Source organism: Lontra canadensis, unplaced genomic scaffold (assembly GCF_010015895.1).
Source record: "Lontra canadensis isolate GAN:19392208 unplaced genomic scaffold, GSC_riverotter_1.0 scaffold48, whole genome shotgun sequence".
Lineage (NCBI taxonomy): Eukaryota > Metazoa > Chordata > Mammalia > Carnivora > Mustelidae > Lontra > Lontra canadensis.
Genome location: NW_022631042.1, coordinates 14,543,707 through 14,615,795, shown reverse-complemented (window position 1 = coordinate 14,615,795; position 72,089 = coordinate 14,543,707). Strand labels below are relative to the sequence as shown.

At 40.3% G+C, this 72,089-nt stretch overlaps 1 protein-coding gene, 1 pseudogene and 1 gene segment (V, D, J or C); 2 read left to right on the top strand and 1 right to left on the bottom strand.

Moving 5' to 3' along the window:
- The first annotated feature begins 16,057 nt into the window (after positions 1-16,057).
- LOC116876850 lies at positions 16,058-16,438 on the top strand. The segment is given in 1 exon segment: positions 16,058-16,438. A coding segment is annotated over 1 exon segment (381 nt).
- Positions 16,439-20,248: 3,810 nt separating this feature from the next.
- Positions 20,249-21,461, bottom strand: LOC116876849 (annotated as a pseudogene).
- Positions 21,462-30,266: 8,805 nt separating this feature from the next.
- On the top strand, positions 30,267-57,080 carry LOC116876951 (immunoglobulin lambda-1 light chain-like). 2 transcript variants are annotated; one of them, XM_032873430.1, is made up of 6 exons: positions 30,267-30,659; positions 30,754-31,070; positions 43,723-43,783; positions 50,517-50,846; positions 54,227-54,274; positions 56,491-56,693. In XM_032873430.1, exons 1-6 carry the CDS (start codon positions 30,470-30,472, stop codon positions 56,631-56,633), a joined length of 1,089 nt encoding a protein of 362 aa, XP_032729321.1. In that variant the 5' UTR covers positions 30,267-30,469; the 3' UTR covers positions 56,634-56,693. The 2 variants fall into 2 exon arrangements, with proteins under 2 accessions (XP_032729321.1, XP_032729322.1); XM_032873431.1 differs by lacking the exon at positions 56,491-56,693 and adding an exon at positions 56,907-57,080 and having other exon boundaries at positions 30,269-30,659.
- The last annotated feature ends 15,009 nt before the right edge of the window (positions 57,081-72,089 follow it).

The window sequence follows — 72,089 nt, the reverse complement described above, 5'->3', positions numbered from 1 at the left end:
CTTGCAAAGTTCATACAAGAAAAGGTGCTAATTTTCCAAATCTCTATGATAACAAAACTCAACCCATTCCTTTACAAGGAAAAGTGCTAAACATTGTAAATGTGGGTGGCTCCGATGTCTTTCTTTCTTTTTACTTCTCCTCCCTTCCTTCCACAGCTATCCTCTACTCTGTGCCGTTGCCGCACTAGGTGCTGGAGAAAGAAAGTCAGGAGAAGGTCAGCAGCCCCCAGACACCCTCTCCTCCACCAGGGGCCCATCAGCACTGGAACTGTCCCAGGGCAGCAGGAGCCCAGATGTCCTGTTTCATTTGTAGGCACAGGCCGAATGAGCCCACGATGCTTTAGAATCGAATCTTACGTTCTAGGAAACTTGCTCCAGTAATAGTTTTAATTTTAATAACTTCCTAACTTGAATGTTCAGACAATGAAAATATAATACAGTAAAGTCAGTCACTTTCAACACTCCTTCTCTGCCTGCTACTCACCTGCATTTTGTCTTGAACAAAGCACAACACCCTGACACTGTTCTAGCTCAGCTCCAGGATCCAACGAAATGGTAATGCTGACAACTACCACTAGGTGGGGGTAAAAGTCAGAGGCAGAAAGACAACCATAGATTCAGAATTGGAAGCTGGATGAAGAATGTCTACGTGGCATTCTTCCTGTTATCCTCCTGCTCCTCTGAACTTCTAATTGAGTAAATACATTACTACTGAGAAATTATTACTCTTGGAAAAATGAAAGCTATACAAAAGCATGAAGTAAAATGTGAACTTTTTTCCAAAAGTGTAAGTCCTATGACATACAAAAAATCTCCATGAAAATAACCTCATAATGAGTTAGGCAAAAGTTTAATAGTCCTTTGAGTTTCTGCTGGTTGAGAAAGAGTTTGTGTTAAGTCACATCTGGATTTCCTCTGACTCTGCTTTCATGGTTTAACCTGCTTTTAGATCCAATATCAAGAGTCCAGAATATCAAGTTACTTGGAGTTCGCCTGACTCACGGTCACATTGCTGTGCCTCCGATCACTCACATGAGTCTTTCTGCCTGGAACCTGCTGCACTAGTGTGTGTGTGTGTGTGTGTGTGTGTGTCTATGTGTTTCACTACTTACTGAGCTCAATGCTGGGAATAACATAACGCAGTCCCTAACTCAGGTTTCTAGCCCAGTGGTGGAAACAGGCCAGGTCAGTGCTGAGGGCAGTGCGGCCCGCACATGACAACGTTGGGGAGAGTTCCTAAGGAAGTGCAGAGAACACCTCCCAGCAGCCAGAGGGTGGGGTTGGGTGGGAGAAGGCTTCTCTCCTGGCAGTGCGGAGTAGGACTGCAGAGCAACAGTGTGAATGAAGCGCGCTGCCGAATGGCCTGAAGGTTTAGGCTCACAAGGTCTTCAGCAAAGTTCAGAAGAGAACACAAGGAGATGCTACGGGGAGGTGGACAACTGTACGTGAGGTCAAATGGTGCTTGCTGCCAGACCAAGGACCCATCACTTCCTTTATCCTTTCTGCCACTGAAGGATTTTGAACAGGAGAAGATGGGATCAATGTTACATTTCCATAAATACTGAGAGCCACCACATGGATTAGCTGTGAGCGTGGACTCCAGCACTGAGCGAGGATCCAAATCCTAGCTCCACCTCTCACTCTTTTTTTTTTTTTTAAGATTTTAGTTATTTATTTATTTGACAGAGAGAGAGAGAGACACAGCAAGAGAGGGAACCCAAGCAGGAGTAGTGGGAGAGGTAGAAGCAGGCTTCCTGCTGAGCAGGGAGCAGGGAGCCTGATGAGGGGCTTGATCCTAGAGCCCTGGGATCATGACCCCACCAAAGGCAGACACTTAACACCTAAGCCACACAGGCAAACCCCACCTCTCACTCTTTGTATGGCCTTGCACAAATTATTCCCTTCCCTGTGCCTCAATCTGGTCATCTCTGAAATAGGCTGATGAGACTTTCACCTCCTAGAGTGGATTGAGGATCCCGTGGAACAATGCAGTGTTCTATGTCCCATGGCGCTCTGGTGGGGCGGGGAGAGGCTGACTGAGGCAGGGAGACAGGAGCTGGTGCAGGAACCTCAGCACGAAGAGCTGAATGGAAGGTGGGGGAGACAGGACGTGGTACAAAGCAGGAGACGCAGGAGGCAGGAACACAGAGGATGTAAATGGCAGGGAGAGAGATGGGATGGGGGCCCTGAGAAAGGGCAGCTCCCCAGGGAGGCTCTGGTCTCTGTCATGGGCAACCTGGAGGACAGCACTCCCTCCTCACACAGGGGGTGCTGGAGGATGGTCAGGTGAGGGGATGACAGGGAGTAGGAGAGCATCAAGACCCTTCCCCTGCTCTGCTCTGTCTTCTGAGATGCAGATCGCACGTCACAGGGTCTGTGGCCCTCAGTTATATTATTTTACATTCTGGGTCTCATCATGGCTCCCACAGCAAGACCCGGTCTCTGTTACTCTCGTATCCTCAATGCCTGCTGTGTTCAATGTCTGTTCAGTGTTCTGAAAGTAGAAGGAAGGAAGGAGGAAGGAAGGCTGAGCTTTGTATGATAGAGGAAACCACAGATGATATCCTCATTTTTTACCAGCTCAGATTCAGAACGAGGATAGAACACAGCAAAAAGAGGTACTTTGAAAATCTTTCAACCAAAAACTGCTTTGCTAATAAACCATGAGCCAGTGCTATAAGGACAGATTCCAAGTAGTTTTTAAAATTGCCTATTACTGATGGAAATCTTTGACTGTACTTATGGCATCTTTCCCTGGGGAATACTTCCTCCCTGCAGAAATCAACAACATCATTATAAACAAAACACTTGGGGCACCTGGGTATCTCAGTCAGTTAAGCATCTGCCTTTGGCTCAGGTCTTGATCCCGGGTCCTGGGATTGAACCCAAGTCAGGTTACCTGCTCAGTGGGGAGTCTGCTTCTCCCTTTCCTCCTGTCCTCCTGCTGCTCATTGTTTCTCGGCTTTCTCTCTGTCTCTCTCTTTCTCTAACAAATAAATACACAAAATCTTAAAAGGAGAAAGAAGGAAAACAAAACACAAAACAAATAAAAAATCCAAGTTAGGTCGGGCTCTTGGCCTATGGTATGTGTTTTGTTAGAGAAATGGCCATGTAAAGCATAATAAAAGAATAGCCTTTTATAAATGGACAAAGTGTTATTAAGATGGTAAAGAAATATTCATTAACTAAAATGCTATGCACTCCAAAGAAGGAAATTACAAGAGGACAGAAACAGGGAGGAAGCTCGATGTGGGAGCTCAGCACACTTACACACTATGAGAGGGACCATCACACTGAGGCTCAGGGACCCAGAGGACGTGACACTGGGAGAAGCTGGAGGAAGCTATAGACCGTGGTCTATGTGCTATAGACCATGAAAATACAGGCTGTTGTAAATTGTTTCATTCATCCTGTGTTCTTGAATTTGGTTGCATCACATAGCATTCAAGCCTCAGTCACATTAAAGAATGAAATGGTTTCATTCAAGCTCAATTAGATGTTGACACACAATTACAGAAGCAACTTCCATTAGCTCTCTCTGCCGCTGCTCCAGAACAGGCTTTCGAAGAACTGAGGGTGCAGGAGAGAAGACCTATCTTCATCTGATTCTGGTGTTTGACCATTACTCTCGAACAACAATTCTGTTCTTGTAGATTTCTGCCCTGTAAATGATATAACCCAAAATAAAACCATTTGCAAGGTTATTTTTCCTCCACTCTTCCTTAACGTGCTCTAGGACATGAGACCTTCTTTTCCTATTAAGCAGGACAAACTGAGCCAGATGCTGACAGAGCGTAACCACAGCATGTGTGGAAACGGCCTGCGTCTCTGCATTGAGTCTTGATCATGTCACCAACAAGAGGGCAGGGGTGGCCCTTGGGCTTCCACTCAGGCCATCATGCAGAGAAGAATTCCAGCCCAGTAATTAACCATGGAGCTTAGTCCTTCGTGGGGCTTCCAAGTCCATGTCTGGGGGTCTCAAAGCCCACATGTGATGAGAATGCCCTGGCGCGCTCAGGATCCCACAGCACTAGGAATCCCTCTGTCCCTCACGGGAGAAGGATGGGGGAATCCTGAGTGATTGAGCATTTGTCTGTCTGGCTGTCTGCCTCCTCCAACCCTCCATGTTCCTCCCTCACCCACCATTCATCCCCTCCAGGCACCACCTGTGCTGATGGTGGCCCCGCAAAGCCACTGCCTGCTCTATGGAAGCCACGGGAGACTCTGGAGGGTCACTGACTCTTAGAGTTGCTGTCTCAGCTCAGCCTGACTGGTTTCTGTATCTCTTTCCCTGAGTGACAGGGCCATTCAGATGCACATAGTGCTTAGTGTCCTAGGACTGGGATCACAGGGACAGAGAGGTGCTGGCTGTTTCAGGTGTTGGAATGTCCTTTCCCCCAGGGCTCACACTGTCTTCTAGGGAAGCCTGGCCTGACAGCTGGAAAGAGGAGCCAAGTTCTCTCCCCATTCTGTCCTCCACCTGCCCTGGATTTCTGCTAGGCCCACTGAAGGATGGAGAACGGAGACCCACCTCACCCCCTGAGTACAGCTCCATTCCAATCAGGACTTCCAGGGTCCTGAAGTTCCTGAAGTTCCTGAGGCTAGGGACTGAGTTCTAGCTCAGTCTCTAGTCTCTCTCAGGAGCCTAACCTGGGGAGACATGTTCTGATTCCTCTTCTGCCTCTTGAGGTGACACTTTGAGATCCAGAAACCATGTCTCAGTCCAGGCGAGAAGGAAATGAATGATGGGAGCATCCAGCCGAAAGCCCCTTGAGAGAAAAGCTGTAAGGACAGACGTGACCAGGAGAGGGAAATGCAGTTTCCAGGAGCTCACACTGGAAAACGAAGCTTCACTATTATAGACAGTGATGATACAGAACATGTGGGAGCCTGGACCTGTGAGAGGACAACCTTTGGGAGTCAAAGGCACTGGGCATTGCTGTCGTCAGCTGACAGACACATAATCCAGCACCATTCAAATTAGAAGGGAAGGCAGCTGCTCCCAAAAGACACCTGCCTGAGCCAGAAGCTCCTAATGCCTGGAAATGCTCTGCCGGGCCCGGCTCCTGCCCACATCACTCTGTCTCCAGCCCCTGAACACACACTGGGCCAACGTGGGATTCTCCATGGTGCCCCATCCCTCCCTGGCTGCTGGTGTTTTCCCTCCTCCTAGGGTCTAGCAGGCTAGTGTGTTGGCAAACTAAGTTTTGTCCCCCACAAGGTGCAACAGGCAAAGGCAGTCTCCCCACAGAAGGGAGCCCTGAAATGTAGAGGCAGGGCTACCCCTAGTGGTTAGAGGCCCAGAGATCATCCCACAGGACCTGGGCCTTGTCCCTCCATCCCCCAACTTGGATTCCTAGTAACAGGACGGCAGCCCAGAATGATACCAACAGTAGCCTGACTGACAGCATGGGGGTCAGGGGACATTGGGTGAGAAGCCCTGTAAATATTAACATAGCTGCAGGGTGAATGTTGGTTAGCAAATCACCACACACACACACACAAACACACACGCACACCCTGCAGCCAATGTGAGCTTCCTGGAAGAGGAGGCATTTTACATTCTGATACTCATTATGTTTACAGGCTGACACCAAGTGCAATGTAGTACCAGCCTCCCTTTTGCTGATTTTCCTCTGTGCAGATGAGGAGCTGAGAAACCGCGGCAGGAGCACTGACTTCAGGGCTCACAAGCAGGAAAAGGGGGCCCCGGCCACAGTGCAGGCAGCCTGGTTCTGCTGTGTGCTGTAGCCTCTGCAAGCCAGCCTCCACTTTGCTGCCCCTAAAGCACATGGAGAACCTTGTCTCTGAGGGAGATGCTTCATGGATACCAGGTATAAACAGAGACCGTCAGCTTGCTCATCATCAGACAGGAACCCATTACCTCCTCAAACAATGGGATGCTGTGTGGGAGCCATCAGGCCAGTAAAAACTTGAGATAACACAGCATGGGCAGTGTTTATGGAGAACATGTCTGTGTATTTCCTGGGACCAGCCTCCCTGGGATCAGATTCCCAGGGAAATGTTTACTCCCAGCATGCAGAGCCCCTGAGCTGTTGGGGACAGCTTTACTGCTGACAGCCAGTCTGGACAACAGTAAGGGTGTCTGTCACTGTCGGTGTATGAATTAATGCAGTGGCGGCAGCCAGTGGCACCAGAAGCAGCACCGAGGACCAGTGAACTGGGGCACAGACAGATGGACAGACATGGATTGACAGGAATGCTGTGCCTTTATGTAAACATAAGTATGCATATTCACAAGCAAATCTCTGTAGTTTTCACAGGTACATACGACACCAAGCATATTAGTTAATCCTCTCATTTGAAGATGGGAAATAGGGGCCTTACAAGGAAGATCAGCTTAGAAAAATCTACAAGCACACTGAGTATATACAATCGGAAAAACAGGTTTCCTACGAAGTATTTCTGGGCACCTCCACTCCCTAAGCTGAGTTTTTGCTGTAATAGCCTGCGCTTACCTGGGCTCCAATACAAATTGTAAGGTATATGTAATGCCTGAAATGGCCAGCAGGGGGAGCGAGAAGTCCATGTAAGGAACAAGATACCAAAGTTTTTGCGCCTGAAGCTTATGACTGAAAACATGGGAAATGGAGCAAGATCACAACGTGCATTCAAAGCAACAGCTCAGTGAGGACAGAAATTAATCCCTGAATCAGAAACATCCACGCAGGTTATGTAGGCCACAGCCTGCGAGAGTCTGGCCAACCTGAAGTTCTTGGTGTGCTTTGTCTTAGCTGGGCAATCTCGAGTAAGTTACTCAACCTCCTTAAGCCTCAGTCTCATCAGCAGAATGGGATGAATAACACCTACTTTTTGCTTTCAGGGAAGGAATCCATACATATAATGTTGGACATTCGATAAAGTGTATTTGTGATTATTCAGTGGATCAGTGATTTCTTTTATGACCTTTAAAAAATTATTCTCGTTTCTGGGCTCCTCTGGAATCTTCTGGAAACGGTACTGGCCCAGCCCTGCCACAGCACTAGCAGGAGATGGGGCTGCTTTCTGGGAAGTTGGGGGTGACACCGAGAAGCACTGGTCCCAGGAGCAGGAACTGGGCCCTGGTCTGGCTTCCTCTCCCCTCCACTGCCAACCCCTCTTTCACTCCGGTGCGTTGAGTCATGATTTGCATAAAGTCATGTTCCCATCCACGTCTCAGCCCAGACTCACTGCATGAAATTTCTGTTCACTGACAGTTTCTTCCCATCCTCAATGCAAGGAGCACACGATGCAATTCAGTTTTGTTAACACTCTTGTACAAAACTTAACAGACACAGGTTACATTATTGCATGCATATATATCAAACATACAGCATCTTCCAGGCGTTTCTCCAAGTGCTCTTGATACAGAGGTATGTGCCCTCACAGAGCTCATTAAGAAAATAATAGATCAGCCACCCTGTGGTCAGAAAACAATATGTATAGAGTGACCCATGTAGGGGTCATGAAATTGTAGGATATTCATGATAAACAGACTGTCTCTCATACTGTTCCCAGATGGCACATCACAGCCAGCTGAAATAGAATAATAAGCACTAGTGTGTGTGATGACCTTGTCCCTGAGACAATAATGCTGGTGACAGTTCTGTCACCGCCATCATCATTCGGATGTTTTGATATATAACAGGTGCAATCATCAGGGGAAGCCGAAGGAATAAATGTACATTTCTGAGCTTGGACCCATCCTGTCACCACACTGAGCACAGACACAGACCCACAGGCCTGCACCCCATAGGCCCCAGGAGACTTGACATGAGGACCCAAGAGAAGAAAGGGACGATGGATGGAAGAGGCTCATATGAATAGAGCGCTGAGAGCAGCTGACAGTGGTCACCAGAAGAGAGAGAAATGACACAGATGGAATGACATAGAATTTAAAGTATCTGCTGTGACCACAGACAGAGAGGTAGAGAGAGAGAGATAGGAAGTAAAATAGGTAAGAGAGATGTCAGTAGATGAAGGAACTAGGGAGTAGAGATGGGCGGACAGATGTCAGGAGATAGAAGTATAGAGACAGATGAGAGACACAGAGAAAGAGAGAGATCGGGAGGAGACAGAGGAGAGGGCGAGAGAAAGAAAGCAGGAGAAGGAGACCCAGCTAGAACGGGAGATGGAGAGAAAATGGTGCAGAGGGACAGACAGCAATAGGACAGAAGACAAAGAAAGAGCTTGGATACAGCCATGGGGACAGAGGTAGGTGAGGAGGGGGTGCAGTAGGGGCAGGGACACAGAAAGGCAGTGGGAGCAGCACCAATGCCAGTGAGGAAGCTGGGGAACCCCTGGGACATGTGTCTGGATCCAGTGTCTCATTAAGGGGTGCATGGGGGGCATTTCCTAATTCTAAATTCTCTCTGATTCTTCCTGCACTTCGTGGTGGTAATGATTCCATAGAGAAGAACTGTCATGCATAAGCTCTGTGCAGCCTGAAATGTAGTCTGTATGGAAGCGGGCAGGGAAGTGGTTGATTCTTTTACTATTGTGTTATTTCTGTTTTCAGTCGTTTCTCAACTGGGCCCTGGTACTTGGAATAAGAAATGATATTTGATGCCACTACATAGATGCCAGGAGTGCTCACTTCTGGATTATTATTGTTTTCTTTTCTTTTTCCTTTTTTCTGGTGGGTAGCTAAAAACGAGTATTTTCTTTTAGAGGAAATAGAATCAAATTATAGACCATAGAGTTTTTACTAAATGTGAAAAATTATATACTTGCATTTTTCCCTTACACTGAAATGTTGTTTTCTAATACTATCAACATGAATTTATAAAAATACAAGTAAACAACTGTATAATCACCACTACCTACACAAGGGCCAGAGGGTGAAATTTAAGATTTTTTTCACTCCTTCTTTCTCTCCCTGCAACCTTTCTAGGGTCGTCTGTGTTCCATGAATAAGGTCTAGTGTCAACAGTGCACAATTTTCAGTGCTGTAGTCTATGATTTCTTTTAACACTCTGATGGAGAAGATTGCTGTTATGTCTGTTTTATTTTAAGAATTTTCCTTGAAGCACCTAGGTGGTTCAGTCCGTTAAGCATCCTACTCCTGGTCTATGCTCAGGTCATGATCTCAGGGTCCTGGAACAGAGCCTCATGTCTGGCTCCGCCCACAGTGCAGTCTGCCAGAGATTTCTTTCTTCCTCCCTCTCCCTCTGCTCCTCCCCTGGTTTGTGGTCTCTCTCTTTCTCTCTGAAATAAATTCATTTTTTTTAAAAGGATTTTCTTCCAGGGTCATAGGGAAGCTCTATTTTTAATTTCTTGAGGAATCTCCACACTGTTCTCCAAAGTGGCTGCACCAACTTGCATTCCCACCAATCAGTGTAAGAAGGTTCCCCTTTCTCCACATCCCCTCCAACACATGTTGTTTCCTGTCTTGCTAATTTTGGCCATTCTAAGTGGTGTAAGGTGGTATCTCAATGTTGTTTTAATCTGAATCTCCCTGAAGGCTAGTGATGATGAACATTTTTCCATGTGTCTGATAGCCATTTGTATGTCTTCATTGGAGAAGTGTCTGTTCATATCTTCTGCCCATTTTTTGATATGATTGTCTGTTTTGTGTGTGTTGAGTTTGAGGAGTTCTTTATAGATCCTGGATATCAATCTTTTGTCTGTATTGTCATTTGCAAATATCTTCTCCCATTCCGTGGGTTGCCTCTTTGTTTTGTTGACTATTTCCTTTGCTGTGCAGAAGCTTTTAATTTTGATGAAGTCCCAAAAGTTCATTTTCGCTTTTGTTTCCTTTGCCTTAAAAGAAGTTGCTGTGGCTGATATCGAAGAGGTTACTGCCTATATTCTCCTCTAGGATTCTGATGGATTCCTGTCTCATATTGAGGTCTTTTATCCATTTTGAGTTTATCTTTGTGTATGGTGTAAGAGAATGGTCGAGTTTCATTCTTCTACATATAGTTGTCCAGTTTTCCCAGCACCATTTATTGAAGAGACTGTCTTTTTTCCACTGTATGTTTTTTCCTGTTTTGTCAAAGATTATTTGACCATAGAGTTGAGGGTCCATATCTGGGCTCTCTACTCTTCCACTGGTCTATGTGTCTCTTTTTATGCCAGTACCATGCTGTCTTGGTGATCACAGCTTTGTAGTAAAGCTTGGAATCAGGTAACGAGATGCCCCCAGTTTTGTTTTTCTTTCTCAACATTTCCTTAGCAATTCAGGGTCTCTTCTGATTCCATACAAATTTTAGGATTATTTGCTCCAGCTCTTTGAAAAATACCGGTGGAATTGTGATCTGAATGGTATAGATTGCTCTAAGCAGTATAGACATTTTAACAATGTTTATTCTTCTGATCCAAGAGCATGGAAGGGTCTTCCATCTTTTTGTGTCTTCTTCGATTTCTTTCATGAGTGTTCTGTAGTTCCTCGAGTACAGATCCTTTACCACTTTGGTTAGGTTTATTCCCAGGTATCTTATGGTTCTTGGTGCTATAGTAAATGGAATCGATTCTCCAATTTCCCTTTCTGTATTTTCATTGTTAGTGTCTAAGAAAACCACTGACTTCTGTACATTGACTTTGTATCCTGCCACGTTGCTGAATTGTTGTATGAGTTCTAGTAGTTTGGGGGTGGAGTCTTTTGGGTTTTCCATATACAGAATCATGTCATCTGCGAAGAGAGAGAGTTTGACTTCTTCATTGCCAATTTGGATACCTTTTATTTCTCTTTGTTGTCTGATTGCTGTTGCTAGGACTTCTAATACTATGTTGAACAAGAGTGGTGAGAGTGGGCATCCTTGTCGTGTTCCTGATCTCAACGGGAAGGCTGCAAGCTTTTTCCCATTGAGGATGATATTTGCTGTGGGTCTTTCATAGATAGATTTTATGAAGTTCAGGAATGTTCCCTCTAACCCTATACTTTGAAGCGTTTTAATCAGGAATGGATGCTGGATTTTGTCAAATACTTTTTCTGCATCAATTGAGAGGACCATTGCACTACTGGGTATTTACCCCAAAGATACAGATGTAGTGAAAAGAAGGGCCATCTGTACCCCAATGTTTAGAGCAGCAATGGCCACGGTTGCCAAACTATGGAAAGAACCAAGATGCCCTTCAACGGACGAATGGATAAGGAAGATGTGGTCCATATACACTATGGAGTATTATGCCTCCATCAGAAAGGATGAATACCCAACTTTTGTAGCAACATGGATGGGACTGGAAGAGATTATGCTGAGTGAAATAAGTCAAACAGAGAGAGTCTGTTATCATATGGTTTCACTTATTTGTGGAGCATAACAAATAGCATGGAGGACAAGGGGAGATGGAGAGGAGAAGGTAGTTAGGGGAAATTGGAAGGGGAGGTGAACCATGAGAGACTATGGACTCTGAAAAACAATCTGAGGGTTTTGAAGGGGCGGGGGGTGGGAGGTTGGGGGAACCAGGTGGTGGGTATTGGAGAGGGCACTGATTTCATGGAGCACTGAATGTGGTGCAAAAACAATGAATACTGTTACGCTGAAAATAAACTAAAAAAAAAAAAATTTTCTTCTACTCTAGTGTGACAGCAGTTTTACTTTTTTAATTTTGAGGCCAGGAGTCTTCTGGGCCAGCAAGGACTTCCGGAATTGCACAACATTGAGCTTGCCTAGGAGAGTCTGCTCTCAGAGCTGCTCCTGGAGCAGCCTCCTGCCCCGGGCACATACGGTTCCTGAGCAAAGGACAGTCACCCTGAATCCCTGCCCTTCCTCAGCTCCCAGCTTCTATGGTGACACTTATTGTCTGTATTTTTTGATAGTAGCCATTCTAACAGGAGTGAGGTGCCATATTATTGTCAGTTGGTTTGCCTTTCCAAGAATTGCAGATAAACAACATATAATTTTATAATTTATGTCCCAAATGTTGTATAACACTGTGCTTCTTTCCCATTAACTCTGGCAACCCTATGTGAGGCAGACTTTTGACTTTATAGGAACAGAAATCCTGTCAAACTGACTTGCTATGTATGTACACACATACACAACCACACATACACTTCGAGGAGAGCCAAAGTGGACCAACATAACTGACCTCAATTTCTTTTAATACAGCAAGTTCAATGATTACCAAATTCACTCACCTTTTAAAATGAGTCCTTGGTGAAGAATGTCCAAAAGCCTGTCATTCTCTGTTGTCTGATAATACTCATGTGTGCCTCATGGGTTTTATTATTCTCATGGTTACAAAATAGAGTTTAATGTTTGAAAGGGTCCTGGCCCCGTGCCTGACAGGGGGTGGGTGTTCTTCATGTAGTGACTGAGTTTGAAATGCCAGGTCCACATGACAAGAGGTGCACACAGCAGAGAGGAGGGGGTGGGGGTTCTAATCCCACCTCAGCTGCTCACGGTCCTGTCATATTGAGTCACTTGCCTTTTGGCAGCTGTTTTCTTATCTTTAAAGATGAGGAACGATGAGGGTTCTGGAAGAAAAGCTTTCCTTTTTGGGGGGAAAGACCTTCCTCTGCACTTTGGTCCTTCTACCTAGACTTAAAATCAAAGTGATATGAGACAGATTAACAGGAGAAAATCAAATTTAATAGGCAGGCATGTGAGAAGTCCACAAAGACACAAGAATTCTGAAGACAATGAGGCAACAGGAAGTTTTTAAGAGCTAAGGAGAGGGGCAGGGTCTGAGGACACAAAGGGGTCAGGAGCGGGGGAGTAAGAGGAGGTGTTTGGAAGAACAAGATTGCCCAGTTATGCAGATGATTCCTTAGATGAAGGGGAGTCTTTGTTAGTAACTGTCTTGCTGCCACAGGCTCTCCTTTCCAGGGTAAATATCTGCTGTTTCGGGAGAGGCAGAAGCTTTTCCTGCATCTGCTGGGTTTTGATTATTTTAATTCAGAACAGTGTTCATTGGCCTATGATAGGCAGCCTGTCCTGGGTCGCCTACACTGTCCATCTTTAAAAGTCTAAACTTCTGTGATTCCATAGCAAAGTGTGATTTCCCCAGCATGCTACTTACGACTTGGTTTTAAACATGGGGCTACTTGTCTAACAAAGAGAAATTTTTTTTAACCGTTTCTTCAACACAGTGTTATAAAGGTTTAACTTGAAGATAAAAGAAAGAATATTTTATGCACAGTCTTCTCATCAAAATGTATCAGTGACTTTCCTGGTTTGAATTTTCGAGCTTTGTCCTTTCGACTAAGAGTTAACATCGCATGTACAACCAATCTATTCCCGTGACTAAGGGAGGAAGTCAAACTAGATTAGATCTCACATTCTCCCGTGGTCAGAAGGGAGCTGTCCCTGGTCAGACGAACTACAGGAGCCTCTCAGAGTTTCAGTGAAAGTTCAAGCTTCAGCACCTGGCTCTTTGCACAGGGTCTGCCTGAGTCCACACCTGCTCTGACCCCCGTCTTTCCCCTGGCGCTGAGGTCAGGGGGCATCAGAGCAGTTTCATTCATGGCAGCAGCGGGATGACCTGGGGGGACAACAAGTGTTGCTCCCTCAAGAGCCACCTGATTTCTCTCTTCCTGGAGATCATAGGGTCTTGCTCATGACCCTCCACTCTCTACATGAGTGTGGGGTGAAGTCTTAGCTACCCTTTGTGTCTGGCCCAGAAGGTTTCCCTTATTTTTTAAAATATGTGCATCTTTTAACAAATATGACCTTTCAGCACCACTTACACAAGAGCACAGATGTACCACAGCAAGAAGATGAGTATAAGAACACAATTGTCACCTGTTGAAATGCGTTTCCAGGCCCAGGATGGATCCATTCCTCCCTGGGGTGCCAAGTCGGCAAACGGAAACTTAGGTAACTTCCCTGTCCCTGTAAATGCTGCCCTTGACCAAAAACACAGTATATCCCAACTAGGCAGGCACCAAACACCAGGAATATATAATAATTCTCTTGTTCTAAGTAAGATCAGATATGCAACCCCAGCCAATCAGTCTAAGCCAAATAGTCTCTCCTTAGTCTCTGACTGACTTGCTATTCCTCCCTGTTTCCCCTTTACTGCTTCTAAGTCTCGATAAAACTCCCTCTTGCCCAAGTTCCCTGGGGAAAATTGTCCCCTGCTTGTGAGAAACTGAACTCCCCAATCCATGGACTGTTCTCCTTTGAGTAAAGCGCACCACACCCTACAGACTGAATTGTTTCACTTCCGTCACCTGACACACAGAAGAGAGTATTTGGCTGGAGGTTTGACACAGACTTTATTACACACTAAGTCTGGTCATGGCCAACAGGTGTTTGAATAAAAACAGTAATTGAGAGAAATAGAGTTTTGAATGCTGACAATGTGGCATAAAATTTATTTTCATGAAACAACAGATGGTTGAGGATTATCCCCCCAAAAGTAAGACTTACATATTGGTAGAAATCTAGAAAAATAGAAAGAAAAGAGGTCACCCAATTTCTCACCACACATATTGCTCACCTTCTATTTTCAGACTTCGTCCAACTTTCATTTTCCTGTGCAGATGTCACCCCCACTGTCACTCTCTTTTCCACTTAAGACTTCAGCACAGCTGCCCTAGACACCTGCCAAGGGTCTGAATGATGGCCCTGGATTATTCTTTAAGCAGAGTATCCTCATCAACTCCTCACCAGCTCAGCATAACCTCAAGGCCTGCATTTTGGGATCCTTGAGCCTTGAATCTTGGTAGGAGCTCAGCGTGTGTGCGTCTCATTGTTTACAAACAGACGGAGCTCAGGAGCTGGGTCTGGTAGTGGGTGTGAAGGGCCCAAACCTCCTGCCACAGCCAAGTCCCCTTCCTGGCGATTTCCACTGCCCTCTCCCTCCAGGTTGATAGGCTATCATTAGCATAACTGATGATCACTGCAATACCCATGAGGCCCTTGTATACTGTCACAACTAAAAGGGAATGTTCATTTCAGTTGAAGGTCAATGCTACCTTGACTGAATTGAATCTTCATTTTAGATGCATTTCTCAGCTGACCCTTCCTGAGGCCCTGCCCTTACTATTTCTGAGAATCTGACCCTGGAACTGCAGGACCTGGTCCCATCTGCCCCCTGGTCTGCACTAGCCCCTGGCTCAATGCAGCCCTCTTCCTCTGAACCCCCCCACCCCTGATTTTGTAAAATTGCAATATTTCCTGAAATTCTACACTATGAGGACCCCAGAAATTATCTACTGCAACCAGCCCAGTTTTGAGGTAAAATAATCCCCAATATATCTTGAGCATTTTCTCTATATCTGGGGCAGGCTACCTGTTTGTTCACATTCTCTGCTTACTCTGCACGCAACCTAATGTGGTCCCTTTGACATATGAGGAAAAGGAAGAGAATAGATTGCCCAAGACTAGCCAGCTATTATGTTTACGTTAGGGCATTTACAACTTCTGAGGAGATTTCTGAGAGAAATACTCCAGTGCTAGCCCAGGGGACCTGTTGCCTCTTCAGCAGGCATCTTTGTTCTGGGCTTGTCCTTGCCTCCCAAGCAGCCTGCACACCCATTGCTCTATCAATACTGAGTGGTCCTTTGAGGCTTGAGATTTACTGAGGTTTATTGAGGTTTATTCCCAGTGAGACCTGCCTCACATCCCCACCTAATTCCCTGTAGGCATGCAGCCGTGGAAGAGTTACTTAAAATATGAGCCAGGCTATTCCCATTCTAATATAATTCCCATTCTAATATAGCAATATTTATTCCTCAGGGTTGTTTTCAGGATTTGAATAAATAATTAGTGCAGTGCACAGGTGTACTGCTCTTTAATCAAGGATTTCTATTATCACTGGTGCTCTCATTGCACCAAGATTCCTCAGTGTTTCTCAGCAGCCTGACCACTGATGGTCTGTCAGCACTGCCCTTCTTGTGGTTAGACCTGTCCCAGCCCTCTGGCCCCACCCTCACTGCAGCCTCTCTCTCACCAGTTACCTGTAGGCCCCTCAGGGAATCAGATGTTCAGCCCTAACAGAGGCTGCCCTCTGCCACCTCCCAGGCAGTCTCCTCCCAGCAGGAGCAGCTGTGAGGTCCCCCTGGGCTTTTCTCTCCCTGGTGGGAAGGAGAATCATGCTGGGTCCACTTGCCATCTTTTGTGCCCTCCTGTTTTCTGGTAGGTGCTGACTCCCTCCCTGGTGCAGGATGGGTGAGACACCATCAGGCTCCTGCCACCACCTCACCACTGTCCCCCTTGCAGGTGGCCACACAGAGATGAGGCTGGAGCAGCCAGCTGTAGTCGTGGTATGTGAGAGCACCTCAGCTACCCTGTCTTGCACAGCCAACACCAAAGTCAACTACATCCACTGGTACTGCCACCAGGATGGAAAGTCCCTCCAGAGGATGCTCCATCTGACCATGGACCAATCTGTCATCCACTGGGATCTGGTTGAGAAAGCAGAAAAAGTCACCGCCACAGGGGTCAAGGATGATTATAGCTGTACCCTGTTAGTGTTGAAGCTGGAGAAGAGTGAAAAGGGCATGTACTACTGTGCTTTCTGGGAATACCACAGCCCTGTGCTCTGACCAGGTGCCTGAGCAAAAAGGTCTCTGTCTCCCAAGGCGCTCCATGCCTGGCACCTTCCACTGGCTCTGGGTCACTGGGGTTGCCCTGGGGTCAGCCCTCAGCACCCCGCACTCCTCTAGCACTCCCTCCATTGGTCCACTGCACAGAACACTGGAGGGCAAGGAGCCCCTGGTGTGTAGGCTGGCACAGACCCAGGGAGCTGTCCATCTGGAAGGACTTCTCTGAATATCGTCCAGTGCAGCATTTCTGAGGCATTTGGAAGAGAATCTGTGCTGCTCAATGCAGGAGCCACTAGCCACTAGCCATATGTGTCTCCTGAGCTTTCGAAATGTAGCTAGTTCACTAGTCCAAGCTGAGAGGGGCTGCTTGTGTGACATACAAACCATTTTGTCGAAGACTACAAAAAGAAGATTAAATATCTCATTAATGATCTCTATAATGAGTGCATGCTTGAAATGACTTCAGATATCTTGGATTACTAAATAAAAATGGTTCTAAAGTGAATTTTACTTCCTTTTTGCCTTTTTTAATGTAACAGCCATACAATATTTATTTTTGGCTCCAATTGCTGACCCTCATTTATTTACATTATATAGCACCCCAGTACACCGGCAACTGAGAAATCTGACTATGCCCTGAAGAATGTGCAAATAAAATGTGGTGCAAATAATGTCAAGGGTGACGGAATCTTTGGAGATTTACCACAAAATGGTTGAAACTGAGGTTGGACGTCACCTCCTGATTCCAGTTTCTAAGTTGCTGTCCCGCCCACTGCTTTTTACTTTGCAGTGGACACTCAGTGAGCAGAAACACAGCGAACAGTAGGGCTAACTTCTCAGCACCCCCATGTGCTGGCATGCCTGGTGCTTAACTCCTGTGGGGGGACATGATCCTCAGGCAGCATGATGCACCAACCCTGGGTGAGACCCGGGGCCCTCAGGCTTCCAATTCTCCTTCCATGCGACTCCATATGGAATTTGGGGGCCAGATTCCCCTGACTTCTGTTCTCTCATCTGTAAAACAAGGACATTTCATGGTTAAGATTAGATGACTGGTTTCTGTATAAAGCAAAATTAAACAAATATTATTATATTCACTACCTTCTCATAAAGGTAGTCAACTGATTCAAAAGATGAAAGAAAGAAAGAAAGAAAGAAAGAAAGAAAGAAAGAAAGAAAGAAAAGAAAGAGTCCATAGTCTCTCTGAAAAACAATCTGAAGGGTTTGAAGAGGTGAGTGGGTGGGAGGTTGGGGGAACCAGGTGGTGGGTATTAGAGAGGGCACGGATTGCATGGAGCACTGGGTGTGGTACAAAAACAATGAATACTGTTATGCTGAAAATAAATTTAAAAAATGTTTAAAAAGAAAGAAAGAAAGAAAGAAAGAAAGAAAGAAAGAAAGAAAGAAAGAAAGAGAGAAAGAGGGAGGGAGGGAGGGAGGGAGGAAGGAAGGAAGAAAGAAAGAGAGAAAGAAAACAAAACTGGTATTACTTATCCTCTAGCCCAAACAGGAAAACACCTGTTGTTGTATGTAGGGAAGAAGAATAATCTCTCTGAGGAGGCCCAAGCTGAATTAAACCCATTTTCAATTGAAATTTCAAAGTCTACGTACAGCTTAGTTGCATTGCTAAACATGATGCTTGAAAGTCTACATGATCTCAAGGAAATTGATCTCTAGGGTTCACTAACTCCTCATCTATCCCCTTGAGCTTCTGTTTTTTGTAGTGGGAGATTTTTAATTTATACATGCTTTGTTTTGAAAGACCCCAACTAACACCCTGACCTTGTTCTGAAGGCCTGGGTCAAGACAAACATCTCCAGCGTGTTCAGGAAGGGGAGGGTGTGGAGGGGCAGAAAGTTATGTTCACTCTGTTTTGGGGGGTCTTCCTTCATCTGTCTCCCCCATTTCCTATTACAACCAAACCTCTTCCTCTTGTTGTACCTTCTCAGTGCCTGACTCCACAGACAAATATCTCTGAGACCCGATATTACCAGTTACAGAGAAATTTGCTAAGTATGAAGACTCTTTCATGAGACATCATTCCAAATCAGCTAAAATCCAAGTTGCCAACATGATTCTGTAGTGTCTTTGAGTTACACATAACTAAAAGGACAGTGGCCTTGTGCCTGGAGCAAACAACCTTGTGGTGGGGTGGAAGCAAGTCCAACTTTAGAGACATTTACTGCTCCTGCCCTTCTCCTTGTGGCTAAGGTGAGCTTCACCAAGGACACTCTGGTCACACACAGCAAAGGCAAACCAGGCAAAGGCCAGTCAGCCCTCCTGTCCTAAGTAAACTTTTGCTAATTAAAGGGTGGTTTAAATGTCTGACACTGAAAGCTTCTTATTAGAGTATAAGGCACTGAATACAGTGGTGACTCCATTAATATCTGTTGAAGTGAAATTGATATTTTGACTATTAGAGAGGGGCTCACATTGCCTCATGGGTGGGGGATTTTGCATAGATGGATGCTTGAAATATCCTGATAATTTGGGCTCAACTCATTTATTTCATTCCTGAGGTGTTTGAATAATTTGACCAACATTATGTTATCATATTAAAGCTGATTAAGAACACCTAAAATACCAAGATTTCATAGTTACATTACCTATTATCAAGTGACCATGCATAGTAGTACTCTATAAAAATTGATGTCTGTTACCTCAGAGTCACTTTGTGAAAATCACAGTTCTAAAAATGGCCTGGCACATCCAGAATTTCATGTTGACACTTTGGTGCTGGGTGTTCTTTATGTTTAGGTTCAGGGATGCGGCCTGGGGCAAGGAAAGGGCACAATTTCAGAGAGGTCACCTCTAAACTTGGGGTGAGCATAGTTTTTTCTATGTCCCTTCCACATTTCCTGAATTGTCACATAAAAACCTTGTATTGCTTTTGAATTTTGCTTTAAAATTTATTTTAAAAAGAATTCACATGACCCTTGGCCTGAGTCCCTCAGTGGTGGTGGATTTTATATGTGTGTGTGTATATATATATATTTTTTAATTTAATTTTATTTTTTCAGTGTTCCAAGATTCATGGTTTATGTACCACACCCAGTGGTGTATTATATAGTCATGGTCAAGATTAAGTCTCCAGACCTTCCTGTCAAGAAGAAGGAGGAGCTACTTAAAGGTCAGGAGAACTGGAAGGAGGAGCTGTCCAGCTAAGCCTCAATACAGTGCCAGGAGGCGCTGCTGCCAACCTCAAGGACAGAGTTGTTCACAAATGCATCACCTGTGTCCTCACCATCACCAACCAGACTCAGAAAGAAAACATCAGGAAATTCTACAAGGGTAAGAAGTACAAGCCCAAGATATGGATCTACAGTCCAAGAAGACATGGACCTGGGTGCTGGCTGAACAAGCAGGCAGAGAACCTGAGGACCAAGAAGCAGCTGTGGAAGGGATGGCTGTCCTGGCAGCCGAAGGACGCAGTCAAGCCCTGAGGACCGGCGTCCATGAAACACAGGCAAACTGGGAAAAAAAAAATCATTCACTACATTCTTTTTTTTTTTTTTTTTTGGTAGGGACTAACACACCCTTTTAATATGTTTTTAAATATTTTTAAGGTTTAAAAATTGTTTAAAGTTTGTAGTTCCTAATAGGAAAACATTATCTGAATGAATACCCTAATGGCAAACCATTGTAGAATGTTTCATTTGCATGGGGAACAGAGGGGTAGGGATTCTCTTCACAGCACCCCAGCTTTCTTCATGAGAAGGTCGGAGATACACTGGTTTGTATTATTGCGACATCCATTAGGTGATCGAAGTTGCTTTTCCTTCAGCAAGGGCTTTATTTGTCAGAAGAGCATTATACTTGACCTCCAAATTTGGCTGACAATTTAATGATGAGATTGATAACCTTTGGGTTGCTCTGATATTTTGACATATTCGCTGGGTTCTGGGCCACATCCTGGAAGGCCACCATAACTTCTGGATCCTGCATGGCTGCAAGAACTTCCGGATCACTAAGAATTTCATTGAGCCCAGGCATTCCTGCCATTCCAGGCATGCCCCCTGCCATTCCAGGCATCCCCCCTGCCATTCCAGGCATTCCTCCAGGAAAATTACCAGGCATTCCCCCAGGAAAGCCACCTGGGAAAGAGCCATAGTGAGCTCCTGATTGTCGTCTGGCTTCTTCCTCCCTCTGGGCTCTCTCATGTTCTTCCCGAGCCTTCTTAACCCTTTCTGTTCTTTCTTTGATCTCTTGCTTTTCACATTTTTGCTTGTATTTTCTCCGATGTTCAGCAATTTTCCGGGCCCTCAGTTGAAATTCTTTCAGCATTGCACTAGCATCTTCATCATAATCCAGTTTACAAGCAAGGGCAAGATCATGTGCTGCTTCTTCCCAGTGACCCAGAAGTCTGTGTGCTTTCCCGCGCCGCTTATAAGGTTGAGCTGAATCAGGATTTATTTCAATAGCTCTGTCACAGTCTCAAATGGCAGCATTTGGCTTCTGTACTTTGATGAAGACACAGGCTCTCTTGGCATACAGAATGGCCAAGCGAGGATTTAGTTTGATGGCATCTGTGAACAAGTCAATGGCTTTCTGTAGTTCACCATCATTTAGGGCATCAATGGCAGCCACTTTTTCATCATTTGCCTGATCCCTCATTTCCTCGGTTATCTCTACATTTTCATCTCCCATTTCTTGAGGGGCATGGGTATCTGGTTCAATCACACCTTCATTGTCAATTTCTAGATCACTCTCCTCACTTGATGGTTCATCTGTCTTTATGTTTTCCTCCGCCTTCTTACTATCTGGTTTTTCTTCCTTGATACTGTCTTCTGATTTAGTTTTATGAGTGGCAGGTGGTATTTTACCCCCCATGCTCTCCACCCACTCCCGCAGGAAACGCATTTTCTCGGTGTGCAGAACGCTCGGATCCTGCTTACACATTTTCACGAAAGCCCGAAGCTCGCTCACTTTGTGGGGGTCCATGGTCCAGAGGCAGTGGCAGGCAGCAGGCGCGGCTGAGGTTGCGACCCGATTCCAGGCGCGGGTACTAGCTCAGCATGACCGTGTGGAACGGGTCATTCACTACATTCTTAATACTAAAAATCACTGCATATTTTTGAGCATTTAGGCACAACATGTCAGATTTGATGGTCAGGAAGGCCTGTAATTGGCTCTGTCCTAATCACTTTTCTCCCCTTTCCTCAAACAACCTTGGCTTCTTTTACAAATTTTCTCTCCTGATTCCCATTGACTCTCCGCCACGTTAGAGACAAGGTTCACCCTTGAGAGAGTTCAGAGTAGCTTCTGGGAAGTGTCTTTTCCTCTGTGTAGGACAGACATCAGGTACTACAGAGAGGATCACAAATATTCAGGCTTCTTATTCACACTGTAATATAACGTCCTTGCTTTCTTTAAGTCTCTTTTCTCCACATGAAGGTGCAGGAATGAGATCCTCTCAAGCAGAATGGCAGGCAGTTTTCACGCAACCATAATTTCTTTAGCAAAGTTGTTTGGCACTTTCATTGCCTGAACACATGACCTCCTAATTTCAAGGAATGTTGCTAGAAAATCATTTTCACATCATCTTCACTTGGAGATTGAATTTCAATTAGTATTCCATTGTATATATATCTACTACATCTTCTTTATCCGTTCATCTGTTGATGGACATTGGGGAGGTGAATGCCATGAAGTGTGTAAGCCTGACGATTCACAGACCTATACCCCTAGGGCTAATAATACATTATATGTTAATTTAAAAAAGTAAAAAAGAAAGAATCGCTACTAGATTAACCAATACACAAAGCCTGCCACAGACTCTTCTTAAAACTCATAAAAAATATATAAGGTAACTAGAAATACAGTTTAATAAAATACATGCAAAAATGTAATGGAGAAATTAATAATTTATCCAAAGATATAAAAGAAGACTTAAAAACCTGGAGAGCTATATTTAGGAATAGAAAGAATCAGTAGCAATAGCAATTATCATCTCTTAAAGTATAAATTAATGGAATTCTAACAAAATCACAATTTTTGTGAAATTCAAAGGTTATCATAAATTTTACTGACTTTAGTTATATCTGGTCACCTGTAGAGACAGATGTAAAGAGAAAGGGGTAGAAAATGTGTCTTTGTTTATATCTATAATATTTCATTTATTTAAAAAGAGAACTACTTTTGAACATTTAGCATTAAGTGAGAAATAAATCTGTATTGTGTTAAAAAAATTTCAATTAGGACTCTGTGTGTCCCCTTCTTTGGGGACACAGATTTCTCTCCAAAGTACATTTTCTTTCATGCCTGAGGTGGGCGAAACACAATGAGTGTGAATAACTTGACCAACATGGATTCTAAGGGGCAGAATTCTCTGAAATTTTCTGGGTTTTTTGTTTGTTTGTTTGTTTGTTTGTTTTAACCAAGAGTCATCACGCCATGTTTTTCCACCATGCTCTCTGCACCCTGAGGCTAACCCCTATGGATTCCACTAATGAGCATCTTTGCTCTGATTTCTATTGACTATTAGCCAATTGAAACTGAAGTTCAAAGAACCATCCCCATGTCACCTGACATAAATATTGCCTCTTGGGCATTAGAGTTAGCCTGTGGATCCAGGGACCGGGGAGAAAAGAAACAAATTCCTCTAGTGGGTAACTGGTGTGAAAGGAAATGGCCACTCCCACTTGCTGAGTTCCTTGGTTCCTGAGCATAAACCTCTGGCTCTGGGGTAGATGGCACCATGTGTTGGACCTAGAAAGGTTTCAGCCAATCCAAAGTCACTTGTCATAGAGGGAACCCTGAGCTTACTCTGCTCTCATTTCCCAGTCTCCCACTGATGCTCCCACTGACCGCTTCCAACAATAACCAGAAGATAAGGAAGACCATAGGTGCAGTCCATGAGGGTCTGTCTAGTAATGCCCAAGGCAAAGTAAAGAGAGGTGGACAGTCCATCTGCAGCAGCAAAATGAAGAAATCAAGCAGATGGTCAGATAAGTGGTTATGCTTGTCCCCAGGTTAGTAACACAATTTGGGGAAATAGGGGAAAGATTATATCTAAATTGATTCATTTCACTTTCCACAAAGCCACCAAGGTCCCATTTCTAACAGAACAGGATGTGCCCTGTTCCTTCTATAACAAAACAGGAAGCAGGACAAGTGTTGAGAGATTATTGTTAATTCTATGCTTCTCTATTTGATGAACTAAGAAAAGAGCAAGTAGATTATTTGTAATGCTTTTGTTCTTTGGTTAAATAATGGATTCTCTGGTATTTGTTGACTTGTTAAGTAAATCATCAACGCATAAGTCAAATAAATGACATAAAAGAGATATATAAATGATCATAGTGTTTTATGAACCAATATTATGATAAATCCAATTTTGTGTTCTTGATGTTCTTTAATACAATAAACAAGTATATAACAGTGAAATAATACCAACTCTTATTAAATAATTGAGATTACAGAAATACCTGCCACTTCCATAATGTCAACAAAACTCAGCCTCTCACATTAGTTATAATTGATTTATCCTTTCTGACCTTCCTCAATCTACTTTCTTGCTATCTGTGAGTCAAATTTTAATTGTTTCAGTCACAAGTCGATCATTCCTAGCTACTATAGTTCTGTTGCCTTTATTTTTCAACTTCTAAATTGAGGTTACAAAATAATTAACAAAAATCTGCAGTTATATTCTGAAAATGGTAGAATTAGAATTTGCAGTTTGTGGGTCAACAAATTTCTTTGAATTTACTCCTTTTCTTTGCTCAGCCAAATCAAAACAAAGAATTAAGTAGTTTCTGTGTATAGCGGTAAATGTGCAGACAGGCTTTCAGGGAGCTGAGTTCCATATGAAAATGAGAAATATAATGCAATATTCTGATAAGAACATAATGAAAGCTATTGCTAATTGAGTATTCCTTATCTACTAGACACTATGTTAAGTACTCCATATACTCTCTGTTACATAATCCTAATAATAATACTTCGAGATAGCCATAGAAGGTGTAGATAAGACACAGTTAGGGGTCCATTCTGATGAGGATTCCTCACAGGAGCCCATTGGTTGATGTTTGAAAGACAAAACAGCAGCCCTGGCTAAAATGGTCAAGTTATGCTCCCTTCCTCTACAGCATGCCAGGAGGACCTAGCATGGGGAGAGGGGCAATAGATGTCAGACCCTGAAATCTTATTGCATTTACATAGTTGAGGACACTGAGTGTTAGATAGCCAATAAATCGTGCTGATAACATGCAAAATTGGATTTAAAAGCAGTGGGGGCCCTTAACCATGGGAAATAAACTGACGGCTGTTGCAGGGGGTGAGAGGACAGACTAACTAGGAAGGCACTTGTGATGAGCACTGGGTGGTATATGCAACTGAGGAATCACTAAATTCTACCCCTGAAACTAATAATACACTTTATGTTAACTAAATTGATTTAAATTAATATATATTTTTAAAAGCAGTAAAGAAATAAGTTTGATTTGCAGCTCCACCATTTACTACATGAGAAGACTTACATTACATCGTCATGCTTCTGGAAATCACTGCCTGCCTCAAAAATATCATCATTTAGATAAAATGAGCTAAAGAATATGTATGTTTTGGAATTGTAAATACCGTATTAAAGATTTATGGTTTTTATGGTTTTATTTTAACATCTTTCATTTGTTCCAATAAGATCTACAACATGAATTATTATTTAATGATAACCAATATCTAAGGAGCTCTCACCAAAGGGAAGGCACCATGCTTGACACAGTAGGGAAATTTAACAATGCCAAAACATATGGCTGATGTAGACATATGAAATTTGGTGAAATTTAGCACAGGTTTTATGAAAGTAACAGAGTCAAGTAAGGCAGAACTTATCTGCTAACAAAGCAACAGAGTCATTTGCTGTTATGCTCACCCAGATGAGGGAGAGAAATCACCAAGGACAGAGAACATACTAAGGAATATTAGTGATGTGGCTCATGAGTGAATAGAACTCTTGTGTGCTGGATGTTTAATGGTAGCTTCATTTTGTCCCAGTCTTGGCTGGCTGGGGCTCAAGCTCAAGATAATATTAGGGTGTGCTTGTATCCTACAAGAAGGAGCCTAGACTACTAATTCTCAATTGGGGGCATTCCCCCCTCCGAAATCCTCCAGAGGATATTGGCAGTAGCTGAAAACATTTCTGGTCATCACAAATGGTTGGGGCACTGTAGATATCTCATGAGTAGAGGCCAGGAGTGCTGCTAAACATCCTACTGGGCACAAGAGAGCCCCACCCCCATGTCAAACAAATATTGAGGCCAATATGTCAATAATGTTGAGGTTGAGAAACCCTGGCCTAGCTACCTTAAGAAATGGACAAAATTGATAACTCCCAACTTTTAGATCCTGAGCTACATCCAGCCCAGATACAAGGAGAGCCTAAATCCTTGAGGACATTGATTGCATGGAGACCTTCTCTAAAAAGCACTGTTGGAAGTGTCATGGCAACCATTCTTTTTTTCCACTGAGGTGGTAGAGAGACATCTCTTCCACTTCCACACCAAACAAGGGGACTTCGAGGCTCTGGGGCTACCACATATTCAGAGACAACGTCTGTATAAAAAGTCCCCTCTGTCTTGTGGTTTAGATGGGCAAAGAGGCCAGTGATGACTCTCACCTAAAAAGTCAAAAGGTGATGTCAGGTCATAGCAGACTTGGTAACTTGGGCCAACTTTTCTACTGAAATCAACTAAATAATCTTAATAAAATATAATCTTCCTAAGAATTATCCTAGGGGTAACTTTTACCTTAGTAAATGGACTGCTGATTACTTATTTGGTATCAGATAGATATGGGTAAAACTGACCATTGGAACAGTCTCAGAAATGAATGATCTGGGCACTGGGCTCTGAACCACCCATTTCCACTGTTAACACCTGTCACAGGTGCCTTTTTCCTCTTCCTGTTCCAGGCTCCACGTCTATTCCTCATCCTTCTTCTTGAGCATAAAGCCTGAGCAGACAGGATGTTATGGCTACAAATATTCATTTGCTCTTCCCTCTTGGAATGTGAATTTGTTCCCCTACTTCTTTGATTGGTTGAGGGATTTTTTAAAAATTAATGTTTTATTCCTTGACAACTTTGGCTTTTGTTAGAAATGCTATTCTTTTGTTTATAGTTGCATGTGCACAGATATAACTGAAGCAATTGAAAACATTTATTTCAATAGGAGAAATGGCATTTTCATTGCAGAGTGTCCAGATTTAATTCTTCATACACACATGTACCAACAAGTGCCAAATCAGGTTTTTGTGGATCAGATAATTCTTTGGAAAAAACCTTTGTTCAATATTAGTTACAGACAAATATAACCATGAGGCACATAAAATTCTGTATGTTCCTCTTTGGTCTTTAAAATAAAATATGCAGAAGAGGGAGAGAACATGATGACCTATTATAAAGACCCCTAGACCTACAGTAGTATTACAGCCAAGTTAATAAGCACACACACCCCACATACTCCCCAACACTGAACAATACTGGTCCCAAGCCCAGACCTCAGCCCTGACTGGGCATCAGACTCAGACTGCACTACTTCCTAAGCCTCTCTGGTCAGTGCCACAGTATCAGAAGAAAAGAAAGGGAGTCTGATGGCTATTAGTTGTACCCCCACAGATGTCACTAACCATGTCACTCAAATGTCTGGTATTGACTTGGGTTCCTACTTAAGAGACTGTGTATGTTGAAACTGTCTGATTATCTCAGAGAGAAGCAAGACGCAGTATTTCTTTTTTTTTTAATTTTAATTTATTATTTTTAAAATTTCTTTTCAGTGTTCCAGAATTCATTGTTTATGCACCAAAACCCAGTGCTCCATGCAATACATACCCTCCTTAATAACCACCACCAGGCTCACCCAACACCCTACCCCATCCCCTCCAAAACCCTCAGTTTGTTTCTCAGAGTCCACAGTCTCTCATGGTTCATCTTCCCAACCAATTTCCCCCAACTGACTTCTCCTTTCCATCTCTCCATGTCCTCCATGTTATTCCTTATGTTCCACAAATAAGCGAAACCATATGACATTTGAGTCTCTCTGCTTGACTTACTTCACTCAGCATATTCTCTTCTAGTCCCGTCCATGCTGATATAAAAGTTAGGTATTAATCCTTTCTGATGGAGGCATAATACTCCATAGTATAAATGGACCATATTTTTATCCATTCATCCTTTGACAGGCATCTTGGTTCTTTCCACAGTTTGGCAAGTGTGGCCGTTGCTACTATGAACACTAGGGTACAAATGGCCCTTCTTTTCACTACATCTGTATCAAGGAGCAGTATTCCATTCCCCACAGACTTTCAGCAATTGTGAAAACTCAAGCTGAAGGTGCTGGCAATGCACAAAATGGAATTGATTACATTTAGCTCCATTGGCTGCCAGAAAATTAGCTAAATGTTGTGTCTGTCCAGAAAATCATGCGTTCATCATAAAAATCTGTAAATAAACTTATTTGGAAGAAAGAATTGATGCTTAGAGAGGAAGAGATATGTTTCTAAATACATAGTCCATTCTTTTTTGATTGCACTATTAAGTCACTTTGAATTCCCTTAGTGTTTGTTAACTTTACAAGAATATATTCTGGCATTTGCTGATAAACACAGGTGGTCCCACTCCTGCTGCCCAGCCCAGCAGAGCCTGGTCAGGAAAGAATGACCAGTTAATCAAGAAGCCAGGGCAAAAGGGTCACAGCAGGCAGACATCTGAAAGAGTTCCTGTCTGCCCCAAGACCCTACCTGCTAGTGGAGGAGAAAGGGGTAAGGAAAATCATGTATCTTCTCTGTATTGTAATCTTGCTTTAGCAGAATATATCATAGATCAACAACAAGGAGAGTGGTCAAAACCTTGTACATGGACTAAAGGGCAGAAAAGGAAGGGACAGAAAGGGAGGGAGAGGGAGAATGTAGTGTGGAGTCCAACATGAGGAATGGATCTCACAATTCTTGAGATCATGACCTGAGCCGAAATCAAGAGTCAGATGCTAACCTAATGAGCCACCCAGGCACCCCACAATTAAAATATTATTCAACAAAGTCATTTTTCCATTTTTCAGTAATAATAAAAATATAACTTGAAAATATAAAAACCACATATTATTGCCAGGCAGAGAATGTACATTATGTTCATTATCATTTTTAGAGTGATAACATAATTAAATTCCTGAAAAATATTTGCAACTGCCCCGCAGAACAATGTACTACTTAAAATATAACCCCCGGGAAATTTTACTAGTTACCAAGCACATTTAGATACAGCCTTAAGAAAAACAGATACTGAAACAGGCCTCTGGGGGAGAGGACGATATATGGCCTTGAAGCTGAGCAGCTGGGGATGCCCAGCTCGCTCAAGGCAGGACATTTTTCCGTTATCTCCCCTTTCCCCCCGGAGAGCACCTGTGGCTACTTAGATAAGTCCTTTGAATGTGCTTGTTCAACTATAAACTTTATACTACTTGTACAGACATACTCTGCCCTCCTTCTTGTTTATCTACAAGCCATATGACTAACGTTTGACTTTCATCGACTCTTCTGCTGGTTACTGTTTCTAATAAAAGCGAGACTGTGGAGTTGCTCAGGGCAGCCGTCTTTTCGACTGTTGTCCCCTGCTCCCAATCTCTTGCAGCTGACTTATTTGTGCCTAATTCTAATTGCCGAGTGGAAGTGGCAATATTTATTACAGCAATTACAGATATAGAAACTCAGATATGAAATAATTAAATAACTCAGCTACCATCCAAAGGAGTAAGTAGTATAGGAGGTACTTATTTTCATAGGTCATTAAAAACATACACAGTAACATTTTAAGGATCTGATAAATTTTCAAAACATGAATGGGTTTCAAAACTAAATGGGTTAAGTGGTGAAGAAGGGTGTTTAATTAACTCTGGCACTTAAAAATAATCTGCTCATAGATAATTTAAAGAATTCCAATATTTCTTACAATAATAAGTCAACCAAATAAAGAAAATATGAGGCCAAATACGCAAATGCACATTTATATGTACATTTATATATAAATATGCATTTATATATAAAATTCCAAGCACTTTTTTTCTATTTGTAAATATATAAAAAAATTCAAAGCAACACTAAATGATAGGTGTCTGGTATTGTTATTTTCACATCTCATTTTTCTCATACTTTCTTCAAGGAACAACTCTTACTTATATGTGTTCTCATATTTACAGGCTCTGTGTCTTTGCATGAGTCACTTCTCTTTTCCACTGTCCTCTTTTGTGAAGTGGAGATTAATCATAATAGCTATCACATGGGGCTACAGAGAGGATTAAATAAAATAGTACAAGAAAATGTTTTAAAACAATATTTGACAAATTGCAAGTCCACAACAAATATTAGATGTATATTAGTATATACATAGTATATACTATATATGTATATTAGTTATAATATACTATATTATATTAGTTATAAAGTCATATTATTAGATATGAAATACAACACTTTTTTGAAAATGATCATGCCTGTGACATCATGCTTATGAGACAGTTGCAAAGCTCAGGGCAAGTAGAAGTTAATTTCCAGAGATTGCTCTGACCCCTGTATTTCCAGCAATTGCAGCCTAGTCCCTTCTTGGAAGTATCTAAATTGCAAATAAAATTTAATTTCTTTGAGTCCTAATCTGCCTGGTGACATCTCAATTAACTTTAGAAAACACAAAATACTCTGGTGCTTGTGTACATATTCAGTAATGTCAATGAGATATTTCAGTGTCCAGTTGTTGTTTTGTTGTGCTGTGTTATAAAGAGTAAAGGTCAGATATCCTATTTGAGTCTTGAATCAACTACAAATCAGACAGACAGACATAGGGGCTGAACCCAGCAGTCATGTCCTTACTTTTCTACAGTACAGGATTCCAGGGGAGATGGCTAAGTGGGTGTGAGAATTATCCTATCCTGGGCTAGATGGACACATTCACACCAGGAATTTCTTTCCAGATTGAGAGCCTTCTTACCCCATCTGCCCAGCACTCACAGGGCACAGGAAGCCCCAGACCTGCTCAGATCTGTGGCTGATCATGAACAACCCCATGGAACTATCTAGGTCACCACTTCTTCTGAGAAACCTGAACCAGCTCCACCCTCCAGCCACTGACCTGACAAGTCCTGCTAACAGGGACCTCACTTCTTACCTTGTCAACTGGGGAGCCAGCCAGGCCAACAAGATGCCACTGCTTGAAGCTGTCATCTTCTCATCCCTCTTGGTCTGTGAGTTGTCCCCCAGTCACTTCAGTCAATAGAGGAGACTGAAGAAATTGTTTCCATGTAATTTGTTCATGGGAATTTCTCTTTTTGGTTGCAGTTGGCCTTGGGCAGGCGATATTGGAGCAACATGAAATATCAGTTTCCAGAGCAAGAGATAAGAGTGCCCACATATCATGCAACGTGTCTGCTAAGGACTTCAACAGTGAAACCATATACTGGTACTGGCAGAAACCAGATCAGGAGATAGAATATCTAACAGATGTCATAACAAACCGTGTTCAAGTTCCCTTAGATGGGAAGAACAACAAATTTGAGGCAAGTAAAAACACTCATACTTCCCCTTCAACATTGAAAATAAATTTCCTAGAGAAAGAAGATGAGGCCGTGTACTACTGTGGCAGCTGGAATTGGATCCACAGCATCACAGTTGCCAAGAGAAGCTGCACAAGAACCCTCTTCAGGTCTGACCCACCCACATCCTTCTCAATATGGGCAACCGCAGAGGCTGCACAGCTGGGTGCCCAGCCTGAGTCTTGCCCTCTGCAGTATTTCCTGAACTTTATATGAAGACATCATAGATTCTGCTCAGACAGTGAGCCCCATGTGATATCAGCAATTATGGTCCAAATTATAGCAATCTGACACGATTTCCCACTAAATTCAACTGTCTGGAAACTATGAAAATACAGCGTGGATGGGTTAGAGAAAAAATCCATTTGTCTTTTATTTCACTGTGGAGACAGGGAAGTCTAGTATCTGAATGGTTCAGAATGAAGACAGAAAGGGGTACACATTTAACATAAATAGTTCTGGTTATTATTACTTACTGATGTTATTCATGGACATTACAGTTCTTTAGTGGTGCAATAATCTGTTGGATGTAAAAATTGTATGTCTTTTATTAGTGTCTGAGGCCATCCTGAAGGAATCCAGTGACCATTAAATCTCAAAGAAAACAATCAGCTATTTTGGGTATAGGAGAGACCAATGTATAAATCCTGTATCCTAGAGGTAGAAGTGGTACATCACTCCAGGTTCAGGGATCAGTGCTGGGAGAAAACCAGCACTGCCCCATTAGAAGAGGCCCCTGAGCACATCAGGCATCTCCAGCATGGGGGATATGCCTCTAACTTTGTTTTCCAGGGTTCTACAAAGAAACCAAAGATCCCAAATAAGGATCAGATGGTTAAAAAGAAGGATAATACACACTCCCTACATCTCTAAAGAAAAGAAAGGTAATGTCCCTCACAAATTAATAAAATAAAAGATAATTATTGAGAATTGAGTTTTGTGATTAGTAACTGGTTAGCTATGAGATTTCAAAAATAGGGAAACAGTGTAATGTGTGAAAATGTAAAAGTCCCCTCCCATCACTCAAGGGTCTACTTTCAAAGGATGAGGAAAACCTTTACTTCACAGAAAATTTATTGCCTTTGGTAACATGGATATCTGATCACAGAATTGCCATACCTGAGGTTTACCTCTAGTTCCTGAGATCATGACATTCTCTTTCTAAGAATCAGGTGGTGTTATCAAATGCAGAGACACTATGGAAGCAGAATGAATTACTCCCACAACAGAGTCAGCCCCTTTCCACAGGCGAACTCGGGATCTTGTGTCCCACACCCTGTCATCATGATTCCTGACTGGGGAGGGTCCCAGCAGGAGGAACCTGAGGGCCTGGGTCTCAACAGGGCCTCACCTGTCCTCTAAGGTGTCTATAGAAACAAAGTAAGAAGACCCCTGAATGGAATATAGAGCAAGAAAACATGAGCCCTTTCCAGGGAGGAGTAAATGAAAGAGGGATTAAGGTTTTCACAGTATGTGCTAAATACTTTACACAGATTATTTGATTAAACCAATAGAGCAGTACAGAACTGCATTGAAGTGGGCACATGGGGACTCATCTCAGGAGATGCAGCTACCCTGACTTTTCAACACACAACAACGGGGAAACACTACAGTGATGAACAGGAGGGAAGAGGGCTTCTTACCTATGAGGTTTTGAAGTGTCAAAGTACTATGGAGCCCTTAAAAACAAATTTTTTTGACCAATTATAAGTAAACAAGCATAATCACCACATATTAGCAAGGAAAATGTCAAATACAGAAATGGTTTACATATAGTAAACTCTCCAAGGGATAAAAAGAACAAATGCAAAGGAATTCTTTAAAGAGTGGATGTTCCTGGAAGGATAGGTGTTTTTAATTCTTCTTGGTACATGTACAGATTTTGTACATTTTATCAAAAAGCTTCTGTTATGTATACATAACAGCCAAAATTTATTGATTTATACATTTAATAATGAGATCGTTCACATAACAATATAGACTAAATATATACCTTTAAGAGATACTTAATATTATTATATACTTACCATTTCCTGTGGAATAATATTATATTATTACACTGTATCCCCCGGGGGGGGGGGGGGGGGGGGCTGAAACACTACAATTAATCATAATGGTTACCACGGAACAGGAAGTCAGCAAACTGTGTCTATACCTAGCAGCCCCCAGTTTTGTAAATAAAGTTTTACTGAAACATAACTTTGTCCATATGTTTACAAATTATCTATAGCTGCTTTTGTACTACAATGGCAGAATTGAGTAGTTGCAACAGAGACCCACAAAGCCTAAAATGTTACCATTTAGCCCTCTACAGAAAACATTTGCCAGTCACCACTCTATGATACACTGAGAGTATATCATAGAGTGACATTGATTGTTATTTTAGGTTTCCCTATTTCTCAGTGTTTCTTCAATGACCCTTTACTACATATCCACCTTTCCCATATTGGCTGTCTTACTCTGGATAAATTGCATAATGTATCTCTGATTCATTTTCCTTATTTTAAAATGGAATATGTATTAACTTTAAGGAGGTGTCGATAAGAGTAATGTCGATAATACATATAAAGCTCTTACAAGTGCTTAGAGCATGTCTAATGCTCACCATATTGAGACATTGCATTGCTTATATGGGTTATTATGGCATATTTGAAAATGAAATTATTTAGATCTGTATTCCAAGTCCTTGATACTCAAAGTTTCATTCCTGGACCAGCAACATCCACTTCACCTAGGATCTTGTTACAAAGGCAGAAAATCAAACCTCAACTAGTGCTACTGAGTGATAATCTCATTTTGCAAGGTTCCCACAAAGAAAGGCAGGCAGGGAGAAGGGGTCCTGCCTTGAGAGGAAACAACCTGTGAGAGGATTTTTCTCACCCTGCAAGGAGGCTTCCACCCTTTCCCACGTGAACAACTACCGAATAGGTAGATGAGTTTGTGAACAAAAAACCTGATTGGGTGACAGGAGCATGGAGTGCTTGTCAGATAAAAACAGTTCACCAACAAGGCCATAAAAACCCCTACACTTAGGAACTTTGGGGTGGGGGTAGGCAACTCTCACAGGGCCCCTCCCATTGGGGAGTTTATGTACTACGGCTCAATAAACTTTGCTTTGCTGCCCACCACTCTTCTTTCATCTGATCTACTTCTTCATTCTTTGAAGCAGCATGACCAAGAACTGTGGCCACTAAAGGAAAAGAAGTTCTGCAACACCCAGACAACCCACACAGTCCTCCTCTCAGGTTTGTATCCACCTGCATCCTTCCCTACATGAGCACCAGGAGCAGCTCCTCAACTTGTTCTCAGGGCTGGACTCCATTTCCCAGGACTTCTTCTTCAACCTCTGAAAACTTGAATTATGTTCACACATTAGGACCTACAGAAACCTAGTCGTGTACTCTTTTTTTCTTAACTGTCCAGAGATTACCTGAATGTTTAACATTGCTCAGATCCAAAGAGGAAATCACTGAGTGCCAGGAAACACCTTGCTGATATTACATATGTGTATATAATCATCACAACATTCTGTAATGTAATATTCATTTTGTCCATTGTAATATGAATAATTTGAGACTTAGAAAGATGAAATAACTTTCAAATCCTTCATTCCCACTTTCTTCCTCCATCAGGTCTTCTGAAGCAGTTTAGCATTTATTTGCTTTGTACATACTGGGGAAGAACATGGACAGGAGCTCACAGCCTCTCCTACAGTGAGAAGTGAGAATTATAGATCATTCCACACTGTGGATCAGGGGACAGCCCCAGCAGCCCACTTTCTTCTGCACAAGCCTCAGATCCTCCAGGGCAGGGAGGGGATATTAGTGTTCACACAGACCTTTTCCCCCAGGGTTCTGCTGTGAGCCTAGGGAGGATTGCAGGGGCAATTTAGTCAGAGCTGCTGCTCTTTCTTAGGCACTGCGCTAAATCCCTTGAAATAGTCTTTCTCATCCTGTGACAATACTGTGATACTGCACTATCATGATTCACATTTTACAGATGAGCAGACAAAAGCATAAGACGTTGTTTACTTTGTGGTCATGGAGTTACCGAATGGGATGGAGGGCTGGTTTCTGGCTTCAATGTCTGTCCTCGTACTGGGTACCGTCCTGCCTCTGAAGCACGAACAGTAGAAATGGCTTCTCCTCTGCAGTTCCTACAGCCAAAGAGAAGACAAACTGTTATTCATAAAATAATTATTGACACAAATAGACAACTATTCTTTGCTGAGTCTGAATAAATGTAAGTACATTGGCTGATTGGACTTTCAAATTATAAAACAACAACAAAATATAATAGCAAACAATAAAACAGTATAAGAAATAACAAAATATTTTTTTAAAAACATAGCATAGTATTTTCTTTCCTTTTTTTTAAATAATAGAAAATAAATAAATAAGTCCTTTTTCTTTTGAAAATTTATAATAGGACACATGCCCCTGGCATTCCTGGAACACAACCATGCCTATTCATTTTATAACTGTCTATGACTGCTTTTGAGCTATATGGCAGAGGTGACTAATCACAACAGAGACCTTTAAGCAAAAAAGCCTGAATAAAATATAAAATATTTGTTATCTGACTCTGTACAAAATAAATATGTATTTGCCAGCCTCTGCAATGCAACACAAAGTTAAGGAATGAGTTGGTAACTATAACTAAAACTCAAGATGCAATAAGAAAAAAAAATTGATAAATTATACTACGTGAAAATGAAAAAATAAAAGCCAACATAACAAAAAGTAGCATGTTACACCAAAGGACAAATGACAAGTCACTAGGAAATAGATGCAATTTATAGAGCACATAAAAGCCAACTATCCTCGATACAAAAAATACATTTAAAAAATGGAGGTAAAACGTTTGAAATATCCTGTAAGAAAGTGACAAAAGACATGAAAAGCCAACTTATGAAGAGAAATATAAAAATAGCCCTTAAACATATTAAAAATGCTCAATTTCACTTATAAGATAAAGATCAATTAAAACTACATTGAGATATAATTTCTCACCCATGAGATTGGCAACAATTTAAAAGTTTGACAATATATTCCATTGGTGAATCTGTGGGGGGAAACAGACACTCATATATTGAAGGTAAGGATGCAAAATACAATCATTTTGTGGGGATATTTGGAAATATCTACCAAAAGTTCATTTGCAGTTACCTTACAACCTATTAAAAGCACCTTTAGAAATTTACTCTAAAGGCACAACTTTAAAAATGTGAAAAAATACATGGAATTTCATTATGTAATTGCAAAATGTTGGAAGTGACATAAATATCCAAACACAGCAAGACTGGTTGAATAAATGATGGCACATGCACATAATGGAGGACTATATACAATGAAGTAGAATGTGAGATGTAAAATCAGTTGCAATTATATTGGCAATTCTCAACTGGAAAGTGAAACTTAAAAAAAGCATCATTTACAATAGTAACAACAACAATATAAAAAAAAAATCTCTATAATAGTTACAGGTGAAATTTAACCAAAAAATGGGAAGGATTTGTACACTGAAAACAATAAAACTTTACTGACAGAAGTCAAAGAAGAACTAAATAAATCTAGAAATATGCCATATGTAGTTAGGAGGTCAAAATTCTCCAAACTGATGAATACATTCAATGTAATCCCAATCAAAATCCCACAAAAACTTTTCATAGAAATCAGTTAGCTTTTTGCAAAATTTATATGGGAAGACAAAGAACATAGTATTGCCAAAATATTTTGAAAAGAGTCTTTTTGAAAACACTTACTGTTTGGGCAGCTCCAGACCACCAAGATATCACCTTACACCAGTTAGAATGGCCAAAATTAGCAAGACAGGAAACAACATGTGTTGGAGGGGATGTGGAGAAAGGGGAACCCTCTTACACTGTTGGTGGGAATGCAAGTTGGTGCAGCCACTTTGGAGAACAGTGTGGAGATTCCTCAAGAAATTAAAAATAGAACTTCCCTATGACCCTGCAATTGCACTACTGGGTATTTACCCCAAAGATACAGATGTAGTGAAAAGAAGGGCCATCTGTACCCCAGTGTTTATAGCAGCAATGGCCACGGTTGCCAAACTGTGGAAAGAACCAAGACGCCCTTCAACGGACGGATGGATAAGGAAGATGTGGTCCATATACACTATGGAGTATTATGCCTCCATCAGAAAGGATGAATACCCAACTTTTGTAGCAATATGGACGGGACTGGAAGAGATTATGCTGAGTGAAATAAGTCAAGCAGAGAGAGTCAATTATCATATGGTTTCACTTATTTGTGGAGCATAACAAATAGCATGGAGGACATGGGGAGTTAGGAGAAGGGAGTTGGGAGAAATTGGAAGGGGAGGTGAACCATGAGAGACTATGGACTCTGAAAAACAATCTGAAGGGTTTGAAGAGGTGGGGGGTGGGAGGTTGAGGGAACCAGGTGGTGGGTATTAGAGAGGGCACGGATTGCATGGAGCACTGGGTGTGGTGCAAAAACAATGAATACTGTTATGCTGAAAATAAATAAAAAAATGTTAAAAAAAAAAGAAAACACTTACTGTTAAGCTACAATGGTCAAAACAGTGGGGTATTGGTAAAAATGTAGATACATAGATAAGAACAAAATCCAGAAATAGGGCAACACATAAGTGGTTAACTAATTCTTAACAAAGATGCCACGGAAATCCAATGGACAAAGAATAGGCTTTTCTACAACTGACTATGAAACAATTGTTTATGTATATAAAAAATAATAAACCACAACCCATAACAAGCATCACATACACAAATTAACTAAAACTGTATTCTAGGTCTAAAAGTAAAAACAAAACAGTAAACTTCTAGAAGAACATATAGGAGAAAATCTTTGTGACCTTGGGTTAGGTAAAAATTTCTCATATAGGACACAAAAAGCAAGAATCATAAAAGAAATCTTTGATAAACTGCACTTCCTCAAAATTAACATTTCTGTTTTTCTCAAGACTGAAAATGGAAGGAAAATAGAAAATTCCAAGAAAATGGAGAGAAAAAAAAAACAGATTCAAGGAAAATATTCTCCAAAAACATATCAAAGACTGATGTCCAGAATAGAGAGAAGTCCCAAGACTCAATAATAAGAAAAGAAATCCAGTTAAAAAAATGGAAAGCAATATAATGGGCCTTTGGGCAGAACCCAACTGAAATTTACTCCTTCTTTTGATAGAAAATTGTTTACATTAAAAAAAAACAAAGAAACACAAAGAAAAATAAAATAAGAAAAAGGACCTACATGTGCTCAGAGATGTAAACAGCTGGAAATAGCAGGGTTCCCATCTTACAATAACATCCAAAAAAAGCAGGACACACTGAAATTTGATACTTTGCTTGAACCCATCAGAGAACTAGGATTGCAGGGCTAATGACTTAAACAAAAACTGGAGACAGATGGGCACTTGCAGGGAGAAACAGGATGCTCACCTTGGACAGATGTTGTCAAACACATTCCACTGGTCACAGGATTAAAGTGGAGATTTTTAATGAAACAATAAGAGCCGAGTATAGACCAGTGGAAGAGTGTGAACCCTGGAGGACCAAAATATGGGATACTTCCCATCAGCCTTTAAAGCTGCTTCTCCAGGAACTCCATAAAATTCTTGCAGGGAAGATCAGGGACAATCCAGAGTAAGCTTCCCTGGGTGCTGCAGGAGGGGAACAACAGCTATTACTGCTAAATCCACCAATACCTAATCTACCCCATCACCACTGTAGAAAAAAGTGACTTCACCTGCAGGGGAAGGCGCTGGTGGAATCCTGCTACAGTTGAGGGAAGACAAAGAGGTGACCACCAGGACTTTGCCCAGAACATCTCCTCTATGTCCAAAGTAACAGTTTTCATCTGCTCAAGGATGGGCATCAGAACCAGGGCCTGAAATAGGTGGGAACCTCCTGCAGCTGGGGGAGGGAGACAAGGATTTAAAGTGTTCTATCTCTGGGGGCACCCGGGTAGGTCAGTTGGCTGAGCGCTGGGCTCTTTACTTTGGTTCAGCTCGTGATCTCTGGATCCAGCTCAGCAGGCAGCCTGCTTCAGATTCTCTTTTTCCCTCTCCCTCTGCCCCTCCCCCCACTCATGCTCTTTCTCTCTCTAAATAAATAAACAAAATTTTTTTGAAAATGAAATAAAATGTTCTACCTCTGGAAAGGAATACTTGCCAAAGCCACATCCTTAAGACCCAGTTTCACTGTCTCCGGTTAAAATTGAGACTTAATAAAAATATCAGAGTATGTCCCCTTCTTGACCTTTCACCCTCATGCTAGGAAACCTTGAGTAAAAGTCACATTGCAATACTATTGAGAGAACTTCAAGAGACCTTTCTTTGGGGAGCAGAACAAAGACTCAAAGACAAGTGAAGAGACAAAGATAAAGTACAACTGGAGAATTTTTAAGTGTCTGAACTCTGACAAAAAAATTTCAACCCTCATAACTTAGCAACAAAGACTTCAAATCCAGGCTAACTCCTGACTAGTAACACAAACACCCATGTAATGGCTAGCAGAAGGAAAGGTGTGCTCATTTTCAAGTATAAAATACATTTATCTCAGTATCTCCTATACCTTACAACATCTCCAGCTTCCAACCAAAAATTTCAGAGGCATAAAACAGGTCAAAAATAAAGATAGTCTGAGGCTACGAAGCAGTCATCATAACAGACTGAGATATGATACAGATGTTGGAACTATAGAAGAATTTAATATAAATATGATTAATATGTTAAAGACTTTAATCTAATAGAAAAGGTAAATAGTATACAAGATCATCAGACAGATGATTTCAGCAGAGAGATTTGAAGAATCAAAGGAAATGCAAAAAATAAAAAAACACAGTAGCAGAGATGAAGAATGCCTTGAGAGGCTCACCAGTGGATTTAAGAGATATAAGGAAAGAATTAGTTAACATAAAGATAGACCCACTAGAAATTACATAAACTTCAATGGAAGGACTAAAGATAGAGAAGGAGAGAAGCAGATAACCTTAACTCCTAGAAGAAGAAAACTGTAAGAACTCCCCCCCTTTCTCCCACTATCTGATTTGAACCAATAAAGAACCATAATCCTTTAGTAAGAAATGGCTTCTTTACACTAATTATCAATCAATGATAACAATCACACAGTATCGAGAGGGATATACTGATAAACTGAGTAAGCAACCCTGTTTTGCAGGATGTTTTAAGGTAAATACTGTGGCTCCCTTTCTCTGCAGTCTATGGGTCTTGGGTGTGTGTTCAGAGCACCACTTCCTCTTAGTAAATCAGCCCTCAGATTTGCTCTGTGATCAGTTCAGTATTCAACCACCTCTCCTGACAAGTGCCGGCAAGATGCTGCGCCCATCACAGGTCATCCTGCTGGCCTCCCTGTGGATCTGTAAGTGGCTTTACCCATGGGAGATTTCACTCAGTGAAGAAAAGAGATAGAAAGCATGGACAATCAAGTCAGTCACTGTGGGCAGAAGAAAGCCCAAAAGGTCATTCAACCTAGGCAAATAAATTCCACCATGACCTTGAATTCTTCAGGAAAAAAATGTAAATCCTAAACCCCTAGGTTTTCGTTAATAGAAAATAAATGTATACTATTTTAAGGAATGTCAAAATTTTGCTAATTGTTATTTTTGTTTTCCTTTCAGATACAAATGCAGAGTTTTTAATAACGCAACTTGTACCATCCATTACCAAGAAACAAGGAAACACAGCATTTTTAGAATGCCAAATAAAAGCAGGAGGCTTAAGGAATAATGTATATATTCATTGGTATCAACAGAAGCCAGACCAGCCTCTAAAACGAATTCTGTATATCTCCTCAAATGAAAATGTGGTCCACGAACAAGGGTTTAATGAGGAAAGATATGAAGCCAGGAAATGGCAGAGGGATTTGCCAGCGAGTCTTAGGATACACCGAGTTAATGAGGAAGATGCTGGGCTATATTACTGTGCCTGCTGGGATACACTGTATAGAAATGCTCCACTTCCACTGAACAAAAACCCTCCCACAACGCCACACCCCTGCAAACATATACATGCTCCTTTCTACCTCCCAGAGGGACCTGGCTATTGTCTGGACTGGACATTTCTCCTGCATCTGTGTCCTCAGCAAGGTCTGAGCTAGGACCCCAAGCCCCCAATCTGTGTTGTTTCTTTTAGTCAGGTCACCTTATCATCTATTTACCTCTCTGGGGCCTAGGTTGGCTTTTGTTAGTGACATCTGGTGTCCTAGTTAGTGTCCTTCTTCTACATCTATGAGAAGTTTCTGGGGAAGGAAGCTAAATCCAATAAGCAAAATGGTGTGCTGACTTTGAATGAATGAATTAATGAATGAATGATGGAAGATATAAGGCCTTTGAAGTAACATGGACTTGGGTTTGAACTCCTGCTCAACCTCTTAACTGACAGCATGATCTAGGAAAGTTACTACATCTTTCTCATACGGGGAAATCCTCATGATGGGGACTGAAGAAGGTTGCATGCAGGACAGGTTTAGCACAGGGTCAACACATCACTGTGTCCTTTTCCACTACAACTACACTGTTTCTCTGAGCCATCTCAGATAACATAGGAAGTCAGGAATTTTTAAAAGGCACATTTTACATTGTCTTCCCAATAATAATCAAGTTTGCTTTATTTTGAAAAGCTAAGAACTGTGAATAAGAAAAGAGTTGAGGGTAATAAACCAAAGGATGTCTTTTCACCAAGAATTTTCTTCATTCACAGCAGAAACATCGTAGCGTCTAAAGCAACAGCTGCGACAATTGTGAATATTCACCAAGCCTTGGAAATTTTTTACAAACTACTGATCTACAGAATGTACATGCTTCTAGGTAAAGTTGTGGGATTATAGTCTCATTTGTTATTACATAAAGTAATAAGATTTTTCTTCTAATTCTCACCATAGCCATATAGTTCCACACACTCTTCCAAAACATGGTGGAAAATCTCTAAGTCTGAGTGAAGTAGAGCTCAAGGATAGGTGTGTTTGAAACAAAACCTAATGGAAAAATGTGAGGATGTTGCTCTGAAGGGAAAGATTACAATGAATTATTATAACATAAGGTTTAGGTGAAGTCTTCTGGGATCTGGTAGTTCTTTATACCAGGAACATAATCAACAACACTCAGACAGATCTTACTGAGAAGGTCTTTCCTTGGTTCTAAAGCAAACCTTCCTCCCCCAGCCCTGCCTTTAATGAACAAGGGCTGCTACTGCCTCCCCAGTCCTGATTAATGGCCCCTCTTGGAGAGAATTCTAACTAGTCACTTTCAAATGTCAACCCTATGGATATATGGGTCTTTGGCTTGGGTTTGTAGGTTGAATGTACTTGTTTCTTGTCTTTTCACTGTTTTTATGTCTACTGTCAACTTGTTCAGGTACCTCTGACCTCACTCCATTGCATTTCAAATGGAGACACCAGAGTGAGAATCTTTCAGAATCAACTTTCCTTTACCTGAACACCAGACAGAACAGTTCACATACATTGCAAGCAGTCTGGAGTTTCTCTCAAGAAGGTCATTGTCCACTGCTACCAGCAAAAATAGAAAAGCCCCTGAAATGAATCCTATATGGCTCCACCAATATTACCTGTAAGACTAGCCCCATTCTGGCTTAGACACAGATAAGAAAAACAACAGTCTTTTACCTGATAGTCAGTAAGGTCCTCATGTGCCATGAAGCCCCCTGATACTGTGTCTACTGGGATCTCACAGTATTGTAGAGTCAGAAGGGAACTGTATGAAATCATTTTCTATTACTAACCCTCAACTCCTTTCTCACTTGAGCAGCCCAGCAGACCCTTTCTTGCTCTTCATCTCAGGTTCATAAGCTGTGGGAACACAAAATGTCCTTTGGACATACATAGCCCAATGCCTAAGCAGCAAATAGGGACATGGGAGCCCAGAGATGACAAATGTCTTGTCCAAAGCTAGTTAACCACAGAGACAGGGCTACACATGTATTTTTGAAGATCATAGAAGAGCTTCCAAGAGGCTTCCCCTTTCAACATTTCAGAAAAATGGATTTTGTTTTCAAATTTTGGTTTGAATCAAAATCTATTATCTCATGCGAGATAAACTTCTACAAATCTCTTTTTTATTCCGGGAAAAACATTGTCATTACACAAATTATTTTCTCATTTTGCATGGCGTGGTAAAGAATCATGTTGTCAAGTCGTGAAAGTAGCTGATTAAAAAATGGAGGCCATTGTTCATATTTCCAAAGTATACCTCTGTTGGTATATTTACATCTTGGGTTACTGAAGTTTCCTCCTTTAGAAATACAATCCCAAATTACTAACAGAGCAGGTCTGGTGTTTGTGAGAACAGAAGGGTTTTTCCTTTGATGCATCTCTGAGCAGTTTCACACAACTGAACACGTGGAAATCAAAACCTCTTAACTGACTGAATACTTTTCCTGGTAATGTAGATAAACAGTTGGTTGACCCGTACTACCAATCTCTCTCTTTTCTTTTGCTTTTATTGTTTCTGTTTTCCATCAGCTCTTCTCAGTGAATACTGCCTCCTTGAAAAACAGACACTTGGGTAACTCAGCTCAGGAAAACTTACAAAATATCAGATACTAAGAAGCCTATATCCAAGGCTTTCCAAGGAAACCCAGAAGATCAAATTGCCAGTACCATGTTTCTACCTGCTGGGTCCTGCTGTGAAGCTCAGGAGAAGGCTGATGTTTTTGTAGAACCTCTAACCAGTGTGATAACTCAGGCTGGATCAAGATGTTTGCACAGGGAACTAAGCTCATAGTAATTCCCCCAGGTAAGTAACCTTGTTTTATTTCAATCCTGTGAGTGAAAAATTGATAGATATTTTTAAGAAAAAATAATATAGGATCCCCTCCACATGTGGACAGCAATTTTGCAGTTACTTGTCACTCTAGTGGAAAGAAAACTACTTTGTAAATGGTTTATTTACTTCCCTGCTTGCAAACAGATTATATGTCTACTTTTAGAAAATACACACACAGTAAAATATATTCAGGATTGAAATTAAAATTATTTTGAGAACTGCGTCTACAAAGCTTTGGTGTGAGTTATTGTTTCAACATGTTTTTCTTGTAGACAGTCTCTTAAGTGAGAAATAATTTAGTCTACTACATCCAGTATTAGTAGTGTTCCTTTCTTAATGGGTAGTGCTTCTTTCTCTAGTAACCTGCAAAATATATGATTTCTTTGATCTTTTTTAAACAGAAGTACAGGGATGCCTGGGTGGCTCAGTGGGTTAAAGCCTCTGCCTTCGGCTCAGGTCATGATCCCAGGGTCCTGGGATCGAGCCCTGCATTGGGGTCTCTGCCTAACAGGGAGCCTGCTTCCTCCCTCTCTCTCTGCCTGCCTCTCTGCCTACTTGTGATCTCTGCCTATCAAATAAATAAATAAAATCTTTAAAAAAAAATAAACAGAAGTGCAAAAAAATTAACAGAATAAATGACTATAAAACATCAATAAATCTCATTTATTCTTATTACTGTAACATCTTAGAGGGGAGGGTGAGACTGGTCAAAATGTGTGCTATTATGGCTCTTGTGATATTGCCTAAAGATGGTCCAGTTTAATGGAATTTTTGAGCTCAGTAAACCATTTCAGCTCCAGAACCCATAAAAAGAATCTGTCTTCATGCTTTTACATTTTCGTTTGTTCATTTAGTGTCTCAGCAAATGTTTATTGAAGACAGTTTCTGTACTGGATGCTAGAGATAAAAGGATGAACAAGACACAATCTCATCACTCAAAAAGTTTCCATCTAAAGGACAACAATTTTAGATTGTGGCTTCATTGGGCCCCACGTTTTTTGGCTTGTGACTACCAGAGACACAGAACATCTTAGATTCATCAGCTCTTTTGCTTTCTTAATTTATGTAATAGCTACTGGTTATAAAATTCATATACTTGGGGCACCCAGTTGGCTCAGTAGCTTAAGCATCTGCCTTCGAGCTGAAGGTCATGATTTCAGGTTCCTCAGATGAGCCTTGCATCAGGCTCTCTACTCAGCAGGGAGCCTGCTTCTCCCTCTGTCTCTGCTCCTACCCCCAGCTCATGGTTTCTCTCAAGTAAATAAATAAAAATCTTCTAAAAAATAAAACAAAGTTGTATTTTTATTGGAAGAATTTGATAAAAAAAAAAAGACCTGAAACCATTCCTGCAAAGGGAACAATAATATTAGCTAAGATTTATTAAGGGCCAGATACCATGCTGACTGGTCTAGTGCACTATCTCATTCCTCCACAGCCCTATACAGAAAATCCTCTTTTTCCAGTTTTGCAGTGTGGAAACAGAGGCTTAGAGATGTTCAGTTATTTTACCTAAAGTCACATGACTAGTTATTATGGCAAAGAGTGGAATCCGAGAGAAACTTGTCCATTCCAAAAAAGTGTGGTCTAGGCCATAATGTGATATTAGAAACACTAAGCCATATTTTTAAAAGATTTTAATTTATTTATTTATTAACGAACTATGTGAGACTGGACTCCAAGAAACAGACTGAGGGTTTTAGAGGAGAGGGAAAGAGGGGGTGGGCTAGCCTGGTGGTGGGTATTAAAGAGGGCACACATTGCATGGAGTACTGGGTGTTATATGTAAACAATGAATCATGGAACACTACAACAAAAATTAAGGATGTACTGTATAGTGACTAATATAATATAAAAATAATAAAAAAACTGAAAAAAATATTTATTTCTTAGAGAGAGAGGGAAAGTGCACATGGGGAGAGGAGCAGAAGGGGAGGGGGAGTTGTCCTACATGCAGAACTCAGTTGCATAACTCAGAGCTGTCTTTGCAAGTCCTCCAGGACAGCTGCAGAGAGACCAAAACAAACAGGATCTTCCTCTTGATAGGGCAACTCAGATTTTTAAATCAATTCCCTGGAAACTGTTAGGGTAATTTCAAGCTCAAAGGAGCTTCAGGAATAACTAGGTTAAGAAATCATAATTATAATTTCAGACTCTGTAACAACCTATCAGGTCTAGTGTCAGTGGGAATTAGATTCTGGAAAGAATTTATTTTACAATTAAACCAGATATCCACCCCTTAATATATAGAAATAAAATAATCCTGTAAAAATACTGAACACTCACTTATTAAATACTCAAATACATTATTTCTATTCTTTTTTGAAAATTAAAGAAATATTAACTGTAAATTACACTCTAGTAAAAGAAGTGAAATCAGAGAAGAAAACCCTTTAAGGGAAGATATTAGAACTTTCAGGAAAATGGTGAGAAAAGGTAAAATCATACTCTCCAACCCCTGTGAATGAGGGAAAGACGGAAAGATGGAATCAAGATGACCCTGGTGAACACCAAGTTCATGGTGTCAGGGCCACAGAATCAAGCCCCATGTCAAGCAGCAGGTCAAGCCCCATGATGGGCTCCATGCTCAGCAGGGAGTCTACTTATCTCCCTCTCTCTCTCCCTCTGAGCCTGCCTCTGCAGTATACTCTCTCTCTGTCTCTAACATAAGTAAATCAATCTTTAAAAATTTTTTTAAATGATGAGAATGTAATAAGCATTGTCTCAAGTATTGTTACCTTGAATATAAAGTACTCTCTCATTTTTCAGTGGAAATATCCAGACATAAAGGGAAAAGGGAGGATGTTTTGCAATTTGAATATATAAACTTAAAATGATATGGATAAAAGCCAAATACTCACTTGTATATTTAATATCTTAATCATCTAGTTATATTTAGAAAGTTAAAAATTGCATCAATTCAAACATCAATTGAGAAACTGCTTTTTTCCCCCTCAATTTTATTCATTTCAGACACTTCACACGCATCTAAAACATATACTTTAGAGCAAATTTCTTAGTCGTCCCAGGGTCTGAGTGTCTATTTTGGGATCCCCTTATGATGACGTCAATGGATAGTTTTTCTGAAGAGAAAATTACCCACTTACAAAATTAAAAAAAAATTTTGTATTCCCTCTGGTATTCCATATTTTTCAATGTAAGCATAACATGTAGAGATTTTTGTTCCAGGTAATATTTACCAAATCCATATTAAACTTCTTTACTGCCTTTACCAGCTCTACCTCTAAAACCAACGTTGCGTTTATTTCAGGTTGATACCTTGTCCAAGTAGTATTGTTTGATCAAATAGAGCATTAGAAGAGCCTCTTTAATATGAGAGGCTGAAACCTAAGGCAACCCCTGTGTTGTGAGGGATAATATTGGAAATGAAAGCTTCACCTTATGCTCTGGCATTTCAATGTGTTTGATTCTACATGCTTTGGTCTGTATCTCAGCAGGATTTGCAAACATCTCCCGGTTTTCATGTCATCTTTGAGGTAAACCTTACCAAATGGCCAAGCTCTGGGGCAGAAAAAGAAACAAGCTCTAGAGCACAAACTATTCCTCATTTATTTATACTGCCTATTTCCAAAATCTATTTGAGAAGACTTAAAATACACAAATAGCGTTCTGCCATGAACTAAAAATAGAAGATCCAAAGCACTGAAGAAAGTAGAAGAAAAAAGGCCTGTGGTTATCTACCAAGAAACACAGGGTCAAATTTTAGGATCAAAGGTAGGGAAAACTGTGATGAAGTACATACTTTATATCACCTGTGAAAATGAAGCACACTGACTTTTCACATTTGTTATGTTTTTCCCACCATAAAATGAGAAAAAGACTTTAATGTACAAGTCGCTTAGGAGGAATGTGAACTGAGAGTGGGCATTGCCTTCCACATCCACTTTATAAAATGGAAGAAATGGTCTTAAGAAAAGCACATTTCATGCTCCCACTGCATCGTTACTTTGGGCACCACGATATTTAATGTCATTCACAGATGGTGACCTTCAGCAGACCTGGTCAGACACCAACAAGTTTGGCTTTCATGCTCATATTTATTAGAAAAAAGTTTAAACATTTTAAATACAGTTAGAATTTTAAATAAAGTTAGAAATGTCATAAATTTGAAATTCGTAGTCAAATATGAATTAGCTTTAATTATTGAATAAAAGAAAAATAACAGAAAAATAAAGAACAATTAAATCAACACCAATATGTAGGTTTGAAATATCACATTTGCACTTGGAAATGTAGTTGACATTTGGTAAATTTATATAGGATTCACAATATCATATCTTAATATACATAACCAGCAACTTAACTCCAATGTATTTTGTGATTATGCCAATGAATATATATAAATATATTGGACAGGTTTATTTATTTGGAATCTGTTTTCTAATTTATGATTCATAAAATGATTTTGGCCATAAAAATCACTGTTAATAAGCTTAAAAAGAATGTTGAAGGAAAAACTAGGTACTATAATACCCAAAATATAGGCACTAACCATATTTAATCAAGTACACTATTTTAATGCTCAGCTAATATTCAATTGAGAAAATTATGGGAGTTCAAGATTCATTTCATGCTGAAAAGAATAAAACATCAAGAGTCTAGCTAAAGTAAAGGGACAGGAGGTAAAACCAATGTGTTACCAGCCAGAAACTTTTCAAATTCATCAATTTATTTTCAGTTTCTTTACTATAACAAATCAGAAGTATTCCTACAAAAAAACACACAAAGTTTCTAAGATGAAAATTAGATTCCATAAATCTTGACTAGAGATTAAAATTATGTAAATATCATGTATAATTGAAAAATTAATCTTCTTTATCTAACATGCTTTTAAAATTAAAAACAAAGTATATCATTGGAGAAATATACAGTGTCTTAATATTATAATCAAAATAGTATTTGCACTACAGCAAGATGTATAAACATAAGTATATTCTGGCTTCATTCTATTTATATCATGAATAAAAGCTCATTGTTTGTTACTCATTTAGTATAAAAATAGGAGCTATGATACACAGAGAGAAATTCTCAAGAATTTTTTTCCAAAAAAAAAAAAAAAGAGTACTACAAACTGCCCAGAAGAGATTTTTTTTCCTTTTCTTCTCAAATGAAAAATCCAATTGTTCTTTTCTAAAGAAATTGCCCATTGTATTAATAAACTAACTCCAAACTAGCCCAAAGAGAATATCAGTAAAACACTTGCATGATGGAAATACATTTTATTTTTTTTAAGATTTTATTTATTTATTTGACAGACAGAGATCACAAGTAGGCAGAGAGGCAGGCAGAGAGAGGAGGAAGCAGGCTCCCTGCAGAGCAGAGAGCCCGATGCGGGGCTTGATCCCAGAACTCTGGGATCATGACCTGAGCTGAAGGCAGAGGCTTTAACCCACTGAGTCACCCAGGCGCCCCGGAAATACATTTTAAAAGGATTCTAACATTTATAATTTTAATCACTAACAGTAAATGTATAATCAAGTAACATACCAGTGTTCGAGTGACATGCCCTTTAAAACCAATGATGTTTTGCCATATATTTTGACATTATGTCTGTAAGAAACTCTGGAACCATACTTCTAACATTACACCAGATATATATATATATATCTATAGATAGATACATATATCTATCTATCTATAGATATATATATATATAATCTACCTATCTATCTATATACTTTATTCAGCAGGTGAAATCACAGATACTGTGGGGTTCTAGAAACCAGTCAGCAGCTTTCTAGAGCAGATTCGACTTTAAAGAGAGACTCTGAGAGTCAAAATATGGTGTCTTCTTAGTCATATATAAATGTCAAATGGAATTCCAGTACAAAAGGTGCTTCCAGTGAACATTTTCCAAGCAATACAAAATCCTGATAAGTGCATTAGTTAATACAAAAGCATTTCTGGAAAAAAAAGAGTTTTCTAATAGCAGTTTTGGAAATACCACTGGAAATGCCCCATTGCTTCTAAATTCAAGGCATTGTAAATATTTGAGAGGTGCAGTTTTAATCATTTAAAATCCTGGATCCTAAAATCACTTAAAATCCTGGAGTTGTTCAGAATGAAGACTGAGATGTTTTACAAAATCAGGAATCAAATAGGAGACCTCCATTACTTCAAAAGTGGGTTTGGCCCTAAAAGACTCTGAATCTCACAAAACAGAGGGTTGCTGGGGGGAGGTGGGTAGGGAGAGGGTGGTGGGATTATGGACATTGGGGAGGGTATGTGCTATGGTGAGTGCTGTGAAGTGTGTAAACCCGGTGATTCACAGACCTGTACCCCTGGGGCTAATAATACATTATATGTTAATAAAAATAATTTTTTTAAAAGTAGGTTTGGGATCCATATTTGAAGTTTTAAAGATCAACTGGATAGATTTTCAAGGACACGTGGAAGTGGAGTCTCATTCAAAATGTGTGTATTGTTCCAAAAAAACCCTCACATTTTAATCCAGACTCCACCACTTTATAGTTGTGACTTTGAGCAAGTTACACGGTTTCTTGTAACGCTTTTCACACTGAAAATAAGAACAATCAGTACCTCATAAACCACCGTGGATGAAAGGCCTGACATAAGTACTAATTCTGTGGCGAATTTCCTCATTTCACTGTGCTAGGTGCTTCTAAACCACACAATGTTTATGTTACTCTAATAATGTTTTAATTGTTATTCCACTTCCCCACAGATAGAAGCCTTAATGTAGACATTTCCCCCAAGCCCACAATTTTTCTACCTTCAGTTACGGAGAGAGAACTCCATAAGGCTGGAACATATCTTTGTCTTCTTGAGGATTTTTTCCCGGATGTTATCAAGATAGATTGGAGAGAAAAGGATGATGAAACAATTCTGAAATCGCAGCAGGGAGACACCGTGAAGACTAACGACACATACATAAAATTCAGCTGGCTGACCGTGACTGGAGCGTCAATGGATAAAGAACACAAATGTATCGTCAAACACGAGTGGAATAAAGGAGGAGTTGATCAAGAGATTCTATTTCCTCCACAGAAAAAAGGTATGTACATGTATATATGAATGCAACCTTCCAGTACCCTTTTTTGCCCCAAAGGAAATAGTCTACATTTTTTGTCAAATATTAATGAAAAGAAACAAATAGAAACTTTTTATTGATGTTGCAACCTTTAATGTAGGATATAAATGTCCTGCTCTTTCTTTTAGAAATTATTTTCTAAAAGAAATTCAGTCCTTTAGAATTGAAGTAGAATGGGCTTTGGGACATACAGAAAAAAAGAAGACAAATTCACTTAGTCTTTCTTGCCTCAGTTTCATCATCTGAAAATAAGGTCACAGTGATGTCTTTGGAGGGTCATTGTATGAATTAATTGAAATAATACATATGGAAGCCCCTAGCAATCTTGCAAACCATAAATGCTCAAGAGAGAACCACACTTGATCATGAAATAAGAACAACTATTCATCTTTCAAGAATGTTCTACTCAGCAGCCAGAGTTCTTTTCACTTCAATCTTGCTCTACTCAAAGGATTACCCACAAACAATGAGTTATAAGCTGCAAAATGTTTGAGCCAGATCACAACTCAACAAAAGTAATTTGGCAGCTGAGGTTTTAGTATGGTCTTGGGTTTTTCATATTTGAATTTATATTCCACTCTAAGGGGAGATTTGGTAAGTAAAGATGAGCTGAGGCTACCATGTACAAACATTCTCCCTTTCTACACAATGAATGTATTTCTTACCATTGGTAAAGCTGCTCTGCAAACATTCTTGCAGTCCTGGTGTGTGCCAGGCCTGGGAAGATGTAGGATGAACTACTGCTCCAAAGAGGATCACTACAGGAGCTCTCTTTATACTTGTCTAATCACTTAGGGTCACTCACGATGCAGACAAGGTTCCCAAATTAACCTCATTGGTGATGACGCTGGTCATATTCAGACATTGTGGGTGGATGACTGAATGTTCTCTGGACCTGCTGTGATCCAGGAACTCACTAGACTCAGAACTCAAGTTCTGGCTGGCATTAACATCACAGACCAAGGCCCTACAGAGCCCATAAGAAGGAACTAGTTTATACTTTCCCTGTGGTTCACAAGTGCTTGGGAGCTGCAGACAACAAACACATAACGAGACACGCAAAGACCTTTGCAGTATACCACTCTGAATTGCTGAAGTAAATCTTTATCTTCTTGAATCCTTAGTTCCTCCAGTGATCAATTTAGAGTCAAACACTTACTTACCTTTCCTTTCTCCTGGAATGTGATGAAGACAATGTGCAGTAATGCCAGTGAAAATACTTGGTTTTGAAAACATGAGATGAATATGTTTATTTATTTGTTTTATATTTTCTTTTTTTATTTTCCTAATAGCTGGTGTAAAATTATAAACAACCCTAATTTCTTATTCCTACAGCTAAGAAACAGAGAGGAAGCAAATGAGCAAAACACAAGTTTAATGTAATCACTGGGCTGAAATATTTTAAGTATTGATTTTTATAGTGATAGAAGTAAAAATATACTATGGTACATTCTATGATGATCATTTTAGAAAAGGGAGAATTTCTTATTCATGGTGTTTTACCTGAGAATTAAGTTCTGAAAGGACTGTCTCCCAAGATCTTCTCATAGCAACAAAGCTATTGAGGGCATTTCTGTTAATGTTTTTCTATAGCAAATTTCTAATGCTGTTTCTTGTAAGGTTTTTGTTTGTTTGTTTGTTCTTTTTGTTTTTGATGAAAGTTAATAATACATAGAACATGGAAGTCGAAATTCACAAAGTGATTTTGAAGAGATAAAACTAATCTAGTCCAAGTTTTCAACAAATCTGATTGAAAAAGAAAATCTAGGACATACCCAGAGATTATAATTTGAGAGATTATTACCTTAATGTTTTTCAACCAATCAATTCATGGTGATTAGAGATTTTTACTTCTCTTTTAATGAGTAAAGCCCCTGTATGGAAAAGAAAGGGAATTTTAAGACACTAAAGTCAGTTCTTGAGAATATTTTAACACCTAAACATGATTATATACACTTTTTTATTCTTGAGATTTACTCCAAAGCCTACAGCTCAGATTTATTTTTTAAGAGCATACCGAAATAAGATTCTGTGAAGTGAATAATTTGCATAACAGAACTATACCTGTATGGACAAGAACAAATCAAGCAGAGAAAGAATAAACCAAAACATGTTGGGACTTTCTTCCTCCATCCAACAGTCAATGATCTTTTTAAGGATTTTTGTCTTTGTATGCATGTTGGGTTTTGTTTTTGTTGGGGTTTTGTTTTGTTTTGTTTTACACTGTGAAGAAATACAACCCTCACCTCAGTTTTATATATTCAGAAAACTATGATTCTTACTTGGCCAATCTTTTAATCCCTGGAAAGAAGCACACTGAAATACTAAGCTTCTAAAATCAAAAGGTCATTTGTTAAGAGTAATTAAGATACTGGAAGGGATGATGTCTTAGAGTCCACAATGGTGGACTATTATATAATATCGAATATTATCGATTTCTATGGATTGTTTTACAAGGTAGTTTCCACATGTTCTAGCTCATCTAAATCCTCATAATGGTTCTTTGAGTGCTGGCTCTGCCAATCACTGATATGACTCCCAGTGAGTTATTTAGACTTTCTAAACCTCACTTCTTCATGGTAAACATGAATACAGTTCATGTCAGTGTCACTAGGGAATCAGATGTCCTAATACATGTGAACATTTCACATGGTGCCTGGCAGAGTAATAATCACTCAATAGGTATTGACTTTCATTCGTATTGTTGTCATGTTGACAAATACCACCCACCACTCCAGAAAAGAATGTGTGGGAGTTGGGAATATTGGGAACATGCATAATTTGGAAAGGTAGGGTCTCTTTCTTTTGCTTAGAAGGAGAATTTACCTAAACCAGACTCCTCCCAAAATGTAAGATTCTGCTGTGGAATTTATTTGGGTATCAACCTGGCTAGTCTAGCATAAGGCATTTCATGTTAGCAATGGGTGCTAAGGACTGTAGAGAAGCCACTGTTTCTGGTTATTTTTCCATTCAACCAATATTTATAGAACACCTACTGTGCAGCAGGCTCTGTGTAAGGAGCTAGGAGCACTTAGATAGTCTTAGACATTACCCTCCAGTTGAGGAAAGAAAAAGATGTATCATTCATGAACTTCAACATCTTCATGTGCAGAAATGCAATATATGAATTGACTTACTGATTTACACAGACTCAGAACAATCATTTCTGGAATTGTGGCACTCATATTGGTAATAGCTCTCTCCTCTTGGTTGACAAATTCTATCTATCATCTATCTATCTATCTATCTATCTATCTATCCATCCATCCATATATCAATAACACAGACACCAGTCAAATAATATACATGAACAATTGAATAATACTTGCTCTCATTTCTTTTAGAGCTCACTGCTATTAATTCTACAAAAGCTTCTCTAAGATATAAAGATGGTAAGTTTTTGTCTATGTTTGCCTTTATGTTATGCCATAGCATTTTTTCCTCCTGATCAACTTAGCATCTGGCCTTAGGTGGAAACCTCAGAATAGCTGGTGATATTTTAAGTCAATCCATCATTTCTCAGGAGTGTTTTTCACAGAGTAAGTGCTTGTTTGGGTGTGAAAGAACTATAAATTAGGGGTACAGTGATTGCTCTGAATTCTTTCAACAATGGACTTGACTCATTTCTGTGACTTTTATTTCTACTGACTGAGGAAAACATGATATCAAGTTGCTTCTAGATATTTTTATGTCTTTGTTCTTGCTGGTGGTTAATAACATGAACTGACACCGAGAGGTTTTTGTACAAAAGGCATAATGCTGCACTGTGAGTGCATTTTGTTTAATTCTCTTAATACTCACAGCGAAGGATAATATTCCTATTTTACACATGAAGGCAATGACTTAAAATTAATTAAGTCCCTTACACCATGACACACAGCGAGATTAGAGGCTTCAACCCAGACCTTCTGAAATAACAATTCATACATCTTACTCAGTTTTCTATTCTTCTACGTTGTTGTCATAAAACAAGATATCCCAAAGTCAAGGCCCTGAGACAGGTGTACACATGGGGAGGGGTTGTGAGTACGGGGATTCAAATGCCACAGACTGGACATTAACCCCAGTCTTTTTATTATTAGCTCCATGAATATGGGTACAGTAGTTACACTTTCTGGCAAGCAGGAATAACACAAATAACACCTCATCAGTTACTGAAGACATAATGTGATATATGTGGAATGTCTAAATAGTTTATTTTATTTAGCTGACACATAAGCACTAGTTTCTCACCCTTTCTTCCAACATATATAACAAGAGAGTACAAGGAACATTGCTCTAGCTTTGCTGATCTGCCTTCCATGTCCAATATCAAGAGGCCTCTATACCTTAGCTAACATATTACTTGACCAAGGACACTTTGTCAAGGAATAATGAGTACAGCATCACTGGATGTCGTTTTCCACACCAAGGGCTAATGATTTTGGAATTCTGACTCAATGGAGATAAATACATAAACGAAATTTCCATGTGAACAGACTCAGCCTAATGGTTCATTGAATAGCCAATCTGACACACCAACATTGGCATTAATTATTTTTTGATATCTTGTATTTCCTGCAAAACCTCAAAGGATAACAAATGCAATTATCCTATAACATGTTAACTGCAATAAATATATTCAGGGAGTGAGTTTGATCTCCTAAAGTTGCAGAGAATTTGGATTCGCTTCTTTCTTCCACTTTATTTTATTTTATTATTTTTTAAGTTTTTATTTAAATTCCAGTTAGTTAACATACTAATTATAATATTAGTTTCAGGTATACAGTATGGTGATTTAACACTTATACACATCACCCAGAGCTTATCACAACTAATGCCCTCTTTAATAAAACCTCCCCCCTACCCTACCTTGAACACAACAAAATTTCCATTGATTGTACCCTTGATAGGAATCTTAGCAATGCACAAGATATATTGGCTAAGATGCTTCTAAATCAACAATTCATCTTTATATTTATGCTTAACTCTTTGTAACTGAGAGTATTTATTACTCTGGAAGTACAGAAATACAAAGTAGGTAAGAATGTGTTCATCAACATTATGTCACTAGGATTAAAACCTTGCTGGTGGTATTTATTAATCATATGACATCAGGCAAATTATTCTCTGTCCTCAATTGATTTGTAAAATGGCAATGAAAATAATAATCTCCTAGGTTATTGAAAAATTAAGAAAGATTAAATTTTTGCACACAAACTTTTCAAATTAAATGTCTGCCATTTGGTTAATGATTAAAGCATATTAGTTATATTATTACTTACAGACCTGGTAGGGGTGAAGAAATGGTAAAAGCTATTTTAACCAATGCTTTTATAGACTGACTCATTCATCTAAGACATAGCCTTACTTTTTAATACTTTAGAATGTTCTAAGTGAATTTCCCAGAGGTTATTGATTGACTTGACCTGCAAGCTGGATTTTGAGTTATTTTGTGATGGTGGTGGGGATAGTGTTAGTGGTGTAGATGTTTATTGTCAGGTTGTAATGGTCTAGGGGCTTCCTTTCCACTTAGATCATCAGAAATGTATAATGTGACCTGTCTCCCATTAATAAGCCTTAGCCTTTCAAAAGAAAGAAGGTGAAAATAATAAATGACTTGTTTTAGATACTTTGCAGCTGCAGCTCAAGACCACCTCTGCCTACTACACTTACCTTCTACTGCTCTTCAAGAGCCTGATCTACTCTGTCATCGTGGCCATCTGTCTGCCTGGGAGACCAGCATTCTGTGGCAATGGGAAGAGTTCCTAACACATGGTGGCATAAGAGTCTACTTTTCTCCAATGGCAATTGTCGCCAAAAGTATCTGTTGTGGATCTAATGGGGCTTTCTTTCTGAGACTATTATATTTCAGTTCAAATGTGTCTTTTTCTATTGTGTCATTACTCCAGAACAGGTCTACACACCACTGGGCAAACAGAAACTTTCACTTTGCAGCTAGAACAAATTCTGCCATGACTCTGGGGCGGGGCCAGGGGGCATCCACAGGGGTGTCAGCACTGCTCTCTCCTTAATGTCCACCAGCTCCTCAGCCACCCAGTCCCAGAGCCTCTGAGCACAGCCAACACAGCTTCAGCTGCATCTCCTGGGGCTCTTTAACCAGATAACTTCTTCAAAGCCATTTATTCTAACATCTGGACTGCCATCACTGCTGCCCGAGTTTTGTACTGCTTTACATAATAGGCACAATAAAAACAATCAAAGGTCTACTTTGGCCTCTGTGTTCTTTCATTTGGTGCAATGTAACTGAGAGTTCAAATTCAACAGTGGTTGTTATATTGGTCATTTCCTCATTTCTAATTCTTTGTCTGAGATAGTCCTTATGAAGTCTTCTTTGGGGCACCAGCCCCAGGAGAGCCACAGCCAGTGAAGGTGCCAGGCTGTTTCTCCTTCAAAGGTCAGCAAATTCAGATTCATTTGGTTGAAGACACTCTGGTGGTGACAGTATAACCTGCCCCATGGATAGTGGGTGTGTTCAGACCTATCCCTATGTGTCAGGAACACCATGTTTCCTGACCTCACAAGAACCCCATAAGAGTTCCACTAACACCAGAAATGTAGGGTGGTGGCATAGTTAAGTGCTTGAATTCTGAATCCCAAGTGCTTGAGTCTATAACTGTATGAACTCTCTGTGCCGTAAGTTTATCATTTGTAAAATAAAGATACAATGTGCCCATCTCCTGGAGTTGTGTAGATGAGATAATTTAATTTTACTGGGTACATGTGAGTCCTCAACAGTATTAACATCTACTGTTGACAGCTCTACTTTAGAAATAATAGATAACACACCTGCTCTCTCTCTCTCTCTCTCACACACACACATTCCCTCAAGCTATGCAGTAAGGTTTACATGCAATACCATAGCACCATTTACAACAGCCCCAAATTAAGTCCAACACCTAAGAAGAAACTAAGAAAATAAAATAAATGATGTTGTATGATGGACTAGTATGCATCTACACAAAAATGTAGATTGTTGAAGAAATGTAAAATTAATCAGAAAGTAATGTTGAGGTGGCAGTGGCTGGCTCAGCGGAAAGAGCAAGGGACTCGATCTCAGGTTGTAAGCTGGTGCCCCACGGTGGGTATAGAGATTACATGAATAAATAAAAATATTTTTTAAAGAAGGTATTGTTGAAAAAATATGCATGGCAGGATCCTACTAAAATTTTTAGATTATACATTTACATGGTTCCAAAATCAAAACACTCTAAAAATTGAAACACAAAATCTTATTCCAACCACTGTCTCTACCTGCTCACCGCTTACAGGTCACATTTTTGTTTCTTGCCCAACCTTTCAGTTTTTATTTAGGCAAATATGAATTTAGTTGTAAAAAATAAATAAATACATATAGATCTAATTTTCTTCCTTCTAACGCATAAGTAGTAATGACACATTATTCTGCACTTCTCGCTTATACATCCTTGTGTTCTTTTTATGTCAACAAAGAAGAACACTTAGAAAGTTGCACAGTATTTCATTGCTGACTCTACCTTATAAGAGATATTATAAGACCAGTTCCTCGTGGTAGACCAGTGAATTATTTCCAGTCTTTTATAATTATAAAATATGCTGAAATATAATATTATTTTATATCACTTCAGATGTGGTTACTGGTCATTTTAGCAGGTGTTGCCAACTTACCCCACTAGAGTTAGCACCATTGTACACTTCTGTCATGATGTAGGTGAGTATCAGGACAGTGCTGTCAAACACCACAATTTTGCTAACCTGACAAGTGAAAAATAGTCTCTCATCATGGTCTTCATTTGCTTTTATCTGATGAGGATAACCATCTTTTCATGTATTGAGTCCATTTCTATTTATTTTGTGTGTGTGTGTGCAAATATTTGTCCAGTGGTTTGCCCATGATTTCTATGAGTAAAAACACTAACAAGTATGGCACTCACTTATATATGTGTGTGTATTTCTATAAATATGGGTATAAAAATGTTCAATGCATGGTTGGTGGGTGAAGAAATAAATGATATTTTTCTCCTTATCTAATGAATCCTTTTAAAGTAGAAGTTTTTATATTTTAGCATAAAACAGTATCTTATTTAAAATTCAAAAAATAAAATTCAACAGTATCTTATTAAAATTCTTATTTACAATCAGCCTTAGTTTCTATGAAACAGGTGCTTTTGGAAACCAAGTAGAGGTTTCCATGTGAAAACAACATAAGACCCACCAGATACAAGAAAGTGGAAATTTAATTTTGTTCTACTCCTTGATTCTCAAGAATGTGATCAGACTTTACGACAAATGCCTGGCCTCTACTTAGAGATCTGAACTTGTTTCTGCATATGGAAAGCACAGAGACACAGAGGGGAAACTAACAAATGACCTACAGCTCTGTGGGCTGATGTCACTGCTGGGGCTCCTAGGCAGTGTCTCCTGTGGCTTCCAACACCTTAGCACCTTCCTTCCCCAAATGGACCTGGGCTGCCCTGGACTGAGAGGTGCAGAGAGGGGGAGGGTGGTGGTGCTGGAGATCGTGTGGGTGGCGATGGTGTTCCGTTTTCTCAGCCTTGTTTCATCTATGTGCTCTGTCAAATGTGGTTGATTCATGGAAAATGCTCAAAGTCAAACCGGCTCCTGCTGGTTGGGGCTCTGCAAGCTTTGGCTTCAGTGTTGAAAGATAAAATAAGGGCAGTTAAACCACAGCCAACTAGTTCACTTCCTGAAGGCCACAGCTAATTAAAAGAACACATCCATCTGCACACGCATGCTCCTGCTGTTAAACATACTCTCAGGCTGTGGGTGAGGGTCCCCTATTTTATACTGAGTTCATTCCAAGTAGCTGCTATGCGAGTTGGGATTGTATGACCAGGACTGTTGAGATGCTGCTCCCTCAGTCCACTCCGATGACACTGTTCTGAAGGAAAGAGCATGCACACTCCTTGTAGCACTAAGTGATTTCCCACATTCCACCAGGATCTGCTCTTTTCTGTGGCAGGTGATTTACTGAGGCTTCTATTTTCAGTCTCATGTAGTCAGTGTAAGCAGGGTGACACGAGATCCTTGCCCATGAAACTACTAGCACAGGTAGACTGTAGTCAACACAACAGCAGGTCCTTCTTCCCTCACAAGAACACAGACATGGAGGCTCTGAGTTCACCTGTGTCATTGAATGTCATAGACTGAGTCATCTCTGTCCCTCTACAGGGACAAGTGACTGTAGAGTCAAACTTAATTAGAGCAAGGCTCCATAGAAGTCTTGCACATCAGAGAAACATGCTGGGGGTGGAGCGGAGGAGGGCTGTTCAGCAATGTGAGCACAAAGAGCAAGTATCCTCATCCTCACCCCATCCAAGCATGGAACAGAGAGGGTGCCCATTCCCTGGATCCAATCTGTCCAGTTTATGGCAAAGTATAATTCTATTGCTGAGATCATAACCCTAGGCTTTCATAGTCTGACCTGACAGCACATTCTCACCATAGACTTCACTCTAGGTCTGTGCTTGACAGCCAACTTCTGGGTGAGTCTGGGTTTCCAGGAGCATGGGCCCCATGCCCTAGGTTCTGTCTAGCATGTGTAGATGAGGGCACTTTCTCAGGGTAAAGTATACATTTCCATCTAGCTTAGTCATCATCTATGGGCCTGGTATGAATGTGGCTCCCTTCCTGAGACAGGACATTCTAACTGTGGCCACACCTCTGACTCCTGAGATTTGGGTCCCAAGGCCAAACCCCCACCTTTCTCCACCATAAGAAGCTCTTTCTGGTTAGGCCTCAGCCTCCCACACCTCTCCCGGTGGCACTTCTGTCATTTGGTCCATTCTCAGAACAAGCACAGATGGATGATCTGACCTGCACGAATCAATGGTCATTTTCCACCCAGATCAGCAGCAGTGCTGCTATGCACAAGTGCGTTTCTCTTGAAGGACACAATGAATTAAAGAAGGAAAATTAATTGACACACTACTTTCCTATGAAGCATTAAGATAAACATTCATGTTTGAAAGAAAGATTTCACAACATAATTTAGTTCATTTTACTTCAAATTAGTGAAGCACACTATTAAAAAAAAAGAGCCAAATACAAAGGGAAAATGATGGCAATGATTTCAAACTGTGGGTTCAAAATAAATCTCACACTATTTCAGAAGCAAACTTCTAAGAGAAAGATGCTATTTCATGATGAAAATAATACAAAATACCTTGTTACACTGTACATCTACTCACATTCCCTCCTGGCCCCTTTGTTAATTCCAAGGCTTCAGGCCAAATCTATGATACAAAACAAGAGAAGTAAAATGAATCATTTTGATATGTTAGAATTTATTACTTCTTAAAATTGTAAAAAGAGCACATTCTCATGAGGTTAAAAAAAAAACCCAAGGGAAATGAAGGATGTTAAAAAAGAAACACAAAAGAAATCTGAAACATGAAACAAAATTCTAATCTGGGTATCAAAATAAAAAGATATTTTCTTGGGGTGCCTCAGTGGCACATTCAGTTAAGCACCTGATTCTTGGTTTCAGCTCAGATCCTAGTCTCAGAATTTAGGGATGGAGCCCTCTCCTCAGGATCCTTGCTCAGTGCAGAGTCTGCTTAAAGATTTTCATTCCCTTTGCCCCACCCCTCCCTGCACTAGCATGCTTTCTCCCCCTAAAAATAAATAAATAAATCTTTTTTTTTTTAACTTGGAGGGGTTTTTTTTTTGAGAATTAATAAATTTTATTTATTTATTTTTTAAACATATATTTTTATCCCCAGGGGTACAGGTGTGTGAATCGCCAGGTTCACACATTTCACAGCACTCACCATAGCACATACCCTCCACAATGTCCAAAACCCCCCCCCCCCCCTCAAAAGCCCCCTCCCCCCATCAACTCTCAGTTTGTTTTGTGAGATTAAGAGTCTCTTATGGTTTGTCTCCCTCCCAATCCCATCTTGTTTCATTTACTCTTCTCGTACCCCCTTAACCCCCCAAGTTGCATCTCCTCTCCTTCATATCAGGGAGATCATATGATAATTGTCTTTCTCCGATTGACTTATTTCGCTAAGCATGATACCCTCTAGTTCCATCCACATCGTCGCAAATGGCAAGGTTTCATTTCTTTTGAAATTGTGTATATATACCACATCTTCTTTATCCAGTCATCTGTTGATGGACATCTAGGTTCTTTCCATAGTTTGGCTATTGTAGACATTGCTGCTATAAACATTCAGGTGCACGTGCCCCTTCAGATCACTACGTTTGTATCTTTAGGGTAAATACCCAGTAGTGCAAGTGCTGGGTCATAGGGTAGTTCTATTTTCAACATTTTGAGGAAACTCCATGCTGTTTTCCAGAGTGGTTGCATCAGCTTGCACTCCCACCAACAGTGTAGGAGGGTTCCCTTTTCTCCGCATCCTCGCCAGCATCTGTCATTTCCGGACTTGTTAATTTTAGCCATTCTGACTGGTGTGAGGTGGTATCTCATTGTGGTTTTGATTTGTATTTCCCTGATGCCGAGTGATGTGGAGCACTTTTTCATGTGTCTGTTGGCCATCTGGATGTCTTCTTTGCAGAAATGTCTGTTCATGTCCTCTGCCCATTTCTTGATTGGATTATTTGTTCTTTGGGTGTTGAGTTTGCTAAGTTCTTTATAGATTCTGGATACTAGCCCTTTATCTGATATGTCATTTGCAAATATCTTCTCCCATTCTGTCAGTTGTCTTTTGGTTTTGTTAACTTTCCTTTGCTGTGCAAAAGCTTTTGATCTTGATAAAATCCCAATAGTTATTTTTGCCCTTGCTTCCCTTGCCTTTGGTGATGTTCCTAGGAAGATGTTGCTGCGGCTGAGGTCAAAGAGGTTGCTGCCTGTGTTCTCTTCAAGGATTTTGATGGATTCCTTTCTCACATTGAGGTCCTTCATCCACTTTGAGTCTATTTTCGTGTGTGGTGTAAGGAAATGATCTAATTTCATTTTTCTGCATGTGGCTGTCCAATTTTCCCAACACAATTTATTGAAGAGGCTGTCTTTTTTCCATTGGACATTCTTTCCTGCTTTGTCGAAGATTAGTTGACCATAGAGTTGAGGGTCTATTTCTGGGCTCTCTTTCTGTTCCATTGATCTATGTGTCTGTTTTTGTGCCAGTACCATGCTGTCTTGACGATGACAGCTTTGGAATAGAGCTTGAAGTACGGAATTGTGATGCCACCAACTTTGGCTTTCTTTTTCAATATTCCTTTGGCTACTCAAGGTCTTTTCTGGTTCCATATAAATTTTAGGATTATTTGTTCCATTTCTTTGAAAAAAATGGATGGTACTTTGATAGGAATTGCATGAAATGTGTAGATTGCTTTAGGTAGCATAGACATTTTCACAATATTTATTCTTCCAATCCAGGAGCATGGAACATTTTTCCATTTCTTTGTGTCTTCCTCAATTTCTTTCATGAGTACTTTATAGTTTTCTGAGTATAGATTCTTAGCCTCTTTGGTTAGGTTTATACCTAGGTATCTTAGAGTTTTGGGTGCAATTGTAAATTGGATGGACTCCTTAATTTCTCTTTCTTCTGTCTTGTTGTTGGTGTAGAGAAATGCAACTGATTCCTGTGCATTGATTTTATATCCTGACACTTTACTGAATTCCTGTACAAGTTCTAGCAGTTTTGGAGTGGAGTCTTTTGGGTTTTCCACATATAGTATCATATCATCTGCAAAGAGTGATAGTTTGACTTCTTCTTTGCCGATTTGGATGCTTTTAACTTCCTTTTTGTTGTCTGATTGCTGAGGCTAGGACTTCTAGTACTATATGAATAGCAGTGGTGATAATGGACATCCCTGCCGCGTTCCTGACCTTAGAAGAAAAGCTTTCAGTTTTTCTCCATTGAGAATGATATTTGCGGTGGGTTTTTCATAGATGGCTTTGATAATATTGAGGTATGTGCCCTCTATCTCTACACTTTGAAGAGTTTTGATCAGGAAGGGATGATGTACTTTGTCAAATGCTTTTTCAGCATCTATGGAGAGTATCTTATGGTTCTTGTTCTTTCTTTTATTAATGTGTTGTATCACATTGATTGATTTGCGGATGTTGAACCAACATTGCAGCCCTGGAATAAGTCCCACTTGGTTGTGGTGAATAATCCTTTTAATGTACTGTTGAATCCTATTGGCTAGTATTTTGGTGAGAATTTTTGCATGGTGTTCATCAAGGATATTGGTCTGTAATTCTCTTTTTTGATTGGATCTTGTCTGGTTTTGGAATCAAGGTGATGCTGGCCTCATAAAATGAGTTTGGAAGTTTTCCTTCCATTTCTATTTTTTGGAACAGTTTCAGGAGAATAGGAATTAGTTCTTCTTAAATGTTTGGTAGAATTCCCCCGGGAAGCCGTCTGGCCCTGGGCTTTGGTTTGTTTGGAGGTTTTTGATGACTCTTTCAATCTCCTTACTGGTTATGGGTCTGTTCAGGCTTTCTATTTCTTCCTGGTTCAGTTGTGGTAGTTTATATGTCTCTAGGAATGCATCCATTTCTTCCAGATTGTCAAATTTGTTGGCATAGTGTTGCTCATAGTATGTTCTTATGATTGTCTGTATTTCTTTGGTGTTAGTTGTGATCTCTCCTCTTTCATTCATGATTTTATTGATTTGGGTCCTTTCTCTTTTCTTTTTGATAAGTCTGTCCAGGGGTTTATCAATCTTATTAATTCTTTCAAGAACCAGCTCCTAGTTTTGTTGATTTGTTCTATTGTTTGTTTAGTTTCTATTTCATTGATTTCTGCTCTGATCTTTATGATTTCTCTTCTCCTGCTGGGTTTAGGGATTCTTTCTTGTTCTTTCTCCAGCTCCTTTAGGTGGAGGGTTAGGTTGTGTACCTGAGACCTTTCTTGTTTCTTGAGAAAGGCTTGTACCGCTATATATTTTCCCCTCAGGACTGCCTTTGTTGTGTCCACAGACTTTGAACCATTATGTTTTCATTATCATTTGTTTCCATGAATTTTTTCAATTCTTCTTTAATTTCCTGGTTGACCCATTCATTCTTTAGAAGGATGTTGTTTAGTCTCCATGTATTTGGGTTCTTTCCAAAATTCCTCTTGTGATTGAGTTCTAGCTTCAGAGCATTGTGGTCTGAAAATATGCAGGGAATGATCGCAATCTTTTGATACCGGTTGAGACCTGATTTAGGACCCAGGATGTGATCTATTCTGGAGAATGTTCCATGTGCACCAGAGAAGAATGTGTATTCTGTTGCTTTGGGATGACATGTTCTGAATATATCTGTGATGTCCATCTGGTCCAGTTTTTGATTTAAGGCCTTTATTTCCTTGTTGATCTTTTGCTTGGATGATCTGTCCATTTCAGTGAGGGGAGTGTTAAAGTCCCCTACTATTATTGTATGATTGTTGATGTGTTTCTTTGATTTTGTTATTAATTGGTTTATATAGTTGGCTGCTCCCACGTTAGGGGCATAGATATTTAAAATTGTTAGATCTTCTGTTTGGACAGATCCTTTGAGTATGATATAGTGTCCTTCCTCCTCTCTTATTATAGTCTTTGGCTAAAAATCTAATTTATCTGATATAAGGATTGCCACTCCTGCTTTCTTCTGATGTCCATTTGCATGGTAAATTCTTTTCCACCCCCTCACTTTAAATCTGGAGGTGTCTTCAGGTTTAAAATGAGTTTCTTGTAGGCAACATATAGATGGGTTTTGTTTTTTTATCCATTCTGATACCCTGTGTCTTTTGATTGGGGCATTTAGTCCATTAATATTCAGGGTAACTATTCAGAGATATGAATTTAGTGCCATTATATTGCCTGTAAAGTGACTGTTATTGTATATTGTCTCTATTCCTTTCTGATCTACTAGTTTTAGGGTCTCTCTTTGCTTAGAGGACCCCTTTCAATATTTCCTGTAGAGCTGGTTTGGTATTTGCAAATTCTTTCAGTTTTTGTTTGTCCTGGAAGCTTTTAATCTCTCCTTCTATTTTCAATGATAGCCTAGCTGGATATAGTATTCTTGGCTGCATGTTTTTCTTGTTTAGTGCTCTGAATATATCATGCCAGCTCTTTCTGGCCTGCCGGGTCTCTGTGGATAAGTCTGCTGCCAATCTAATATTTTTACCATTGTATGTTACAGACTTCTTTTCCCGGGCTGCTTTCAGGATTTTCTCTTTGTCACTAAGACTTGCAAATTTTACTATTAGGTGACGGGGTGTGGACCTATTCTTATTGATTTTGAGGGGGTTCCTCTGAACCTCCTGGATTTTGATGCTTGTTCCCTTTGCCATATTGGGGAAATGCTCTCCAATAATTCTCTCCAATATACCTTCTGCTCCCCTCTCTCTTTCTTCTTCTTCTGGAATCCCAATTATTCTAATGTTGTTTCATCTTATGATGTCACTTATCTCTCGAATTCTGCCCTCATGGTCCAGTACCTGTTTGTCCCTCTTTTGCTCAGCTTCTTTTTTCTCTGTCATTTGGTCTTCTATATCGCTAATTCTTTCTTCTGCCTCATTTATCCTAGCAGTGAGAGCCTCCATTTTTGATTGCACCTCATTAATACCTTTTTTGATTTCAACTTGGTTAGATTTTAGTTCTTTTATTTCTCCAGAAAGGGCTTTTATATCTCCCAAGAGGGTTTCTCTAATATCTTCCATGCCTTTTTCGAGCCTGGCTAGAACCTTGAGAATCGTCATTCTGAACTTTAGATCTGACATATTACCAATGTCTGTATTGATTAGGTCCATAGCCTTTGGTACTGCCTCTTGTTCTTTTTTTTTGGTGTGGTGAATTTTTCCGCCTTGTCATTTTGTCCAGATAAGAGTATATGAAGGAGCAAGTAAAATACTAAAAGGGTGGCAACAACATCAGGAAAATATGCTTTAACCGAATCAGGAGAGATCCCAAATCGTGAGGGGGGAGAAAGGGGATAAAAAAAGGTTCAGAAAGAAAAAAAAAATGAAACAATTAAAAGAAGAAAATGAATAAAGAAAAAATATAAAAAGGAAAAAAATATATATATATAATAGATAAACTAGTTAAAAAAACGTTAAAAAAGAAAAGGGTAAAAGTTAAAAAAAATTAGCAGACGAAGAGAAAAAAAATTGAAAAAGAAAAAAAAATTAAATTAACTGCGCGGTTAAAGAATCATGGGGAGAAAGCCATGAGTTCCATGCTTTGCTTTCTCCTCCTCTGGAATTCCGCTGCTCTCCTTGGTATTGAAACTGCACTCCTTGGTAGGTGAACTTGGTCCTGGCTGGGTTTCTTGTTGATCTTCTTGGGGAGGGGCCTGTTGTAGTGATTCTCAAGTGTCTCTGCCCCAGGCAGAGTTGCACCGCCCTTACCAAGGGCGGGGCTGAGTAATCCCCTCCGGTTTCCTTTCGGGAGCTTTTGTTCCCTGAGCGCTTTCTGTACAGTTCCGAGGATGGGAATGAAGATGGTGGCCTCCCAGCCTCTGTCCTGGAGGAGCCGAGAGCCTGGGCCCCACTCCTCAGTGCACCCCCAGAGAACAGTGCCCAATTACTCCCGTCACCCTGGCCTCTGGCAGCACTCGGAGCTGACCGAGCCTGCGACCAGTTCAAGGTAACCTCAAGTTTAGAGCTCACTCCTCAGCTCTGTCTCTGTAGCCAGCTTCCCCGTTCTAATACCTGCAAGCTCTGCGACACTCAGACACCCCCGATCCTTCTGTGACCCTGCGGGACCTGGGGCCACGCTGACCCCGCGTGGGCTTCACCCCGGTTAAGCCTCTGGAGCGATGTCCCTCAGCGGAACGGACTTTTAAAAGTCCTGATTTTGTGCTCTGTTGCTCTGCCGCTTGCCGGGAGCCGGCCCCTCCCCCCCGCGGTCTATCTTCCCGCCGCTTTGGATTCACTTCTCCGCCAGTCCTACCTTTCAGAAAGTGGTTGATTTTCTGTTTCTAGAATTGCTGCTCTTCTTCTCTTCAGTCTCCTGTTGGATTTGTAGGTGTTTGCAATCTTTAGATAAGCTATCTAGCTGATCTCCCGCTACCCGAAGTAGTCTTAGCCTGCTACTTCTCCACCATCTTGACTCCTCCCAATAAATAAGTCTTTTAAAAGAGAGCTATTTGGCATCATAAAAAAGTGTTATTCCAAAATATTGAAGTCTTCTGATTGGGAATATAGCACAAGATTTTGCTCCCACTATTCATGAACAAATCTGACTCAGTCTCACTGAACACAGCATATTATCTTATTAGCAGGTAGGTCCTAAATGTACGTGATCTGGTACAATGTCTATAAGGTACTACAATAAATACATTCTTTATTAACTGTTCATTAAAGTCAGCAGTGGATGTCACCTTGAACTTTCAATAGCAAGATCCCAGCTCTGGTCCTTTTGTCCCCCACTCCAGTGACTTTCAATGATCTATTTTTACACTTAGGAAAAGAAAAGACACAAAATTATTTGAAATGTACCGTTAAAGGGAAAATGGTACACTTTGCCTTGTATTTTATGAGAATTTTCTGTGTGCTGAATATGGACTCTTACAGATACAAAAAGACCTGAGTGTGGCCACACAAGAATTTATTTTAAAGTATTTGAGAATCTTAACTATTCTCCTCCTCCCATCTCTGCTATGTCTCAACCACTGATGCAGAAATCTCGGCCAGCTTGTGGGGCCCTGGAGGTGCAGGCATGTGTCCCACTAGCAGCCACCCTGGCTGCCACTGGGGCTAGTCTCCACCTGTACAGGCCCCTGCACAGCTCTGAGCCAGTCACCACTTTCCTTCTGTCTTCACGTAATTAGGCAGAGCTGCTGCTACTATAATTAACTTTGTGTGTGTTTCCTGGCATTTCTGAGGCTGTTTACTTTGATGATCTGAAGTGATGGACAACAGACCCTACCTTGAGGCCCATTACCTCCTGCTCTGACTGGACCACACATTTCATCTCAGAAGCTCCACAGCTTGTGGGGGACATCTGGGTGGAGGGCCTAGGTGGACCCTGTTAGCAGACAGGACAGGCCTGAGTCTCACCTCTGCCCCTTCCCTGCTATGCAGTCTAGGACAGCCACTTACTATTCTAGTCCCACGTGCTCAGGTATAGACAGACACTCAATTCCCACATCCCATGGCACTGTTACCCTCATAGCACACATAGTTGAACAACATCTCACACAGACATGTTCTGGCTAAGTAGACAAAATGAAAATCTTGCCGTGTAGAAATATGGGTAGTAATGACAGTTATGGTTTGGTCACTGAGTAGTGTATACAAATATTGAATTGTAATGTTGCACCCTAGAAACTTATATAATGCTATGTGCTAAAATTAGTAAAAATTATAAAACAAAGAAAAATTTGGGACTCTGAGTTATTCTTCATACTTTACAAATTCACACCTATGCAAAAGAATGGTAAGAAATTTTACATAAATAACATCTAACTATAAATTCATGTGACTAGGACAAATATGGCTGTATTTATATTCATATTCCTTGATTCTACTCAGAGAAATGGCACATTTAGCTACTTTATTGTTACCCTTTCATTTTCAAACACGTACTTCAACTAATGTAACTTCTAAAGGTTTTTAGAATGTAACTTCTAAGGGTTAATTTTAAGTATGGTTTTTCGCTGTCCTGCTTTTTGTCTTCAGAGCCTACAGAGTAGAGAAGAAGAGAAAACGTATCCCTGTCTATTCAGGGATGACAGAATGTATTTAATATTACAATATATGTGCATCAAATTTTAAGACCTCCCAAGTTACATGTGTTTAATCTTCTAGAGATTTAGTTTAACAATGCTGTAACAATGCTGTAACTGTAAAATAAAGTATTATTACATTTCTTATAGGAGGAAAACCTTAAAAATCTATAACACATGCTAACCTGTCAAAGTGGATGTCATTTCTATACTACCAAAAATATTTATATGGGCTAAGAACTATTATCTACTGCTGCTCTTCCTCCACATCTTTTCTGACGAGCTTGCATATACTTTTCAATTGCAAATATATGAGCTTTGGTAAAAAAATAATCTAATTGTTTTAAAATATCTCTGTCCCCAGTGAGTGAGACTGGTGAGGACTTCCCAATGCCAAGGGGGATCCCAGATGGTCACTGTTAAATGCTCCCGCCAGCGACCACTGCTACATGGTGGGTCATGCCTCATGAGCCTTATGTTAATCATACACTTAACCCTGCTATTTCACTGATATTATTTCTCCAGGAAATATCTCTAAATAAATAACACTTGATTTCAATTATGTACACTTTACTGCTAAAAATCATAACAATGTCTAAATGTGTGAGAAGAGAGGAAAAGTTAAATAAATATTACATTTCCACAAGATATTTAGTATCTGCTTAAAATTATATATAGTTTAAAACAACATAGAAAATGCAAATGTTAGAAAGTAAATGCAAATATGTAATAAAAATGTGTATATCACAGGATCATATTTATAATAATAAAAAAGTAAAGATACATATGCAAAGCAAAAGATGAGATGAAAATAACCAGGTGACTTGGGGCGCCTGGGTGGCTCAGTGGGTTAAGCCTCTGCCTTCGGCTCAGGTCATGATCCCAGAGTCCTGGGATCGAGCCCCGCATCGGGCTCTCTGCTCAGAGGGAAACTGCTTCCTCCTCTCTCTCTGCCTGCCTTTCTGCCTACTTGTGATCTCTGTCAAATAAATAAATAAAATCTTTAAAAAAAAAAAAAAGAAAAGAAAATAACCAGGTGACTCAAATCATTTCTGGATATTCCATAATATGTACAACAAACTGACTTTATAATTTCTTTAAATTAAAATAGGGTATAAATAATATCAGCAGTGTGGCCACGATTATGTGAAATTACAAACAGAAAATGAGCAGAAGACAAACTGAACTGTCAATACTGCTGATGTGGCACAGAGTTTGAAGGAAAGGTTCTGTGATTGCTGTTCTGTGCACATTTTTATAAAAGGCATGTGTTACTCTCACAATCAGGGAAGGAACATAAAAAGGAATCCATGGGAAGACAAGGTAGCGAGCGGTTGAGGGATAGAGTAGACTCACACTCAAAGGAAGCAGCCTGTTCCACAGTTGCTTTCCTCTTGTCAAAATATATACCTCGGGTAGGACATTTTTCTTCTGAGAATGTCTGCCTGCATTATAGCCAAGAGTAAGTCTGGTATGGCTAATGAATAGCAGACATTGTTAGGAAAAGATTGTGTCCCACTTTTTAAACTTAAAATTGTCACACAGTTCAAATTAAATTTGTGGTGAAGTAAATAGACAAGGATATCACTATTGGAAGGCTTCACTTGCCAGCCTGTTAAACTCCTATAAATCTTAGAGACACTGAGATAGATTAAATACCTTCTCAGTTTGAAATGAGTCTGAGGAAGGTGGTTGTGTCAAGTCTTCCTGTTTCTGGGCTTCCTTTCCACATGTCAGGCTAATGGTATTTTTGAGCCACAACAAGCTGACGTGTCTTGGAATTATGTCACCTGTCCTAACTGAAGACAAAAACTTTTAATTAAAATATAGTATTTATGCTTTGCATAATTTAAAAATGAAATCTAGCAAGGACTTTCAGCTATGGTTAAGTGAGGTTAACATATTTTCTCCTTGAAAATCAATATAAAACTGGACTAAAACAGCAAAACTAGTCATTTCAGCCCTCAGGAAATGTCCATAGGCCTACAAATATAAGAAGTGTTTGTGCTCAAGAAACTGCAGAATTTAGGGAACAACACTTGTGCTCTCACCTGGAGCTGAGCCCATTCCTTACCACCTCCCAATACCCAGGTCCACGGGCATGAAGGTTCTTCTAAGATAAGATGGCCCATGAGGACTAGCAGTACAATTACACAGTGTAAGAAGCTGAGTTAATTTGGGATGGGGAGAGATGTGAAAGTAAGCTGACAAGCTACGTGGTGTGCAAGCAGGAAAGCCAGGGGCTCTGCTGGTCTGTGGTTGTGGCCATGACTGCAGCAAGTATGTGCTTGGCTGAAGCTGTGTGAGTGCTTAGCAGGGTCTCAAAAGAGCCCAAGCCAGCCACACTGCTGGTCGACCCTGAGGCCTTAGGCATAAGCTAAACAAACATGAAAGGCCTCACAAAATGTATAAGCTGGGTAAGACTCAAAATTGCCTAAAATATGAATGTGCTACCCATTCAATGGAAGTCTTAATCACAGTGCTTGATCACAATCCCTATCTAATCCTGTCTACCACTAAGATATGTAGACATGGGTGATCCTCAGGAAGCTAGCCTGAAAAATAAATAATTGGAAAAGAAAACAGGAGAGTCATGAGCA

What these genes read in the sequence shown, in the direction of transcription:
- LOC116876951 (XM_032873430.1), top strand. Translation starts at nt 30,470, where the DNA reads ATGAACAACCCCATGGAACTATCTAGGTCACCACTTCTTCTGAGAAAC. An exon ending in GCTCATAGTAATTCCCCCAG is followed by an intron (nt 43,784 to 50,516) that starts GTAAGTAACCTT and finishes ACTTCCCCACAG; the next exon opens with ATAGAAGCCTTAATGTAGAC. An exon ending in ATTTCCTCCACAGAAAAAAG is followed by an intron (nt 50,847 to 54,226) that starts GTATGTACATGT and finishes CATTTCTTTTAG; the next exon opens with AGCTCACTGCTATTAATTCT.